Raw genomic sequence first — 71,556 nt, 5'->3', positions numbered from 1 at the left:
ATGCCACCTCGTTGTGTGGTCTAATGGAATTAGCAGAAATGCTGATCTTAATTTCCCTTTAAAGTCACCGCTTGATATCCAGAGTAATAAGTATACAATTTGTGCAGTATGAGCAGCATACCCCACTCCACTTTTCTGGAAAAACTAGTAGCTATGCACTATCAGAACTGCTTATAGCTCATTGTGCTCATTCCTTATGTACATCAAAAACTCCAAAAGACTGCAAGTCTATGTACACTTACTACAGACTGAAGTTAAGAACATAAGAAGAGCCTGCTGGATCGGGCCAGTGGCCCATCTAGTCCAGCATCCTGTTCTCACAGTGGCCAACCAGGTGCCTGGGGGAAGCCCGCAAGCAGGACCCGAGTGCAAGAACACTCTCCCCTCCTGAGGCTTCCGGCAACTGGTTTTCAGAAGCATGCTGCCTCTGACTAGGGTGGCACAGCACAGCCGTCACGGCTAGTAGCCATTGATAGCCCTGTCCTCCATGAATTTGTCTAATCTTTTAAAGCCATCCAAGCTGGTGGCCATTACCGCATCTTGTGGGAGCAAATTCCATAGTTTAACTATGCGCTGAGTAAGTTCTACAGTGGGACTTTTAGAAAAGTACAATATGTGTAAGATCAAGTTGGAAACCTCTTTGGGAGAACATGAACAATGACTCTGGATTCCAAGGCCACACACATTTGTCTCCCCTGGAACGTTCTGAAGAACTGTTGGATTTTCCAACAGTAACCAAACGGGATTAAACCCTACACTGATGAAGATGCAGTCAGTGGAAACGTATGCTTTGGTACTGCCTTGCCACTGGTATTGCCCCATTTCCAAAAGCTCAGAGCAACTGACAGCATTTTTAGAACAATAGCATGTGTGCCATAAATTGTCCAAAGCATAATAGTGCCACTTGAATGCTTACTCTAGTGCAGATGCCATCCCCTCCTTACCCATCACCCTGTGCCTTAGGGTGATTTTAGCTTCAATCTAATTGGTCAGGGAGCAAGCAGTAGTGCAAATCTAGCTTTGTGTCATCACAAGGTGTGCATACACTCCTGCTCCTTTTCAGGTGTGCCACTACCCTCTGCTGCCCAGGCCACAGGTCAGTCACTAATGGGATTTAATATAAACAATAAAAAAAACAAAAATAGCATATTAAATCCAGCCCTGCTCACCTTAAACCAAAGAGGGGAAATTTAACCGCTAAGAGTGGCTGTAAATCAGGAAGTACCAAGGTCATATCTTACTTCTGCCAGGAATTGACTCAATCAATGGTCTTAGCAAACCAGCCTCTCCCAGCTTCAGTCACTCATCTGCAATCCAGGGGATCTTAAAAGGGAATTAAACAAATTTATGAAGGATAAGGTTATTTCTGGCTATTAGTCATGATGTCTATATGATGCCTCCAGGATGGCAGGCAGCACCCATTGAATCCCAGCTGTTAGGGAACAAGCATGTTCTGCTTGTGGGTTTCCCACAGGCATCTTGTTGGCCACTGTGGCAAATAGGTTGCTGGGCTATACTCACTTTACCTGGAAGTAAGCCCCACTGGACTTGATGGACTTACTTATGAGTAAACACTTGTAAGATAGCACTGTAAGTGTTGTCAAACATCACCAGAACAAATCTCCTTAGGTCAGGGAAACGTTATTATGATGATGATCATTAATAATAATAATAATCTGCCTGGTATCTCTAGATTGTTGGACTTCTCGTAAAAGAGAGCATAAAATGTGTATGCAACCGTATTTACATGTTCCACAGCGTTTAATGAAAGCGTACTTTCCCCCCTTTTATTTTGCTCTTACAATATTGAGAACACTCAAAATTTCCTCTTAGCCATATATATTCTCTTATATTCTGTACATCCCACCCAATCCCTTTCCTCCCTGTTAGCTTTTTTAATAGAACTTTACAAAAATAAGCCTCACCTTACCACCAGCAAACGATTAACTAAATAGTCACCCATACTGGCTAAACATAAAGCTAAGACCTCCTCTTGATCACTTGGCCAGGAGCTCTCAGTGGGACCCATGGCACTTTTTGTGTTTTAGTTGTTCCTTTCTTTCATGAAACATGCCGAAAACGGTTTGCATTTTGCAACAGCTTTCTTCCTAATGCCCCGGAACATTTGCAGCCGCTGCCCGCCCTCGCCTCCATCGCCAGTGCTAATGCCTGAGAACTGCCTTTGCGCTGGGATGGAGCGGCGGACGAGCCAGCTCGGATCCTCCTCGCAGCAGCGCCGGAGGATTGCCTCCACCCCCAGCTCAAGCCGGCGGGGCTGTTCCCTGCTCGGGGGCGTCCGTCCGGCATGTTCTAGTACAGCCCCGGTTGGCGTTGTGCAGGAAGAACTGCCGGGAGCTGCGGAGAGAGAAACGCAAGTTTCGAGAACCGCTGCCACAACTTCCCGAGCCAGGAGGTCCCCCCACGGCAGCCGCCGCCACAGACAAAAGATCTAGGAGCCAGCCTCGCAAAAATGGCGCTTCCCCTTTCCAGAGAGTTAGAAAGAACTACAGGCTCCGGGCCATACTGGCCCCCAGCCCGTACATCATCGCCGCCCACCACTAACACCATTACCGATTCTAACTCTGTCGTCGCCGGGCAAGAGTAAGGAGGCTCTGGACAAGGACAGAATTAGGTTCTATTTTATTGTTTAGATTTTAATGTCCTGATGTGTTTGTATGTTCTGTTATGTACGTCGCCCAGAGTGGCTGGACAGCCAGCCAGATGGGCGACTAATAAATCTAATAAATAAATAAATAAACACCACCAGTAAACCTTCCGCCCCAAAACGAAAAGGCGAGCTGCGCAGGCGCCCAGAATAAAAGACAGACGGCTGCTCGGGATTCTCACAAAACAATGGCTGCTGAGGGTGCGCATGCGTAGTGCGTGCTTTATTTCGAGGCGGTCTGTCTCCCCAGTAATTGCTCTCTGCATATGCCTAGGCCTGCGTTGACTACTTGGTTGGAGGTGCAGCTTGTATAGTTCCAAGTCGTCAGGATGCCGAAACCCGGAAAGGAAGACGAAGAGAGAGGAGGAAGAGAGGTTTTCCGGCGTCTGTGCTCGGTGAATACTCGACAGCCTTGTCAGGTCATTTTTTGCAACCGCAGCCCCCGCTTGGTAAGCCCGGTCTGGCTGGACTTCGATGGCAAACCGCGCCCCTATCCGAGCCTGAAACCGCGCACGGGCCGCCGGATGCACACCTATCAAGGTGGGTACGAGTAACTGCTGCTGACGACCCGTGTTGGGTAGGGGTTGCAGTTGGCTGGCTGGCTGGCTTAACGGACACTGGGAAGCAGTGGCTACAGTTCCGTCTGGGTGTTATTTGGGTTCGCACTGTTTCTCTCTGCAGAGTCCAGGTTCTTTTAATGCCTGTCTGATGTGCAAAAACTTAACGGGTAAAGCTTTCTGACGTTAATCTGTCAGAAAACCTGTGCCCGTTGAATTTCTCCCTCTTTCCGTAGCCGTTAAAGGCCTCGGCCACTAAAGACGGTGAAAACTGAGCGTAAGAAGGGTATAGAGTAGATTTAGAAAGAGATCTGGTTAATGCTGGAGGGACTACACCGGAACAGACCAGTTTGGGTAGTTTACTTATCACTGTTGATTGTCACAGTAGGCGCTTGTGGGAAGGAGGGTTGAGCTACATAAACCTGAGTAGTTTTAGACGACCACCCTTCTGTGCAGAGGAGCACAACTGGATGCATCTAAGATGTAATTTTTGCTTTACGTCTTGTTTCAAGAAAACTGGTGGCAAGCGTTATTAAAGACAGAATTACCATGCATATAGAATAACAAATCTTCTTGAAAAAGAACCAGGATCGCTTTTGCAAGGTTAAGTCCTGACCCTTTCACCTTTTAGAGTTCTTTGAGAGTGGCAAAAAGCATGTGGATAGAGGTGATTCAGTTGACATTTGTGGATAGATTAAGATGGTCTGCCCCGAGCCCCCAGAGACTAATGGAATCCACAGGATTCCTGAATGTCCTGGGGAAGTTCCCAGTAGATAGAGCAGGTGATCCTGTTGAAGCCCTTGTCACGCTGTGGAACACATGGGGCGGGTCAGGCTCTTGATGCAGTTGCCTCCAAATGCCCTCTCTGGCACTGTGGAGCCTGGTTTCCACCTTGGTACACCAGTGAACTAAGGGCAATGAAACAGGCTGGACAATGGCTAGAACGCAAGTGGTGAAAGATGTGCTGTGAGGCTGATTGGGCACGAGTAAAACATCACAACCATGCCTACTGTGCGGCAGTGAGGGTAGTGAAGAAGGCCCACTTCTCTGCCACCATTGCATTCTCAAGTAGACATCCAGTGGAGTTTTCCATATTGTCAGAGTCTGTTGACATCAGCTCCAGGAAACAGAGTTTTAGACCATTCAGAGCCCACTGTGAATTGTTTGCAAGGCACTTTGAGGGTAAAGTTGCTTGTCTCCATAGCAATCTTGATGCCATATCCACATCTACTGTAGTCCCCAGTGAGGTGTCCAGTGCAACATCTGCTGCAAGTTCTTGGGAACAGTTTCAGTTCATGCGGCCTGATGACATGGACAAGGTGCTTGCGATGATGCAGCCAGCAATGTGTCCTCTCGACCCTTGCCCTTCTTGGCTTATTAAAGCTTGCCGAGGGGGTATGACTGAGTGGATCCAGGGTGTGGTCAATGCATCGTTGCTGGAGGGAGTGGTTCCAGCTGTCCTGAAAGAGACAGTGATCTGACAGTTTCTGAAAAAGCCCACCCTGGACCCATTGGTTTGTGACAACTACTGACCGGTTGCAAATACCCCCTTCTTAGGGAAGGTGATTGAGAGGGTTGTGGCGCAGCAATTGAAAGTACTCTTGGATGAAACAGATTATCTTGACCCATTCTGGGTTCAGGCCTGGTTATGGGACTGAATCGGCCTTTAGTTTAGCGGCACCTACCCTTTGGAATTCCCTCCCCTTAAATATTAGACAGGTGCCATCTCTGTTATCTTTTTGGTGCCTACTGAAGTCTTTCGTCTTTCAACAAGCCTTTTAAGTAGAGACCTTATCCCAGTCTGCATCAGTGTTGGAATTTTTAATATGTTTTTAAACCTTTCTTTAAAGATGTTTTTAAAGATGTTTTGTTTTAATATATTATGAAGTCTGTTTTATGATATTTTAAAGTGTTAGTGCTTTTGTTTGCTGCCCTGGGCTCCTACTGGGAGGAAGGGTGGAATATAAATCTAATAAATAAATAATATAGATTTTCAAAAAGCTTTTTATATTCTCTCACCAGACACTCTTGAGTGAGCTTAGCAGTCAAGAGATAAGTAAAGGACAGGCCCTCATATAGATCAGCAACTGGTTAAGGAACAGGAATTGGAGAGTAGGAATAAATGGACAGTTCTAACAAATGAAGGACGTAAGAAATGCGGTCCCCTAAGGAACAGTATTAGGCCCTGTCCTTTTTAACTTGTTCATAAATGACCTGATGTTAGTGGTGAGCAGCAAATTGGCCAAGTTTGCGGCAGATACCAAGTTGTTAATAATGTTAAGAACAAAAAGGGATTGTGAGGAGCACCAGACTGGGTGAATGGGCATTAAAATGATATATGTGATGCAGTGTAAGGCAGTGTAAAGTGAAGACTATTGGGGCAAAAACCTGTAATTTCTTATATATGCATATGGGGACTGACTGAGATCCTGGAGTCATAATATGTAGCTTGTTGAAAATGTTGACCCAGTGGACAGCAACTGTGAAAAAGGTGAATTCCGTGTTGGAGACACTTGGGAATGTGTTTGACAATAAAACTGGCAATATCATAATGCTATTATACAAATCTGCTGCCACCCACTTAATCTCAGACAGCAGAAACACACAGAGGAAAGAGGGTCTCCAAAGATGACAGCCATGTATAGATGTTTAATGTTGGAATAGGCAATTCTCTGACTGGGTCCCAAGCTGTATAGAGTTTCACAGGTAAAGGAAAAAAGGGGGTTACCAGATCTAGAAGTTGCCAGAGCAGGGATAACTGAAAGAGTACCGTCTCCAGAAGGGATTGCAGCTGGTACATTCCTCTTGGCACCTGAAAGGTGGTTTATGCCACTGAGGCCACTTGAACTCCCTGTGGCAAAGCTTGATCTATAAGCACCCCGAGAGTGCAGACCTGCTCCTTTATTAAGAGTAGAACCCTATCCAAAACAGGTTGAATACCATCTCTCTGGACACTCCACCTACAAATAGTATCTCCATCTTGTCTGGGCAAATAGTACCTCCATCTTCACTTAATTGGCCCTCATCCAGTCCATTACTGATTCCATGCAAAGGTCTAGCATGGGGTGGGAAACCTCTGGCCCATGGGTCTAATTAGGCTTGTCAGGCCTCCCCATTTTAGCCACACCAGTAGAACAGAGCTTATTCATTTGATTGCCTGCAAAGCCCCAGGGCTGTACAAAATAGCAATTTGAAAGGGGCTTCTGAAGATCTGGCAATCAGCTGATTGTCTGATGTTCAGAAGTCCATTACAAAGCGCTACGCAAAATAACTCTTACAGCTGCCCTGTCTTATCTTGTGCTTTTGAAGATCCAACAAACAACTGGGCTAGAAAGGTTGTGATCTAGCACTTCCACGCTTCATCTGGATGTAAAGGAAGAAACAGAGTTGAGAGTCATCACTGTACTGATGACTCCTCACTTCAGATTCTTGGATAATCTCCTTCAGTAGCTTTATGTAGGTGCCAAAAAGTATTGGAGATGTAATAGAATTCTGCAGGACTGCATAGTGTAGATGCTGTGGGACAAACATATAGTTTTCCAACACCATTTTTGGAATTGGCCTTTCAGGTAGCTTTAGCCACAATAATCAAAATAATTTTGTGAGGCAGGATTGTGCCAAGGTAACCAAAATGTAATAGAGTTATCAGGCATGATACACTATTTCCACTGCTTGCCTCTGATGGTGAAGGCACATTTAAATTTCAACAACTCAGTTCAGAGGAACTGTTCTCTCAAGATCTGCACGCAGTACATGTGGGGGATTACCTAAGACACTGTAATTGCAGCATATGCATCAGGCTTCTTCTTTTTCTTTTAAGAATATAATACAGAAGTTTGTGTAAGACTTCTTTACTACTCCTGTGCAAAATCAGGTAAATATCACTGTTTCCCAAGACCTCATTAAAAAAAAAAAGGAAATAAGTATTGTGCTCCTCCATGCAAAAGCACAAGCCTGTGTTTTGCTTGTTGTGAAACATGATAACTAAGGCTGGTAATGTTTGTACTTGCATACTTCTTAGGATTTTCCCCCAGAAAAGGTACACGCAAAGGTATAAAAATGCCTGCACACATGCCCAGAACAGAAAAAGGTATTTGAGGGTGGGGAAGGAGTGATTGAGGAGAGGGGTAGACAGCCCAGATACATTTAGTGAAGCTCCACCAAATGGTGTGAAGAGCAAGCAGTGGAATAGCAATGAATAGCAATGACTTATGGCTGAATATGAGCCAACAGTGCGATGTGGCTGCAAAAAAGGCAAAAGCTATTTTAGGCTGCATTAACAGAAGTATGGTTTCCAAATCGCATGAAGCGCTAGTTTCCCTCTATTTGGCATTGGTTAGGCGGCATCTCGGTTGTGGACACTGCACTTTAAGGAGGCAGACAAACTGGAACAGGTTCAAAGGAGAGCAACAAGGCCTTATAGGCCCCTTCCAACTCAACTAGTCTATGACAGAAAAAACAGGAATGTGTGGAAACCATGGTGCTAAGCACACACATGTAAGAATTGGATCTGAATGACCTGTTTGTGATATAAAGCCCGCATCTGGAAGCACTCTCAGTCTTTTAGGCCCTGTGCTACACTAGCAGATTACACAGGTCTTCCTCCTGGTGTTCAGTTTAGCATACATCTTAAAAATGGCATCCTATACTCCAATTACTACATAAAGGTATGTAGTGGTCAGGTTTTCCATGTGATTATTGAGTTATATAAAATCTGATTGCATTTCCATAAATTTTTGCAGCTATGTGGTTTTCACAAAAGGGGACAATTTAGGCTCTTGCTATGTTGACACCTCTTTCTCTGGATTACTGTGTCAATGCTATTTCTCATTTTTTATTTTTTGCTAAAACCCAGTAAACTTACCTACATTTCTTTTGCAACATTTGGTGGCATGAACAGCTTCTATGAACAATGTTGGACTCTTCAATACTTGTATGCCATTTCGAATCTCTGTCAGTAAACACTGCTGAGCTCTTGTGCTCAGGTTCTGCCTCTGGATGTCCCACGGGCAGCAGGTTGACCGCTATGAGAACAGGATGCCGGACTAGATGGGCCTTTGGCCTGATCCCGCAGGGCTCTGGATATGTTCTTATTTTATTTGGGATTTTTTTATAGAACATCTTTGGTTGTTCAGAGATGCTGGGACAGATGATAGTCTTCTTGTGAACCAAGCAGAGCTGTTTGTGGCTACCCGCAATATGAATGGACAACCTGTATTTGCAAATATTACATTACCAGGTAAAGTTAACCCAAAATTTATTTATTTCATTGCACTTTGAAGAATGTTGTGCAATTATAGTCTGATTCCCATTTGATTAAACTGTAATGTACATTTTCTGATCATGTTTACCTATAGTAGCGTACATGGTTGATTTGATTTAAATTGCGCCTCTGAAGGACTCAATTTTAATTATTTAAATCACTAGTGAGGAAGGTTCTATTTAATCATCATTTTTCAGTAGAAGTACATTATTGTTTAATATAAACTTAACGCATATTCAGAGATGTAGGTTTCATTAGAAGGTAGGTACACACTAAGCAATTACTCTGAATTGTTTTCAGATTAATTTTCATTAAAAATAGGATGATGATTTGGTCATTTTAGTATTAAATTAGAATGAACTTGTGAAGTCATTCAGGAGGTGAACCAGCTCCAACTGTCCAATTAATTATGATATGCCAGAATCACCACCACCACCAAACAGCCTTTTAAATCGTACTAATAAGATTGCTTCTTCTGGTTAGTTTTCATCTTCAGCAAACAACATTAACAAAATATGCACATAGATTTTTGAATGGTTAACTCTTTCAGTTTTTAGAGAAATGTAAAGTTCTTTAAAAAGTAAAATTTGAGCAATTTCAACCAAGTCAACCTGAGAAACTTGAAATATTGGGTGGTATGGTTAACTCAGTCTTCTTCCTTTGCCTTCCTTGTTCATTGTCAGGAAAAGAAGCACAACCTTTTCTGCTTTTTCAGTTGCCAAATTATTTCTCAATATAAATGAATTAGTGCAAAGAAAGAAATAATTGTCTCTACATCTGCAGAAGAGGCTGCTGCTGTTAAGAGCTGGATTACCACTTCAGTGGTTTCCTCCTTGTTCAGATCTCCTTCATCTCCCCAAATTCTCTATTCATTGAGCTTCTCTATCTTTGCACTTAGAGAGTAGTGAGGCCTTGGGAGATAGCGAGCGTGTACTTCATGTTATACCTCCTGCAGAATAGGACTGATTCAGGTTATCTCCCATCTCCATAAAATGCTGTTAACATATTCATAGAATATAATTAGAAGTTGTATAATTAGTATTCCAGTTATTCATGGTAAAATCTTTGACCTAGGCTCTTTTTTTTACTAATTGTTTTAGGAAAATTTTGAAATTGGTATTAAATGAAAATATCAGATTTTTAATTTTTTAAAGAAAAAAACATTGATTTTTATCAGCCCTGGTTGTGTAACATGCTGGAAACATCCCTCCCACTTACCTAAGGTTCATTTTAGATGTTTCTATTCCATTCCGATTTCATACCATTTTAAATCATTAGCTCTTACCTCTAAATAACAAACACCTGTAATGGGGTATTTCAGAAGTTAGAAAGGGAGATATCTCAATTAGTTTATGCCAATTGCTATTTTTAGGTTACTTGTATAATTTCCTGTTCTATGCCTTCATATGTTTCATGTTATTGTAGTACAGCGGTGCACCCTCAAAGTGTTATTGTACCACATCTACCATCGGCTCCAGCTAGTGGCCAGGGATGATGGGAGCTGTAGTCCAATGACATCTGCAGGACCACAGGTTCTCCATCCCTGGTCTATTAGATTTTTTTAAAAAAAGGATTTTTGAAATTATTATCTAGCAAGATAAATACCATTTTGGTATTCAGGCTGGTTTCTTTCGTGATCTATGCCTTGGTATCTTCAACATGGCATTAAAAATATAACTTTCCTATCTCTCTGCAGTGTTCACTCTGAAGGAAAGATGTCTTCAAGTTGTCCGCACTTTAGTAAAACCAGTGGACTACAGGAGATTAGACATTGTTCAGTCATTATATGAAGATCTAGAAGATCATCCAGACATTAGAAAAGATCTTCAGCGGCTTTCTCTGGAAACGAGTGATAGGCTAAGGAGTAGAGATGAAGAGTCATAAGTGGGAAAATTACTTTCACTAATAAATTGCTAAGTATAAGAGGCATTAGCTGTGCTATATGAACAGAAAAGATGTTAACATTTCATAGTGTTTTAGGAAGTAGCACTTGCTTTTGTTTAAGATTTGTGACGTCATTACATGCGGACAGCCAAAGTCATGGCACACTGAGACTAAGTAGTACCATGCTACTGTTGAAAATACTTGGCTAAATCTTGTCTGGGCAAAACCTACACATACTATCTTTTACATTAGACCAAATGCAAACACTTGTCCAGATATCATATGATAGAAGATTAAAATGTTGACAAAGCTGTTTCATGTGACTTTCCACTTTTAAAAAAGACAGGTTTATACTGGGTGTTTAGAAAACACCCTCTGTGTATTGTCATTGGAAGTTGGGCAGATTTAATTTAACTCTCATACTGAAGGATAAATTATCCTTAAACTGTAACTCAGCCTATATTCATATTTCAAATAGAATACAAGAGGTTAGAATTCTATGGCTTTACTTTTTCTTGTGCCAGTGGTTGCAGCTCATTATTTCAGATTACATGCCAATATGCTTCCAGTGTGCAATAACTGCACTCTGCCATATATTTGCCCCTTGTCTGTCTGTGTTGCTCTGGACATTTTGCTGTAATGGGAGCTGCTACTGTTCCCACTTCAGCTAAACCAAGAGCCTGTGGTGCAGGGAAAGTCTTTTGCTAGATCATACTTTTACACTCAATCAAATTTCACTATTGCAGTGAGCGTGAAAATGATATCCTGCTTCCTTTGAGGTTCCAGTAAAGAGCTCACCCCCAACAACTGCACCCTACCTTCTTAGAACTCTTGGCAAAATGTTGAAGCAACATTATGAAGCTGACTGCTTTAGGACATATTTTTGTTTTGATCTACAAAGATGATCAGTGGAACACTAATTTGTTGGTTGTCAGGTGTCAATCCAACATCTTTACTTTATGATCTTACACATTTCTTTCCACTTGAACATGTATCTTGACAGGACTACTGTGAAATGAAATTGTTAAAAACATCAAGGTATATTGAATTTGTTGTAAATAGTTATCTTTTGTAAAGTTACTAGTTAGTGAAGTAGGTATGTACTAATTTTTTTAGGATACTTTGTAAATTTATTTTTAAAGTTAAGGCTTGAAGAATTTCTGCACATATGATAAATCTGTATTTTTTATGTTACTGGTCAAATATAAGCACCCATGGACCTTTCCCTTGGAGTTCTGCAGGTGATGTTGCATTCTAGCAAGGAACAACTGCTTGAAGGAAGAGGCAAGACACTGTTTAAATGCTATTTTTCAGTTTGGGCAGGAGATTCCTGTCAGGACAGGGCTGCTAAATAATTTCATTCCCAAAGTTTAAAAATAGCAACATAAAGCAGAAGAAAGTGTTTGTGAAAATGAAGTCCATGCAACCTAGATTTCTCTACCTAAACATTCAGTTCTGTGTCTGAACTCTTGGACGTGCCAGGGCATATTCTCTTGATACTATTCTAGAATTCACCCTTGGGAGCATTGTTACATTTGTGTGGTTTGTGGTTTGTTTGTTTTTACCCCAGATGAATATGCAGTGAAGATCAGCTACACAGACCAAACTATTTGAACTGCAATTTTGAGGTTTTAAACATTGTTTTTAATATATATTCAATTATTTCTCAACATTCCATACAATGCAATTTCATGTATTTTTTTTGAACTTCAAGGCATTAAAGCAGTTTGTTTCTTAATTTCATTATCATTATTTCCCCTATTTTTTTAAAGTGCCAAAAATGTAATGTTACTATGTCTGGTTCTTTATTACATGTAAGCAATGGTGGTGACTATGATGGTTGCTAGTAGAATATCCTTTATGATGGGATGTCTGCCAGTTCTTCTTTTCCTACTGTTCATACATGACTCTTGGGTTACACCTAAACAAAAAATATAGAGTTGGAAAAGGTTCAGAAATGGTTAACCAAAATGATCAAGGGGATAGTGAAGGCTGCTGCATTTGAGGCTTTTTAGTTTAGAGAAAAGGTGAGTGACATGACAGAAGTGTATTAAATTATGCATGGCATGGAGAAAGTGGATAGAGAAAGGTTTTTCTCCCTTTCATAACAAATTTGTGGACATCCAATGCAGCTGAATGTTGGAGGATTCAGGATGGACAAAAGAAAGTACTTCACACAGCAGTAAAACTATGGAATTCAATCTGAAAAGAGGCAGTGATGGACACCAACTTGGATAAATTAGACAAATTCATGGAGGAAAAGGGTATCAATGGCTATTAACCATGATGTGTATACTCTTCCTCCACAGTTGCAGGCAATATGCTTCTTTTTCTGGAAACTGCAGGAGGGGAGGGTGCTCTTGCGCTCAGGTGGTGCTTGTGGGCTTCCCACAGGCATCTGGTTGGCCATTGTGACGAAGAATGCTGGACTAGATGGGCTGTTGGCCTGATCCAGCAGGCTCCTCGTATGCCACATGCCCAGTTCTGTGCCCTCTAAACTAGTCTGCCACCCTCAGCTCTAGTGGAGGGTGGTAGCTTTCTCACCACTGTTGAAGTAAAATTCAACTGCCAATCTGACTCATTAGTACATGGAACGGTTGAGGGGAGGTCAACTTGTTTTTTACCCAAGGAAACAAAATATCTTGGACCACTCCTGAACTTAATCAAAATTTTTAACCTTTACTTATGAATGGTGTTAAGTGATATCAGTAATACAGTAGGGCCCCACTCATAGGGCAGGTTATGTTCCAGACCCCTGCTGAAAAGCAAAACTCCTTCAATAAAATGGCACCCGATGCCCGAAAAGCGCTGTAAAAGCAGAACAAGCACCATATGAGTGGGGCCTTACTCTAATTTTAGCCGCTGTATTAGCGGAACGCTAAAAAGCAGCGCCCTACTGTACTAGATTAGGTAGGTACACTGATTAGAACAAAGTCATATGTTGTTAAGACATCCATTTTAATTGTTGCTTAATTTATATGCTTGTTTTGAAGGTTGCCACTATGGGCGTCATATTGTAAACAAGGTGGGCTTGCCACAATAGTGCACCCCTGTGCATGCCTACACAGAAGTAAACTTTATTGCGTTCAATGGGTCTTGCTTCCAGTAAAGCGTGTATACGACTGCAGTCTAAATGATTTTCATAGCACTTGTTGGGCGTCTTCTCATTTTTTCTCCCCCACCCACCCTTTTTTTAGTGCTACTCATTTCTTCATAAGCAGTTGGGCACCCAACAGCCAGACAATCATTTCAGGCATAATAATTTGTCCATCGGTTCATAACTTGCCCTTTCCTCTCTCTTTTTTTTAAATTAGCCCATTTTAACGATAGATGTCCTAACGTCAGGGAAGGCATGTCCAGGGCGGTAGGCCCGTTCCTTCGATTTATTTTAGTGGAGCGATTGGCTGAAAAATGAAATCAAGTTGGGTGCTCCAGCCATGGTCTACGGACGGTGGAAAGTTTATCGCACACACAAAATCGAAACGAACTCGAGTCTTTGGACGGAAGCGAGCCTGCATTTGATCTGGAAATTGACGTCAGAGAGGGAAAGAGGGAGGGGCCGTCCAGTCAGCGTTGGATGTGCGTAAGAGTCGGTAAGACCGATGAAAGGGGCAGGGCTGGGCTTTCTTCTAGTCTCACTTGAGAAAACAACGCTGCGTATAGTTTTGGGAAGCGAGGACTGGCTCAATAAGACGAAGAGGAAAGGAGGCGAGCGAAATTAGACTTGCTGGCCGCAGAAAGATACGTTCGTTTCACTTTCAGCCTCTCAGTAGACAGCTGTTGTAGATGGCCAAAGGAGAAGAGAGGGGCATTCCCACTAATGTGACACAGCAGGCAAAAGACATGGCTCTACAGCAGCAGCAGCAGCAGCAGCCCTTCTGGCCTTCCTTGGGCAATTCTGCCCCGCAATCTCCTTACATATATAACATGCCCGCCTGGGTGCTTGAGGACTTCTGTCAGAAGATGGACTGCCTCAACGATTACGACTGGATGCGCTTTGGTGAGGAAGAATCTCGTCATTTCGGGGCGGGGAGTGTTTTATTAGGGTCAGGGAGCTTTTGAACCTTCAGAAGTTATTTGACTTAATCTCCCATCAGACCCAGCCGCAATGGTCAGGGATGATGGGAGTTGTAGTCCAACAACAGCTGAAGGGCCACCTGTTCCCCATTTCAGGTGAAGTGATGGTGAAGACTAGCGTTGGTTTTGTGTAGATGCTGTTTCTGATTTGTGGCTTTTAAATTCTACCAGTGTAATCAAACTATTTGCTTTTTGTGGGGAAGGTGCCTATCCCAGTGGCTTACATTCCTTGCATGCACAAGGTCTCCTGTTCAACCCCTTAGGGAGATATTAAAACACAGGATACTGTTTGCCAAGCGGGAAGCAACACTTGCCAGTCGAGGGGCAACGTGCAGTACTCCTCAGTAGGGGAACCCTTGCCAGTAAGCCACATGGAATGTTGGAAGATTCAGGACAGAAAAAAAAAGTAAATCTTCATGCGGTGCATAGTTAAACTATGGAATTTGCTCCCACAGGAAGCAGTGATGGTCATCAACTCGGATGCTTTAAAAGAAAATTATACAAATACATGGAGAGTAAGGCTATCAATGGCTACTAGCCATGTGGCTATGCTTTGCCTCTGTAGTCAGAGGCAGCATGCTTCTGAATACCAGCTGGTGGAAACCTCAGGAGGGGAGAGTGTTCTTGCACTCAAGTCCTGCTTGTGGGTTTTCCATAGGCATCAGGTTGGCTACTGTGAGAATAGGATGCTGGTCTAGATGGGCTATTGGTGTGACTGAGCAGGCTCTTACATTGTTATGTTCTTCAGATGTCAAGCCACCCAGTGTTTTGTACTGCATGGAAGGGCTTCAAACTTGCACTTAAAAGCTGCTCAAGATTACTACAATTCATCAAATACATGTCTGTAAATTTATGTTTTAAATTGTGCAGTGTGATATTCAACTCTAATTTATTTAGCTTTCCAAAGCCTCAGAGCAGATTACAAGGTGATTAAACCAACGTTTTGCAAATAGGTACAGCCATTTAAAAAACAATATGTAAACCACTGTTAAAATATATTCAAGCAAAATAATTCCACTGCAGCATTTTTAAAATTTCAGTGCATATATCCAACATATAAAGCTTCACTCCTTCTGTTTTCTGATCCTGTTTCCTGAATGCAATTCTTGCTGCTCTTGCTCTGCTTTGTGAACAGTACTAGAAAACATCCCCTGTTGGCAAGCATGGCTCTCATTTTGGAAAGCATAGTTCCCCTGTGGGCAAGTGTGGTTTCCCTGTTAGCAAACCAAGTCCTGTATTTCTCAATTCCTGGCATCTCCAGGTATGGCTGGGAAAGATTCTATCTTTTCTGGAATCGTGGAGTGCTGCTCCCAGTCAGGGAGTGGACTGGCTGGTGTAGAATATAGACGGTACTGAGCTAGATGGACTGACTCTGCATAAGGCAGATTCTGCGGTTCCTAATCTTTATATGATTATTGCGGAGGGAATACTAGTGTAGAAAAGATGGTCAGAGAGGAGGTTTTCTCCCATTCTCATAAGGCTAGAACTGGGGGCCATCCAGTGAAATTGAGGCAGTAGATTCAGGACAGACAACAGAAAGTACTTCACACAACATATAAATAATCTCCTGCCACAATATAGGGTGATAGCTACTTGCATAGATGTCTTTAAAAGATGTTTAGACACATTTGTGTTCAGTGTGGGTAAAACAAAGGCTCTGAATACCAGTTACTGGGGAGCAACAAGGGCTGTCATCTTTAAGTCCTGCTTGTAGGCTTTCTGGAACCACCTGGTTGGCAGTTATAGGAAGCATGACCCAGAGCTCTTCAACATTTTTATTCATGACTTGGGTGTGGAGGTGCAGGAAATGCTTATCAGATTTGCAGATGATACAAAATTGGGAGGGACAGCTAATACCCTGGAAGACAGAAACAAGATTCAAAGGGATCTTGATAGGCCTGAGCATTGGGCTGAAAACAACAGAATGAAATTTAACAAGGATAAGTGCAAAGTTCTACATTAGGAAAAAGAAACCAAATGCACAGTTATAAGATGGGAGATGCTTGGCTCAGCAGTACTACAGTAGGGCCCCGCTTCTTGGCGGTCCTCTAATATGCCATCAGCGGGGCAATCAGCTGGAGGGGGAGCTGGAACTCTCCACACTCCAGCTGATCATGCCGGAGGAGGGGAAGATCAGCTGTAGCATGCTACAGCTGATCTTCTCTTCTGGCATGATCAGACTCCCACTCGAGCTGATCATGCCCAAGGAGGGGAAGATCTGGTCTTCTCCTCCTGTGTTGTGATCAGCAGGTTAGGTTCCAGACCCCTGTGCTACAGCTGATCTGCTTTCCGGTGGTTTTTGCTTTCCGGCGGGGGTCTGGAACCTAATCTGCCCTATGAGTGGGGCCCTACTGTACATGCAAGAAGGATGTTGGGATTGTAGTTGATCACAAGCTGAAGCCAACCATGCGATGTGGCTGCAAAAAAGGCAAATGCAGTTTTAGCCTGCATTAACAGAAGTATAGTTTCCAAATCATTTAAAATATTAGTTCCCCTCTATTCGGCAATGGTTAGGCCTCATCTTGAGTTCTGCGTCCAGTTCTGGACACTGCACTTTAAGAAGGATGCAGACAAATTGGAGCATATTCAGAGGAGGGTGACAAGGATGATCAAGGGGCTGGAAACAAAGCCCTATGAGGAGAGACTGAAAGAACTAGGCATGTTTAGCCTTGAGAAGAGAAGACTGAAGGAAAATATGATAACACTCTTCAAGTACTTGAAAGGTTGCCACACAGAGGGTGGCCAAGATCTCTTCTTGATCATCCCAGAGCGCAGGACACAGAATAATGGAAGTTGCAGGAAGCCAGATTTCAACTGAACATTAGGAAAAACATTCTAAGTGTTAAAGCAGTACAACAGTGGAACCAATTACCTAGGAAGGTGGTGGGCTCTCCAACCCTGGAGGCATTCAAGAGGCAGCTGGACAGCCACCTGTCGGGTATGTTTTAAGTTGGATTCTTGCATTGAGCAGGGGGTTGGACTCAGTGGCCCTATAGGCCTCTTCCAACTCTATGATTCTATGATGCAGAACTAGAAGCAGAACCCTTGGCCTTATTTATGTAATATTGTGAAGGAGCAATGACGTAATCTAATGCTGCCAGTCTCCTCTGGCCAAACTACATATTAATTGGAAGATTGGTTCTCTTGATTTTTTTGTTTTTATTTCAATGCAGTACAATTGTGGGAGAGGGGATTTAACCCATTTCCTCTTCCCTGAAGCTGCTGTTAGCCCCATGGGAGGAAAAACACAGACACCTGTAGAATATCAATGCCATGGGGTACCTTCCTAATGCACTGAATGACTCATTCTTGCAAGCTGAACTGTATCAGTTCAAAAGCTGTACAAAAGCTCCTGTATCATGATCCCATGCTAAGGAAAATCAGGCGTGGGCCAACAAAATAGTGGCTGAATACTTACAAATACACAGAAAATTACTGTATCTTCTGTTGTTAACCATTGACATTTTGTCCTGTTGTTGGGGTGGGGAGTGGGGTGATGGTGTATTTTTCTTTTGTTCTCATTGTGCATTTTGTACTCACTTACATTAAGTATACATTCTGAAGCTCCAGGAGCAATAAGTCATCCCAAGGTTGCAATGTTAAGGCATTTTCATAGAAGACATATATACATGATGCCCTTGTAAAATGTCAGAAACACCTATGTTTGCTACTATTTATAGTGCAGGACTCTCATATTTCTTGTTGCCATCTGTGTCACCAGAATAGGTGTTTTTTTAATTTAAGGTAATGGAACTCTAATAAGAATTAATCTGAGAATGCTTAGCTGCAAACCTTTTTACCAGAGTTATCATATGTCTCTTCATTATGGGAAATAAAGAAAGTGCCTCGTAGATAAAAAAGCAAGATGTGTTTGAAGCTTCTCATTCATAGTGCATTGTGAGTCAAAGGATGGGAGTTGCTAGACTACATTCCTGATGATTAAGGAATTAATGATCTGTGAGGTAAGTGCTTGGTTTGCAATTGTATAAATGTTTTTCTAAATTAAAAAAAATGGTTGCCAAATTCATACGGAGGGGTATGTGGGTTTCTACTTAGTCGACACATGTGAAGTCTTGAATCTTACTTCTAACCCAAAACTTCCTGGTTTTCTTCTAGCATCCTATGTGATAACTGACCAGACTGAGCTGAGGAAAATCAAATGTATGGAAAAGGCAGGAATCAGTATAACGAGAGAGCTGATGTGGTGGTGGGGACTGAGGCTTGCAACTGTCCAGCAACTGTTGGAACTTCTGCAGGAACTGCAGCTCTATCGGGCAGCACAAGTGATTATGGACTGTGAGTAGTTGGGCTTTTTCTCTAGTACTACCTGGCATTGGTTTATAACCAGTTAGACAACAACTTGTTCAGCATCATCAGTTGCCATCATAATCAGCATCCCATCTAATGCTGAACTCTGTCTCAGTGTGTTGACAGCTTTGTATCCAAAATTAGAAGACTAAGCAAAAAGGGGGAAGTCCTGGCATGTTTAGATAAATCCTGAGGTTCAGAAGTACTGGGGGGGGGGAAACAGGAAGGCTGTATATACTTGAGGTCATCAAAGAAAAGGAAAGGGGGAAGGAGCTGGAAATAGAGAATGTTAAGTACAACTCAGCAAGGCACTTAATTGAGCCTTCTGGTGCCATTAAACTGAAATGACAGGGGAGGCAGCAAGAGGGATGATAAAAGAGAGAGAGGAATGAATGAGCAGATGAGAGGTGGAGGGGGGAGAGGGCAGCTAGGTGGAAGAAGCAAGAAAGAGAGACCAGAGGGAAATGGTGAACAGACAAACAAGAATGGAGAAGGGGTGCAAACTTGCCTAGAATGAGGAAGGAGGCAGCACAGGAGGGATGCCAAAAGTAAACAGGCAATGATGGCAGAAGGCAGAGACAGAAGACCGAGCAGGAAATGGGGGGGGCAAGGGCAGGGGGGAGGCAAGAAATGACACAACACAACAGAATGTGGGAGGAAAAGGTGTGAAATGGGAGGGAGAAGGTGGTTTAGAGGTGGAGGGAGGTAAATAAGAGACAGACGTGGGGATTCTAAATTCTTTCATTAATTCTAACAGTATTTTGTGTGGACTCTGCTTCTTCCCTCTAGTAGCAAACTCAGATGGTTGAGAGGTGACACAATCAGACTTCTCACTGGGAGAGTGAGAAACAAGAGGAAGATATTAGCATGCTTGGGTAAAGCCTGAGATATACCAAAGTACAAAACATTTTTGAAAACTAAAGTGGGAGAGGCACCCCAAAAAACAACCCAATGAGGACTGACCATGCTCAGTGGTCTCCAGAAGCCATGGAATGTTGAGTGTCAGTTGGAAAAAGTAAAACATGCTTTAGTGTTACATGCAAACACAGTATGGTTTCAAATCCTGGCTTGTTTTCAAACCAATGTTAACACAAACTTTAGTGCACTGAGTTTTCCAACCATTGTTTAAATAAATTACAGTGCACTGAATTTAGATGCGATGAGGAACTGAGATTAGTTTAAAATTGGAACCGGATGCTTTTGATCTCTGGTTGAGGCTCATCACAATTCATTCTCATAGTGGGAGAGCATAGATTCACATTACGTATAAACTCACTCTCTGTGACCATTTTGAATAGAAGCATTTGCAGGAATGGAATCTTGAAGGAACAGGAGGTGATGGCTAAGGTGTTCTTATTTAAATGGACAACTGAATCTTCATTAAGAAAAAAACTAATTAATTTTGATTTTATCATTAAAGAGAAGTGACACTATGTATATTTTACAGTGGGCCATGTGTAATGTAGCTGTCCAGATTTTAAGATTAAAATATTTTGCAGTGCTTGCATTACTCAGGGCTCATCCAAACAGAGCGGGATAATCCACGTTTTCCATATCCGGTTCGTCATCTGACAGTCCTCACTTTGCCTGTTTGTTCGCTCTTTCCCAATAAAAAAACTGCTTTTTTTTGCACCCACACACGTAGCGAGAGGACCCGTACTTCTTGCTTTTTCCCAGCTCCACCCATAACACTCCCCCCTATCAGCCAATTGGTCCGCAAAAATATGACATATGCTCCTCTCCCCCTTTGCAACAAAGCACAACAAGGCGCATGCGCTTGAACGTACGAGCGCGGAAGTTTGAATTTCCTGATGGTTTGGTAGTAGTGGCTGTAATGGAGTTCCTTGTCGCTCACCACTCTGGAGCAGCGCCAGCCGGGGGGGTGTCTCCAGGTGCCCCTGACCATCCAGGGGGATTGTGGGCAGTGCAAGGGATCAGCGCTTGTAATCGCCGGACGAATCCCCCCGTAACCCTTGGGCTCATACACTGCAGAGTTCAGCTCCGGACCGTTATGCGGCTCGGCGGCAGGAATGCTGCCCCTGAGGGAAGCAAACAGCCCCCCCCACGGGTGGCCACTCTTGGCTCGGACAGGGAATGCAGGCAAACAGCCCCACGTGCTGCTGTGGCAATCTGCACTGAAGCGACCAGCACAGGCTTTGCGGTGTTACCTCTGATAAAAGAAACATGCAAACCACTTATATGCCTGTAATTCCTGTATTTTTGTTTGTGTTTGCGATATTTCACAAAACCGACTGTATGCTTTTCTACCTTTAAGCATATTAACGTTTCTGGAGATACACATGATTGCAATTCCACTTATTTCTCCAGAACAGCAAGTAATGATGTCTCAGGTCTAGGAAGGTAGACCACCAGTCTCTATGGTTGCGGGTGGCTGAGACGCTCTAGCAAACCACTTATATGCCAATAATTCCTGTGGGTTTTTTGCTTGTATTTGCGATATTTTGCAAAAGCAACTGTATGCTTTTCAGCTCAGCTGGGCTGCAGAGAACCTGCAGGCTGTGGTTGAAATTGACAAGATTCAAAGAGAGTAGCCTTGCAGGCAGGAAAGTGAAATTGACTAAGAGGCGTGAGTGTCTGTAATCAAAGAGGAAAGCCTCTATTTCTCTTCTCCCCCCCTCTCTGGATGCCTGGAAGCAAAGACCAATACCTTCAAGAAGGGCATTTGATGGGGGGGGAGGGGGGGGGAGGGGGAGGTTAGGCAAAGATAAATATTTTCTCCCTTGAAAAAGTTTACAAACAACCACAATTGCAGATCTCACCCTGAGAGGCTGCCCAGTTTGCAGGCTGGCTAAAAATTAACTGCTGTTGCTGCTTCTGCGCAAATTTGCTTTTTTGCATCTGCGCAGTAGAAGTTGCAGGGGGGGCCCACACACCACACCATTGCTCTGATAGGTTCCTTTTTCCAGGGCTTTTCCCGGACATTCGTGCACATGTGCAACAGTAGAAATACATGATTGGCTGAGAATGAGGGAAGGTATATGGGGAAACACCCATCAAACGCCCATAGCTGTAAAGTCCACGGTACTGCATCTGAGTGCCTGAAGGTACAGCGGATGATTCCCGGTTTAAAAAAGCAAATCGCATGATTTGCGGTATTGCAGGAGCGGATTTAACCGCGCGAAAATGCGCAAAAGCGCGCAGCATCATATGACTGAAAAATAATGAAAACACAAAGCAATCATGTCACACATTTTACAGTCGTCTGGATGAGCCCTCAGTATCCATAAAAGGTGCACATTTAAAAGCGAGTTCCGTGTTGCAGGTTGGAATTAATGAAGAAATGCTTTTTCCCCCCCTTTGGTAAATACACATCTCAGTAAAACATATTTCTATCCCATCACCACTTCCACATCTGAACATTGATTTGGTTCAGAAGAAGGGCTGCTTCATTTCCTTAAGAGAAAAAGAGCATCGCCATGCTAACTACAGAAAAGTATATTCTATTTAAAATATTTTAAACCAGTTTTTGCTTTAATCCATTTTTGTTAACCCTTTTTTAACTGGGGCTCGTAGCACACACTCATTTCTTTGTATCACCACATATAACTCTCTTGAGTTAATAATAATGGGAATGTGATGCAGACTGTGCACATCTGATTTACATTTGTTGTAATTTTTTTAAAAACTATGGAGAGATGTCATTCATGTAGACATATCTATAGTGATAAATTCCAGAAGGATGGCAGAAAACATGCTGGAATGTTCAACACTCACTAGGCTAAATGCTATTGCAAAATATGATTAGACAATAATGTGCCTTCACTGTGGATGTGAGACACCAGAAGCTAAAGCAAGAGTGGACAGTGACTCATCACATCTTTAGCTTTGCTGCTCTTTGTTGCAAAATCTAGAATCCCCCAATTAAGTTTACTTCCCATAGGCCAGCAGAGCATTGCTTTTTGATAATTACAGAAGAAAGAAGAGTGACATCCAAGTTTACAAAGCAATCCTATGCATAAATTACAGCTGGGAGGGAGGGCAGGGAGCTATGCCACCACTATACCAGTGGAATGGCTGCCCTATACTTGCTCAGCCCAGATTCAGAAAGGAAAAACACACAACCAGGAAATGCAAAATGGTATAAAAATGCCAGGTGCGACCTCAGCATCTCTGAAAACACTGCCAAATCCCATCAGTCATGGACTATGCCAACAACAACACTACATGCTGCCCACACACAGTGAGAACAAATTAACTCACGATGATGGGATATACATCCAGTACATACCCATACATCAAAACACACACAAAATGATACCATAGTGCCCCAATGTATGAACATGACCACAGTATATTTATTGTTTTGTGGAATTTTCTAGAACAGGCATAGCCTTTGTCAACACAAAAGTGTTTTGCGTGAGGGGATCTTTTTTTTCTTATCACAGAGGGAATGCAGCAACAGCAGCTTCTGCTAAATATCAAAGACCAAATAGATTTTTAAAATTAAGTTCAGCATGAGAAACTGAACAATAATAAAAAATAAGGTAGATGGACTGGAGTCCTTTGATAACTAAATTTCACTGTTGAATCAGATTTAAGAACATAAGAACATAAGAAGAGCCTGCTGGATCAGGCCAGTGGCCCATCTAGTCCAGCATCCTGTTCTCACAGTGGCCAACCAGGTGCCTGGGGGAAGCCCGCAAGCAGGACCCGAGTGCAAGAACACTCTCCCCTCCTGAGGCTTCCGGCAACTGGTTTTCAGAAGCATGCTGCCTCTGACTAGGGTGGCAGAGCACAGCCATCACAGCTAGTAGCCATTGATAGTCCTGTCCTCCATGAATTTGTCTAATCTTCTTTTAAAGCCGTCCAAGCTGGTGGCCATTACTGCATCTTGTGGGAGCAAATTCCATAGTTTAACTATGCGCTGAGTAAAGAAGTACTTCCTTTTGTCTGTCCTGAATCTTCCAACATTCAGCTTCTTTGAATGTCCACGAGTTCTAGTATTATGAGAGAGGGAGAAGAACTTTTCTCTATCCACTTTCTCAATGCCATGCATAATTTTATACACTTCTATCATGTCTCCTCTGACCCGCCTTTTCTCTAAACTAAAAAGCCCCAAATGCTGCAACCTTTCCTCGTAAGCGAGTCGCTCCATCCCCTTGATCATTCTGGTTGCCCTCTTCTGAACCTTTTCCAACTCTAGAATATCCTTTTTGAGATGAGGCGACCAGAACTGTACACAGTATTCCAAATGCGGCCACACCATAGATTTATACAACGGCATTATGATATCGGCTGTTTTATTTTCAATACCTTTCCTAATTATCGCTAGCATGGAATTTGCCTTTTTCACAGCTGCCGCACACTGGGTCGACATTTTCATCGTGCTGTCCACTACAACCCCGAGGTCTCTCTCCTGGTCGGTCACCGCCAGTTCAGACCCCATGAGCGTATATGTGAAATTCAGATTTTTTGCTCCAATATGCATAATTTTACACTTGTTTATATTGAATTGCATTTGCCATTTTTCCGCCCATTCACTCAGTTTGGAGAGATCTTTTTGGAGCTCTTCCCAATCCCTTTTTGTTTTAACAACCCTGAACAATTTAGTGTCGTCAGCAAACTTGGCCACTTCACTGCTCACTCCTAATTCTAGGTCATTAATGAACAAGTTGAAAAGTACAGGTCCCAATACCGATCCTTGAGAGACTCCACTTTCTACAGCCCTCCATTGGGAGAACTGTCCGTTTATTCCTACTCTCTGCTTTCTGCTTCTTAACCAGTTCCTTATCCACAAGAGGACCTCTCCTCTTATTCCATGACTGCTAAGCTTCCTCAGAAGTCTTTGGTGAGGTACCTTGTCAAACGCTTTTTGAAAGTCTAAGTACACTATGTCCACTGGATCACCTCTATCTATATGCTTGTTGACACTCTCAAAGAATTCTAATAGGTTACTGAGACGGGACTTTTCCTTGCAGAAGCCATGCTGGCTCTGCTTCAGCAAGGCTTGTTCTTCTATGTGCTTAGTTAATCTAGCTTTAATAATACTTTCTACCAGTTTTCCAGGGACAGAAGTTAAGCTAACTGGCCTGTAATTTCTGGGATCCCCTCTGGATCCCTTTTTGAATATTGGCGTTACATTTGCCACTTTCCAGTCCTCAGGCACGGAGGAGGACCCGAGGGACAAGTTACATATTTTAGTTAGCAGATCAGCAATTTCACCTTTGAGTTCTTTGAGAACTCTCGGGTGGATGCCATCTGGGCCCGGTGATTTGTCAGTTTTTATATTGTCCATTAAGCCTAGAACTTCCTCTCTCATTACCACTATTTGTCTCAGTTCCTCAGAATCCCTTCCTGCAAATGTTAGTTCAGGTTCAGGGATCTGCCCTATATCTTCCACTGTGAAGACAGATGCAAAGAATTCATTTAGCTTCTCTGCAATCTCCTTATCATTCTTTAGTACACCTTTGACTCTCTTATCATCCAAGGGTCCAATCGCCTCCCTAGATGGTCTCCTGCTTTGAATGTATTTATAGAATTTTTTGTTGTTGGTTTTTATGTTCTTAGCAATGTGCTCCTCAAATTCTTTTTTAGCATCCCTTATTGTCTTCTTGCATTTCTTTTGCCAGAGTTTGTGTTCTTTTTTATTTTCTTCATTCGGACAAGACTTCCATTTTCTGAAGGAAGACTTTTTGCCTCTAAGAGCTTCCTTGACTTTGCTCGTTAACCATGCTGGCATCTTCTTGGCCCTGGCGGTACCTTTTCTGATCTCTGATCTGAGCTTCTAATATAGTGTTTTTAAACAACTTCCAAGCATTTTCGAGTGATGTGACCCTCTGGACTTTGTTTTTCAGCTTTCTTTTTACCAATCCCCATTTTTGTGAAGTTTCCTCTTTTGAAGTCAAATGTGACCGTGTTGGATTTTCTTGGCAATTGGCCCTTTACATGTATGTTTAATTTAATAGCACTGTGGTCACTGCTCCCAGTCGGTTCAACAACACTTACATCTTGCACCAGGTCCCGGTCCCCACTGAGGATTAAGTCCAGGGTTGCCGTCCCTCTGGTCGGTTCCATGACCAACTGGTCTAGGGAATAGTCATTTAGAATATCTAGAAACTTTGCTTCTTTGTCATGACTGGAACACATATGCGGCCAGTCTATGTCCGGGTAGTTGAAGTCACCCATTACTACCACATTTCCTAGTTTGGATGCTTCCTCAATTTCATATCTCATCTCAAGGTCTCCCTGAGCATTTTGATCAGGGGGACGATAGATCGTTCCCAGTATTAAGTCCCTCCTGGGGCATGGTATCACCACCCACAACGATTCTGTGGAGGAGTCTGCCTCTTTGGGGGTTTCGAGCTTGCTGGATTCAGTGCCTTCTTTCACGTATAGAGCGACTCCGCCACCAATACGTCCTTCCCTGTCCTTCCGATATAGTTTATATCCAGGGATAACCATATCCCACTGGTTTTCTCCATTCCACCAGGTCTCCGTTATGCTCACTATATCAATGCTCTCCTCTAAGACCAAGCACTCCAGTTCTTCCATCTTGGTTCGGAGGCTCCTAGCATTAGCGTACAGGCACTTGTAAGCAGTGTCTCTCTTCAAGTGTCTTTGGCACTTGTGGTTTGGCCTGTGGTAATTTTGCTCTTCTGAATTTATATCCTGTGCCCCTGCTCTCACAATGCCTACTTCTAGGCCTACCCCTTTTAAAAGTTCATCATTTCTTTGGTTTTTATCCCAGGGGGGAGGTTTGTTCCGAACCGGACCTTTCTCAGCTCCTGTCGGGTTTCCCCCCTCAGTCAGTTTAAAAGCTGCTCTGCTACCTTTTTAATTTTAAGTGCCAGCAGTCTGGTTCCATTCTGGTTCAAGTGGAGCCCGTCCCTTTTGTACAGGCCCGGCTTGTCCCAAAATGTTCCCCAGTGCCTAACAAATCTAAACCCTTCCACCCGACACCATCGTCTCATCCACGCATTGAGACTGCAAAGCTGGGCCTGTCTGGCTGGTTGTGCGCGTGGAACCGGTAGCATTTCAGAGAAAGCCACCTTGGAGGTCCTGGCTTTCAGCATCCTACCTAGCAACCTAAATTTTGCTTCCAGGACCTCACGGCTGCATTTCCCCATGTCGTTGGTGCCAACGTGCACCACGACCACTGACTCCTCCCCAGCACTGTCTACCAAACTATCTAACTATTTCTGGGTTGGATCCAGACTAATACTGCAGTTCTATATGCACTTAACTGGCAGTAAGTCCAGGTGAACTCAGTGGGGCTTACTTCTGAGCAGACATGAATAGGATTGCGGGGTGTTGTACTTAGGGTCCCAATGAAATCAAAGTGAAAACTAGTCATGACTAACAAGTCCCATTGGTTTCAGTGCAAGTAACTTAGGGTTGTCACCAACAAAGTTCCACTGAGAGTCAACCTATTGAAATTAATGGACATAAGTTAGTCATGCCCATTCATTTCAGTGGGTCAACTCTGCATATAATTAACACTGGACATAACCTTTAGTCTGGGGTGGAGAACTGATCTAGCCAGCAAACTGGATCCTGGTTTCCCCAACCTTGATGGGCCATTTTGACAGGTGGGTAGGGCCCATCCACCTGTCAGTCCACCTGTCAGTTACCTGACATCACTATGCCATCAGGTGATCCATTTTTCCTTGGTAGTATGATAAGCCTGCACATTGCAGCAAGCTTCCTTTGCCAAAGCACAATTAAGAACACACTGGTGTGAGGCAAGTGGGAGTGGTTTGATGGAAACATGCTAATTGTAATTATAGTCTCTGTTAATTGAAAAAAATACATAATGAAGTGTTAAGTAATGTCATTTTTTATTCATCTCAACAACAAATATGATGAAGATATTTATTATCTGCCCTTTACCAGAAAGTCCCAGGGCAGATTACAGAATATAAACAACTTCTAACAAATTTTGAAGGATCATCAACTTACTAAGTAACTAGGGGCTTCATGCGCCAACCCCATATGCATATATATACACACATCCACTCCCCAAACATGCACACACATAACTCGGAGCTCCCAAAACACTCACATCCACACCCAACAGCCACACCCAGGGACACACATGCACACACACACACACACAGGGACTCCAGAACAGGTCCCTCCCCAAATGAATCTGCTCAGTTAATTACTTCTGAAACCCACAATGTGAAGAAGAGTGAAACCAGGCCATATTCACACCATGTATTTATTCCACTATTATTCCACGTTAAATACTAATGGCTTCCCTCAAAGAAGCCTGGGAAGTGTAGTTTGTGAAGGGTGCTGAGAGTTGTTAGGAGGCTCCTGTTCTCCTCAGAGAGCTACAGTTCCCTGAATGGTTTAACATTCCAACCCTCTTCCCAGGAAACTCTGGGAACTGTAGATCTGTGACGGGAACAAGGGTCTCGTAACAACTCTGAGCACCCTTAACTACACTTCCCAGCATACTTTGGGGGAAGCCATGACTGTTTCAAGAGGAATAATAGTGGAATAAATGTACAGTGAATGCAGCCCAAGAGTGTCCAGGTGACCAAATGATTTCTGTTGACAGGTTCTTAAGATCAAGTTCATACATCCATGGTGTAACTGAGTTAATGAGAAGGCTGCTGCTGTTTTGCAGCTGTCAGAGATTGGAAGTCTGGTTGAAGAGATGTACATTTCAACCTTAAATCTGGTTGCACATCTAACTTGTTTCGATATTTTGATTTCAATGCAACAAGTGCATTGGCTTCTTCTCCCCCCCTCAAAAGAAAAGGGATTCCTCTTACTTTTCAAGAAACTATCATGCTGGGAGGGAAGAAGAAAACATCCCTTCTGACGTTTTCAGCCCAATGTTGCTCCCCCTTCGAGGAGAAAAGCCTCAGTAAAAGCCACTCCTGCCTCCACTCCCTTGTCCCTTTACTGCAGGTTTTCAATCTGGGCTGGCTTCCTCCTGCATGCCGTGTTTGGTGGGAAGGTGTGCAGTGTAGGCACTCTAGAATGGGAGTGATCCAGACTGCATGTGTAGTGGCTGCCTGGCAGAAAATTACCAGATATAGAATGCATGTTGAGTATTTTAAGTTGTGCAGCCACTATGCATGCAAGCTGAATCACTCCTATTCAAGAGAGCTTGCAGTGCACACCTTCCCGTTCAGCCCAAACCATCTAGTTCAGGAGGAGGGCGGCTAGTAGGTTGTGGAGCAGCAGCATTAAGTCTGGGACTGGGGAAGAGAAGCGTTTAGCACAGTTAACAAACGTGCAGTTGCACTTGCAGCGCCTTTAGTTTTGAACTTGTTTAAGGATTTCTCACAAAATTCTCTAGCATGACATTACACACACACACACACACACACAGAGCCTCATCTGCTACCCACCCAGGAAACATAGGGTACCCGAAAGCCTATTTGTGGGGATGATATTTTACACAGGTGTTGACTTGAGGGGAGGAGGTATCTTATCTGATTTTGCTTATGTAATTCTATGAGGCACCATATACATTTGAGAGCATAACACTAACACCACCCGAGGAGTAATCCTGCCTCCGTGCAGTTTTCTGTTGCTCCAAAGACCTCCCACCCTCCATGCCCTCACCTGCAGCCTGCCCCAGTCGTAGCCCTGCGCTCACCGCTTTGCTCTTTATCTTGCCCTTCCTCCCAGCAGGAGCCCATGGCAGGCAAGCAGGGCTGGAAGTGGGGGGTGGGGTGTAGGAGGAGAAAGAAAGGAAAGAAGACGACCCTGTCGGGGAGAAGGGAGGGAAAGGTGGTCAAGTAGCTGGGCCGGGCTGGTCAGAAAAAGACACAGCAACAGCAGAGCTCCAGCTGACTGTGTTACTTCCTCTCTGCAACCATGCGCCCCCTTCGTGGATTTAGGCGGGAAGGTTGAGCTCATCCCATGCAGTGGGAGGAGACAATGGGAGCGTCATGACATCAACAACATCATGGGTGGGAAAGGATACAGTGCTGGCGGAGGGGCAGTCACCATAGAGATAGAAAAGGGGTAGAGGCAACACTCCATCTGTGGCTTACCATTGTTTGAGGTTCCTTTTTTTAAAAAAATCTGTCTTCATGACCCCCTTTTGATTGTTTCGTGACCCCCTTGGGGGCTGTGGCCCCCAGGTTGGGAATTACTGCTCCACTTTACACTGGCCTTCAGAGCTTTTTATCTGGCCTGGAATGGGTCCTCAAACCCTGATAATGCCTGGCTGGAGAATGTAATGTGAGTGTGTATGGAAACTAGCCTATTGTACAAAGGTAAAATTCCCATGTATCGCTCTGTCCCCTTTTGCCTCTGTCCCTGCCCTCTGTTATCTCTGACCCTGACCACCACTGGCACGTGGCCCCTGGAACATTGCTCAGAAGGGAATGCTGCACTTAGACTGAAAAGGGTTCTTCACCCTGATGGGATTTCACTTAGTAATCAAAAGCAAACATTGGCAAATGGGTATAGCCTAAGGATTGCAGGGTCTATTCTAGGGTTGCCAGGTATCCGGTTTTTGCCCGGAGACTGGGTTTTTGGGGACTGCTCTGGGTCTCCAGATGAGTCAGTTTAATCTCTGGACTGTCAGCTTTCATTTAAAAAAAATTTTTTTTTCTAGGTGGTCTGGTTCACGAGATATACACCAAAACTTTGGTCTCCCCTCCCCCCCCCCCCCCCGCAACTTCTGTGAAATGATCTCTTAGCTGGCTACTCTTAACTCTACCCTTCAGGTTTGTTGCCAATAGTGAAGTCAGGGTTGCGATTGACAAGGGATTTCTGGGCCTCCAGGCAGTACCTAGACTCCACTGCAAAGGTAGAAAACTCTTGTTTTTTCCCGTTTATCTGAAAATCTCCTAAATTGAGTAAGTTTATAGCTTTCAGCAGTACGAAAAGTCCTTTTTCCTCTTGTGTGCAGGAGTCAAACAAGTTTAAAATTTTCTGGGCTCTTGAAGAGGGTAGTGTTTTGAAAACCTTCCCAATATGAAGCTTTAATCCAATACTTGCTTTTCTGGGAGTAAAGCTGTAGTGCTAATCCCTCATACCTGGAGTAAACCCTATTGAATTCAATAGGACTGACTTTTGAGTAGACATGGTTAGGATTGTGTTTTAAATTAATGGGACTTTTGAGTGAACATAGCAAAGAATTGTGTTTGTGCTGTAAATCTTTCTCTCCCTCTCCCATCCTATTTTTAAAGCAAATGGGCAGGGCTTACATAGGTATAACTGCTTTTATTATGTAGGAAGCTAATACTGATTTTATTTTATTTTTTCATGTTCTGCAATGACCAACTTGTTTTGACAATAAACTATTATATGGAGTCTATGTATTTTTACATCTCCAGTGTGTGTGTGTATATATGGAGTCTTCCCAACAACCCTGTGAGGTAGGATTACCAAGGCAGGTTACAGCAAGAAATAAACCCCTTTAAAATCCAGTAACCATAAAAAGTATAAATAGTTGCAAAGCAGCTTAAAGTGGCATTATTCTGAATTTTGGATTGGGTGAGTGTTTCTTACCACTTGAGGCTGCAGTTCTGTGCACATTTCCCTGTTTGAATAAGCCCCATTGAATACACTGGGACTTGCTTCTGCGTAAACAGTCATAGGTTTGCACTACAAATATCTTTACAGGTTGTGTAAATAAATGTTGTCAATAAAATACATAAATAAATTTTAGAGTCACTGTGGCCCTTGGGTCTCTTTCTACTTTTAGGAACAAAGGAATCTACCTTCTACTGACTCAGGCCATTTGATACCATCTAGCTCAGTACGGATCACATGGTCTAGTATTGGCTCTGTTTTGGAGTAGCTTGCCTATAGTGCTTTTACTCGCTGAGCTAGGATGAGAATAATTTTTCCTATTGCCTGGTTCACTGACAAGTTTCTGCTTTTCTAAGTTAGCTGAAGGAGAACCTTTCGAAGCACTGACTTCAAATGGACACCTTTCCACTTCCCGGACTCTAAATAAGTAGGATACTACTACTTTCAGATCCCCAAATAAGTAGGATCTGCATCCTGTCAATCTAACCCTGTATGTGTGTGTGTGTGTGTGTATATATATATATATATATATATAAATTTTGTTTTACAGGGAAGTCACCCTCACTAACCTCTGATTCTGTAAAGGCTCCTTTAGAGCCCCGTCAACAAGAGAATGCATCGCTGCATCCAACTGGGAGCAAAAACAGAGCCATAGCAGGTGAGATAGAAATGCCCAGCATTGCCAAATTCAGATACAAAGCAGGCACAGATTAAAAACAAAGCTTTCAAGCATTGGTGAACTTATACAAGGAAGTGATTGTCAGCTGGTGTTAACCACATGTGTGCAGTGTCTTATTTCCCAAATGTGTCATGTCCTAAAGTTTCCTTTTAAGAAGGTTATATCCTCATAAGTTGGCCGTTTACTAAACTCTCAACTCAGTTGGAAGAAATGAGAAGTATCAGTCGTCCATGCTACAGCGAGCCTACAGATGCAATATTGAACCAGGTTACTTAAAAGAGAATTTCAGAAGGTGCTGTTTCTCATGTCATAGTGCTGCAGAGTTGAGAAAAGCTCCACCAACTGAAGTTTTCTCTTCTGTTTGACTGTTGTACAAGCCCTGTCTGTAGTAGCATCTGATTTCCCCCCCTCACCCATCAGAGCAGATTTGTTCTGCCTTACACAACGTACCTGAGTTTAAATGGCAAAATAAATGTATGGTCCATCAATTGTGAATGATGTATGCATATTTAAATTTTCAGGTAATAAATAAATAAATATCTGGGTGCTAATTGGAAAATAATATGGCCTTTTATGTGTGTTCTGGAGAGACTTAGGCTGCAATCTAATGCTTATCTGGGAGTAAGTCCAATTTAATCCATTGGAGCTTACTTCTGAGTAGGCATGTATTGGAATGCAGCCCTAGCCATTTAACTCCGGGGTGGGGAACCTGTAGCCCTCCAGATGTTGTTGGACTCCAGCTCCCATCAGTATGGCCAGTGGTCTAGGATGATGGGAGTTATAGTCTAGCAACATTTGGAATGCCTCATGTTTTCCCCATCCTCGGTTTAAACATTTATGTGGCATTCATAATCGACAATATTTGCCATTTTAATTTCAACATAAGTTAAATCAGCCCTTTTCCTCCTAACCAATATGCCCCAAAAGCTATGAAAATAGTCATTGGTAATCATGTTGATACCAGAGAATGATAAATTTAAGTCAGTGGAAATTAATTCCAAGTAAACATGTAGAGGATTAGGCTAAAAAAGAACAGGAGAATCTTCTTTTATTGGAACAACTGATTTTAAATGCTGTATGGTTTTTTACTGGGTACAGATGGTTAGAACAAAACAAACCTATTTCCTGTGAAATAGGGTGGCACAAATAGTTATGCTCATTGTATTTAATTTTGTCACTTTCAGGTCCTGTTTTAAAAGCAGATGTGCTTCCTTTATCTCTGCCTCCAACTTCTATGGACCTTCCACATTCTTTACATTCAAATCCACCAGTAGTATCAAGTGTAAAGGTAAACATAGATTCATAGATTTAGAAGGGACATTAAAAGTCATCTAGTCAAACCAGCTGCCAATGCTGGAAATCTGTTGCTACAACAACCCTGATAGGTGGCCATCCAGCCTCTGTTTAAAAACCTATAACAAAGGAGAGTCCACTACCCTTCTGAGGCCATCTGTTTTGCTATCACACAACTTATTTTTATTTATTTTTATTTATTATTCAATTTATATACCGCCCTTAGCGAAATAGCTCTCAGTACAATAACTTGTACCCAGGTTCTTCCCAATGTTTAGTCCAAGTTCTTTTTCTTGTTTAAATTTGATCTTGTTGGTTTGGGTCCTGTGTTCTGGAGCAATAGAAAACAAATTTGCTCCACGTATGTGACATCAAATGTTTTAAGATGACTCTTATGTTGCCTGTTAATCACCTTTTCTCCAGGCTAAATATAATCACCTCCTGCAGCCTTTTCTCATAAAACTTGGTCTCCTGGCCACTACCTTTCCTAGTATTTTCATGTTTCTCTATTTTAAAAGGGTTCTCTCCAAGCCAATTCATATATTAATTTTTGCTGTAATTAAGTAATTTACAAACAGTTGTTTATACATGCATGCGCGCACACACATTCACCCACTCATTAGGGAATTAAGATTGTCTGTAGCTCCCTGTCAGGTGTACTTTACAGGAGCCATCCATGGTTTGTCACTGCATAATGTGTGCAAAGGCTCTGAATCTGAGTGTTTGTGTGAAAACATATTTGTTGAAAGTGGTGTGTCATTGAATTATACAGCCACAAGAGTGGCTGTATACTATAGCCAGCATGAATTTTTCGCATTCCGCAATGTTAAATTGAAAATACCCCCCCAAGCCATTCTGCTGTTTCCCATAAGCACATTTCAAAACAAAACCTTACAAAACTTAGTAGTCTTGAACTCAGAAACGCTTGCTTAACAACCTTTAAACATTCATGGCGATACACAAAACAATCAGAGAGAATCAAGAGTTCAAAATGTGAAACGAGAAAAAAAATCCAGACCCCTGTTTGTCTTTTTTCTGTCAGTGGTCTCATAATTTGTTGAAATTAATTAAAAATCAGCCATGTTCACAGCGTACCTGTAATCCTATTACTGATCTTGCCCCATACTCTGACCTTCATCTTCTGCAGTTTAAAAGTTTAAAAAAATGCATGGCTGATGTTTAATTAATTTAAGAAATTTAACATCGAAGTCTATTATAGCGTTGGGCATGCTTAGTAAGAACTGTCAGTGTTCTAAAAGCCAGACTCACAGCTGTTTGGCTTGCCTAATCAGGTGGCCACACTCATGCCAGACATTTGTTTCACTTTAGACCAGTGGTTCTCAAACTTTTTTGGTTCGCGGCGCACTGTAAAACATAAAAATTTTCTGGCGCATTTCGTGTACAAAATTTAAAATGTATTAATATAGTTTAAACTATGAATAAAAATAACTTAATAATAATATACTTTCATAATATTCATGGCACACCTAGCCACCTCTTGCAGCGCATCAGTGTGCTCCGATGCACCGTTTGAGAATCACTGCTTTAGACAGTCATGGCTTCCCCAAAGGATCCTGGGAAGTGTAGTTCATGAAGGGTGCTGAGAGTTGTTAAAAGACTCCTGTTCCCCTGACAAAGCTCCAGTGGCCAGAGTGGTTTAACAGTCAGCCCCTCTGCCGGGAATTGTAGCTCTGTGAGGAGAATAGAACCTCTCCTTATGCAAGCAACATGTTTCAATTTTTTATGTTTCTTACAAACATTTCCCAACATAAAACCAATGTCACCCTACAATAATTGATTTTAATAAACTATCATACAGAACGAAATTACAATGTACCACTCATAATTCAGTAATATGAGAGCATTGGTCAGGGGTCTGATTACTTTTGCAAGGCACTGTATGTTCTTAAACCACAAGGTGTTTTTGCTTATTAGTGAATTTACTCATGTCTCATTCACTCAGCTTAAACAAGTGATGTTTCACCTATCTTCTTTCTGATTTGCATCAATTTGAAAGAGGTATTATAGAGCCACTGAATCCATGACATTATAAAATAATACAAAATATAAAATACAGACTTTAAAATTATGGGTTGTACCCAGGCGTGGTTTTGCCTTAGCAGAAAATGCTTCTACTTGTGGCAAGTTGAAGCACCCAATATTTGCAGATCCCCTTTACCCACTAAACCTCTTGCAAGCCAGAGAGATGGGGGGACCCTCCACAACAGAACAGGGTGTGGCACCCAGTATGTCAGTAGTCATGGGGGAGGGCATTACAAACTGAGTGCCCTGACTTACAGAAGTACTTTCTGCTAAGGCTGAGCTACCATTGAATACAAACCTATGTCACTACTATGCATTGTCACTAGGACTGGCCAGAAGAAAATAATTTTATCAACTAAAATCTTTCTGTAAGGGTCATAGCTCAGTGGTAGATCATCTGTTTTGCATGCAGAAGGTCCCGGGTTCAGTCCCTGGTATCTCCAGATAGGGCTGGAAGAGACACCGTGTCTGAAACCCTGGAGATCTGCTGCCGATCAGTGTAGACAGTACTGAGCTAGATGGACCAGCGTCTGACTGAGTATAAGGCAGTTTCCTATGTTCCTATCCCCTAAACCGTTAACAGCTGTCTCTGCTAAATACCTTTTCCTCATATTTCTTAATGACAACAGCAAAGAGGCTATGTGCCAGGTTAGAATTATCCATATAAATAAGATTTTATTTTTAATATATTACCCACCCTTCATCCACAGGTCCAAGGGTGGGTTACAACAGTTTTAAAATATGACATTAAAAATAATTTTAAAACAACTTAAAATCCAAAATAATCACATCCAAAATTGTACACATTTTTGTAACTCTTCGAGAACAATTGAGGACCAAGCTACACGGTACATTATTCACACTTTTTAAAAAGCATGATTAAGCCAGCCACTGTTCTTTAAAGGAAAAAACAGCCACATGGGGCCCTGTATGCCCCCTTCCTGGGCATTCAGGTTTCCGAGGTACCAGAGAGATGAGTAAGGCAGACTCAGCCGTAGGTTTACTTAAAAGGAGACAGTTTATTGAGTAACTTTCAACCCACAGGTGTACCCTATAAATGGAACAGGCAGCCAGGCTCTGCACAAACATGGATCAGGCTGAACCCTGAACCGGGCAGCCAAGAACCCTTTTATAGGATACATGTTTACAGCACAATAATTACTACAAAGGATTAAGTCATAGCTTTCCCAACATAGCCCTTCAATGATGGGGCTCTTTCCCAGGATCATACAGCATAACAATAGCTGATAAGCAAAGCCTCTGATTGCCTGGCAAGGCATTAACTGCCCGAAGGTCTACACTATCTGGTTAACAAGGCACCTTCCCAGCATCACACAGACACTCTTGGCACAGCATCAGAGCTTTGCCTGTTAGGAACCCCAGATTAGACCCCAGGTGGCTCTGAGCCATACATTGACCGTCCCTTGCCCCATCTTCTTGCATGCTTAGATGCTGAATGCTAAACTAGAGAGAACTAAGGCTCGGGGGGGAATACAAGCCCCCCTTGCCTACAGGCAGCTATTCTGCTGATATAGCTGCTGAGCTTGCCCACGGGCCAGTACAGGCCCTCATCTCCTGAACTTGATCAGGGCATAGCACTGGTTTGTCACTGAAAATCACCCTCCCTCCCCAGCTGCCATTTGCCCATAAGAGTCCTGTTTAATGTGCCTTCGGAGGTCAAGAAGCAACAGGTCCTGTGGTTTCATGGGTTTGAAAGCAAATTTTCTTATGTCCCAATAATGTCATTCAGGAAAGTAATACTGCAGTGTCTTTTGTCTGAAATCTCTAGCCCTGCAGTTCTGCCATTCCCCGACAGGAAACGGTTCCTGATCTCCTCAGTGCGAGCCTTCTGTGGACTACAGGAGAATTGGAAGTTGCCACCAGTGGCTTCAGTAAGGAAAACCAAATTAGTGAAGGCATGTTTGCTACTACCTACAAAGGTTGGAGGAACAACACTTTATATGTGGTTAAAAGGCTAAAAGAGGTAGGTAACGTTGTTTAACCACAATTTCAACAAAATTAGAAAGGTCTTTATGAAGCTAGTTAGAAATAGGGATGCCATTGAATTCCCACAGTGGATCCTTGAGACTACTACTCCCATTCATAAGCCCCCACCTCTGATGATTTGGTACAAGACTCCTGGGGGAACACCTTCCAAATCATAGAAATGTTCTGGAATGGGTTCAGAGTGTGTTTCTCCCCTCCCCTTGATCTAGGTGTAGTCAACATGGTGCCTTGCAGATCTTGTTGGATTCACAACTCCCAACAGCCCCAGCAAGCAGGGCTAATGGTCAGGGATCATGGGAGATAGACTTCAGCAACATCTGGAGGGCACCATGCTGGCTACTCTTGCCATAGTCTTTGGGCCAAAAGGGATATTTGGTACCATCTAGAATAATTAAATGCGGTTGTTGGTTGGTTGGTTTTTATAGTCTATGACCCTGGTAAAATTATTAGCCATGGTGGCTATCAGTAATGAGTAGCTTCCACAGAAAAACACCTTAATCATGTAAAAAAAATTAAAATAGTCACAGACGTAATACTCATGTAATACGTCATTATTGGGGGTATACATTTCACATTTTGTTCCCAATTAGGATCCAAGAGGGCTCCAATTGACTAGAAAAGATCAATAATGTATTGAAATAATTCTTGGAAACATCACTGAAGATATGCAGAACAGACCAAATTGTAAATCATGCACAAGGAAAAAAAATCTTGCCTTTTAGATTTGACTTCTTGATAAAATTGTTTGTAGAGTATATGGTTGGTCAGCTACAAATTATACGCTACAATTTCCCTCATTTAGCCTACTACATTACGCTGATCAGTGATCAATGGTATCATATTATTGTTAGCATTATAATAATATTATATATTCACTAATATGCAAAAAACCTTGCGGTTTAAGAATGTACCTATAGCCCACAGATATTTCTATCAAACTTTAAAAAGCAGGGAAATTGGGCAGCTATAGTGAATGCACCAGGGGAACAGGAGACCTGAACTCCTCTCTGAGATATTGGACTGCCCTACAAATTGGTCAAAATGCAAACACCATTTGGGTTGGTCTTTCACAGTCCAATCCACTTGCTGTGTAGCTTGGAAGAATTTGGTAACATGTGCCTCTGAGCATATGGTGAGTGGTGGCAACGCCTGCCATCTCCAAAGATAATTATATTTGTGTATGTTTGTTGGTGTTCTTACTTTGATTCTTTCCTGTGTTACTAATTTTTCTACAGAGAATCTAAATTAGAACATTTTATTTCCCTCATTATTCATCCTAGAAATCTGTGTCAAATTTACTTTATTAATTTCAAACCCTTTTTATTGGTCAATATCATATGATGGTGCAGACAGCCTTTTGTGTTTCAAATTGGAGGTTATGTTCTATTTCTATTTTGGGTGCATTAACAGTTGAATCTGAAACTGCAGTCTGATGTAAAATCAGACTGATTACAATATGTTGCTACTTCAGCAATGAGTCTTAGCTGTGGGAAAAAAGAGGATGCATGTTTTCAGCCTGCTATGTTTAAACCACTTCATTTAAGGCAAGGTGGGCACGATCAGTTAAAAACATAGATCACACCTAGAATTTTGCTAGAATATATTTCACCTCCCACTGTTTTATCTTGTGCAAATTGAGATGCTCCTGAGGTCCACTGGAGACTATTCTGCAGAAGTCAGTGCCATTATTCCACAATTATGTTTGGAGTTTTTTTTAGTGCAAATGTTGCTGTACTTCACATTTTCACAGAAATAGAAACAAAAGAAAATGATTTCCTATAGGAAGCTTCACTAAATATGCAAAGTAAATCAGACCTATTTAAAGTGACCATCTGAACTATCTCAACTGTCTTAATAATGTTGCTTCCTCCCTGCTAAAACAAGATCAGCACACCACATGTCTTCTTTCTATTCTTTGGGCTGATTGCAGGTGCTGCCACCACTCACCATATGCTGAGAGGCACATGTTACCAAATTCTTCCAAGCTACACAGCAAGTGGATTGGACTGTGAAAGACGAACCCAAAAAGTGTTTGCATTCTGACAAATTTGTAGGGCAGTCCAATATCTCAGAGAGGAGTTCAGGTCTCCTGCTCCCCTGGTGCATTCACTATAGCTGCCCAATTTCCCTGCTTTTTAAAGTTTGATAGAAATATCTGTGGGCTATAGGTACATTCTTAAACCGCAAGGTTTTTTGCCTATTAGTGAATTTCCCTGCTTTTTAATCCGGCAGGTAAGAAATGGGATCCTGTGCAAGTTTGCTGAGAATGGATTTATCATTTGCATGCTTATTGTGTTCAGTGGGATTTACTCCCCTGCAATCATCCTTAGGATAGGTGAAACTGACCACAGGGGATGAGGGGAGGAAACACAGAGGGGAGGACTGGGATGGGAGCAGTCAGGACGGTGAGGGGAGAAGGACAGGTTTGATCATTTGCATGTTTATTGAATTCAGTGCGATTTACTCCCGTGCAATCATGCTTAGGATAGGTAAAACTGACCGGGGGGGGAGGGAGTGAGGGCTGGAGTGGGCAGGGGAGGACGAAGAAGGAAGAGGGGAGGGGAGGAGGAAGGTAGAGGAGAAGGGGAAGGAGGGAAAAAAGCAGGTCTGATCATTTGCATGCTTATTGAGTTCAATGGAATTTACTCATATGCAATCATGGTTAGGATAGGAAAAACTGACCATGGGGGGGAGGGGGGGGAAGGACCATATTGGAGGGGGCAAAGGGGAGGGCAGGGCAGGTTTGATCATTTGCAGGCTTATAGAGTTCAATGGTATTTACTTCCGTGCAATCATGCTTAAGATAGGTAAAACTGGCCATGGGGAGGAGGAAGGGGAGGGTAAGGGTAAGGAGGGGATTGGAAAGGGTTGGGGATGGGGAGGGAGGGGCAAAGGAAGGGGAAGGCAAGAGGCAAGAGGGAGGGAATAGGAGGGAGGAGAAGGGAGGGTGGGTTTGATTGTTTGCATACTTTTTGAGTTCAGTGGGATTTATTTCTGTGCAATCATGTTTGAAAATGGAAATGGACTGTCTTCAAGTCAATCCTGACATATGTTGACCCTATGAATAGGGTTTTCATGGTAAACGGTATTCAGAGGTGGTTTTACCATTACCTTCCTCTGAGGCTGAGAGGCAGAGACTGGCCCAAGGTTGCCCAGTGAGCTTCATGGCTGTGTGGGGATTTGAACCCTGGTCTCCCAGGTCGTAGTCCAACACAAACCGGGGGGATGGGCAGGGATGGGAGGGGGAGGAGGAGGAGGAGATTGGGTGGGTGGGTACTGGGCAGAAGGGAAGCCCCTTTCCTTTATTTATTTATTTATTTATTATTTGATTTATATCCCACCCTTCCTCCCAGCAGTAGCCCAGGGCGGCAAACAGATACGATAAAAACACTTTAAAACATCATAAAAAGACCTTAAAATACATTAAAACAAAACAACGTTAAAAACATTTTTAAAAAAGGCTTAAAAACATTATTAAAGAAAACATAGTAAAAGCAATTCTAACACAGACGCAGACTGGGATAGGTCTCAACTTAAAAGGCTTGTTAAAAGAGGAAAAGTCTTCAAAAGGTGCCAAAAAGATAGCAGAGAGCAAAACATTGTGAACAGTATCATTGCTTTTCAGCGTTTCCCCCACCTTTTTATTCTACAGCAGGCACATGTAGCGTCCCACCCAAATTTAAACCAAAGCTGACCCTGGCCATATCCACATCAGGCCTTTATTTCACTTTGGACAGTCATGGCTTCTCCCAAAGAATCCTGGGAAGTGTAGTTAGTGAAGGGTGCTGAGAGTTGCTAGGAGACGCCCTGTTTCCCTCACAGACCTTCAATCAAAGTGGCTGACTGTTAAACCAGTCTGGCCACTGAAGCTCTGTCAGTGGAAAGGCAGTCTCCTCTCAGCACCCTTCACAAACTACACTTCCCAGGATTCTCTGAGGCAAGCCATGACTGTCTCAAGTGAAATCAGTCTGGTATGGGTGTGGCCCTCTGATTAGCCAAGCCCAGCAGCTGTGAGGCTTTTAGAACACTGACAGTTGGTCCTTACTGAGCATGCCCCGTGTTATCATAGGCTTCCAGCCAAAATTTCTTAAATTAATTAAAAATCAGCCAAGCATTTTTTTAACTTTTAAACTGCAGAAGATGAAGGCCAGAGTATGGGGCAAGGTCAGTATTAGGATTACAGGTACTCTGTGAACATGGCTGATTTTTAATGAATTTCAACAGATTATGAGAACTCTCAGAAAAAAGTCCAAAGGGGCTCCGAGGGGTTTTTTTCTCTTTTTAGACTTTGAACTCTCGATTCTCTCTGACTGTTTTGTGTATCGCCATGAAAATTGACAGGGTTGTTAAGCAAGCGCTTCTGAGTTCAGGGCTATACGTTTTGTAAGGTTTTGTTTTAAAATGAGTTTATGGGAAGCATCAGAATGGCATGGGGGTATTTTCAATTTAACATTGTGGAATGTGAAAAATCCCCACTGGCTATAGTATACAGCCACTCTCATGGCTGTATAATGTATAGGTATTAGCGTTATGTTAATTTATATCTGGCTTTTCTAGCAATAAATTCAAGATGGCTTACAGTGATATAGAATCAAACCTCCCTCAAAACATATAAGAATCTAGGACAGATTAAAAAATGTCAATGTACTGCCTTCAAGTCGATTCCGACTTATGGCGACCCTATGAATAAGGTTTTCATGAGGCTGAGAGGCAGTGAGTGGCCCAAGATCACCCAGTGAGCTTCATGGGTATGTGGGGATTTGAACCCTGGTCTCCCAGATTGTAGTCCAACACCTTAACCACTGCACCACACTGGCTCAGAACAGATTAAAGTGGCAGAATTTAAGGCATAGAAGCAAAAATAATAATACCTTCATTGAGGGCCAAACTAGACATGACTTACATAGTTTGGTGTTGCTTAGCTATTTTTTCCAATGCAGATATTAGTACTATTTATTAAATTTATATCCTGCTTTTCCTCCCAAAGGAGCTCAGGATGGCAAACACTTCTGCAAGTAAAAAGACAATTAAAAATGAAATAAAAACATATTTAAAACTGTTAAAAACATCTAAAGATAATAAAACAAAATAAAATGTCTAAAGCAAATTTAAGAGCAAATGTAACAAATAGCAGGTGTGGGAGCCTCATTCAGATCAGAACTGCAGCCAGGGACGAAGAATTAATGCCTGTATACCCCCATGTCAGAGTCTCAGTCCAGCTCCTTCTTCCCCAGCACCATCTAAGTCGCTGTGCAACATAAAATTATGTGATAAGTCACATCTAGTTTGCCTCTAAGAGCACAAAATTGTAAAATCTCATGGAAATAAGTAGCTGGATTAAACAGGTGGTAATACTGTATCCAGTGTAAGACATATTCAGTCAAAGGATTTAAGTCCATTGATTTCAATGGTCTACTTTGTATGACTTAGTTGGATATCCTCTGTATGGATGCTGTGACATTCATAAGGTGCACAAAAGAGGGTATACTGATTAAATTAAAAGATAGCAAAATTAAAGTACCAGCCACATCCCCTATATTCCCAGCTCAACATTTTTAGGCTAAAATGACTGCTAGAGAACCATAATTACCTGTTTAATGGGGAACCTTTGGTCCTCCAGAAGTTTGTGAATACACCTTCCATCATCCGTGGCCATTGGCCATGCTTGCTGGGGCTGATGGAGCTTTTACTTTAGCAACACTATTCTAGAGCGCCAAAGGCTCCCCATACCTGTTTCAAGATAATGGCCTGTGAATATATAGTTTATTATAAGTTGTGCATGTATTCATCATTTAAATGGAGTTGACTCTTGGGGCAAGCAATAAATGTATTTTATTTTTATTTTTTATAGCAGAATCAGATGCAAAAAATTTTTCGTACAGAAGTACAGAACTGCTTTCGGTAAGTAGCTATGCAAAACATGATGGTGCAGAAAGAGGTCTGTAAATAGCTTTATTTTAACTTGTAGGCATTACTTTGTGTTTGAATTACACCAATGAGCATTTTTCAGCAGAAGCACTAGGAGGCATTGGGCCTTACAGTCCCTGAACATTTGTATGCGTGGAAAATGTGCCGCTACATGATATAGAGGTGTATATAGGTGGAGGCTGTTTGGGTATTTCTTATGTAACTCGAATGCAGTTCCATTGCACTGTCTTTGGTTTTTTGTATCCCATTAACCAAATTCAAAGTGGCCTATTCCAGACTATCACATATTCTATGAATTGCTTGTATAAATGTTAATTTATGCAGCATTGCTATTGTAAAATCTTCACAATCAGTGTGGAACAAGTTCTGCAGCTTGATGGCAACAAATATTTGGGGTGTGCATCAGCCACAAGAGTTGTATATGTAGCTTAGGGAAGCAGGCCGATCTGTTTTGGAGCTGCTCTGTGTCTTTTCAATTTGACATGTTATTCAGGACCAAATTAAATCTGTTAAATACAAAATTCTGTTTCTCTCCCCTCCCCAATTCACTATAACAGGAAATCCGAAAACATCTATAACTATTTTCCTTTTCACCGAGGTGGATTTGCGGGCACAGCAGCCCCTCCAGAGTATATTAAGCCTGCCAGGTTGAAGGCAGATACATCCAGGGGTTTTCATATAGGGTACCTCTAAAGCTTGGATTTTTAAAATAAAGGAAAAATCTGTTACGTTTTTCATTTCCTGCCAGAATTCAATTTATAGATATGGTCATCTCTTCTCAGGGGATAATGCCTACCATATTTTGGAATTTTGGCTGCAGTGGTTTTTCCACAATGGCAGACTTTACCATTTGGGGGTGGGGGTGGGGGGAAAAAAGCATGGAACCCTAGGAGATACTGGGATAGGGGAAATGTCACCTCCCAGCAAAGACCTTGTTACCACAAGAGTCACTGGGGGTGGAGATGGCCTTCTGCCTGTAGCATGGCTTTTTGGAAATATAACCTCTTCTCCCTGGAACAGAGGGAACTCTCCATTAACTTGCATAGGGTAAGGGGTGTTGATGGAAATAGAACATAGATCCGCAGAAAAGAATGGGGTGGGACAAATTTCTCTCACCCCCCCAGCAAGGGCCATGTTACCCAAAGTGGGCTTCTCCCCCTCCCCCTGGATTTTTTGGGGCACAGTGGTGATCTCTCCATTGACTTGCATGGGGAAAGGCAAACATTTTTAATCTCTTCCCCAAATAACTGTGGTTGGAATGCTCTTTGAAAATAATTTGCTGTGACTAAAAACTAGACCTGCCTGCCAAAATGAAAGATTCCCCCCCCACTTTTCCACCCCCTTGAGCTCTGAGCATTTCTCCAGTCAGCTTGGTTTTGTTTCTCGGGGAGGGATTGAGGAGCAGTTGTACATTTTTGGACCGCCAAGGCCACAGAGCAACTCAGAAGCTTAGGGAGACCCTGATCTGCTTTGAGACACCTTGCTAACAGCACAGTCCAACTCAGAAGCATGAGAACCTTCCCCGAATCACCCAGATTTGCCTCGTGATTCAGAGTATTTGGAGCTAATGAACACTCCTAACAAATACACTGGGCTTCTACAGTTATTTATTTGATTCCATTTATAAATTGCTTCCCATAAAATATCTGAAAGCGATTTCACAGTAAACATATCAACAATAAAAACAAATCCATATATTTCAATTCAAAATTAAGACGATTCCATATATGAAAATAATTTAATATGTAAAAGCAAATTTCAAATTCAGTACAGATACAATAGGAATATATAATTCTGTGAGCACATGGTATTTTCCTCCTTCCAACAGAAAAGTGTGTGTGTGTGTGTACGCACAATCTGATGTCTCTCAGCTTTGGTCTTTCTGTAAAAATAACTCTCTGTACTGCCTAAAATGCTTGAGTTCAGTTTTTAAGTTAGCAATAAACTTGCGAGCTGATGCTAGCAATCTAAATGTAAGCATGGCAGAGGGGCTGTTGAGATGTTAATCTGCACACACGAACTACTACACTTTGAAAGTCAGTTCAGCATCTGGAGGAGAATCCTTTGATTGGGTTATTTGTTTTTATGTGCAGGAAGGAGTAGCAAGAACAGGGGGTGGGGGAAGTGCATGAGACTGAAGCATATTCCCATTCCAATCTCAGGTGGCAGCATGCAGAGGGAGAATATCATTCTAGACTTACCACTCTCTACTCATGACAGCTATAGGGTGGCATTCAACAATAATCCTATTCACAGTAGACCCACTGAACTTAATGGACATGACTAATGGGCTCATTAATTTCAGTGGATCTACTCTGAGTAGGATTTAATTGAATACAACCCATAATCACTGTTGAACATTTTCCTGCCTGAGGCAGAACAGGAAATTCACCTCCACTGCCTACCTCCATACTCCAGAGGCAGTATGTCTCTGAATAACAGAGTTGAGAGTCACAAGTTGAGATAATACTTTTATGCTCAGCTCTTGCTTTGGGGTTTCCTATGCGCATCTGGTTGGCTACTGTGAGAACAGGATGCTGGAGTAGATGGACCCCTGGTTTGATCCAGCAAGGCTGCACTTATGTTCTTATGGTGCAACATAGTAAAGGCTGGCCAAGTTATTTTGGTACCCAAGGCAGAAGATCTCACTACCATCTCTCCCTGGGTGTAAAAATACAATAACAATATATTAAATAAATAACAATTTGCTACCTTTTTCATAATACTAGCATCAGTTACCTCACTGCCTCATGGTGGGCCTGGCCACGATTGGAGGTGGGGGTACATATAAATAGTTCAAATGCCCTCATTTTACGACTGATCATCTAGTAGTAGTTAGAGTGCTCTTGCACTCACATTCCGCTTATGGGCTTGCAATAGGCATCTGGTTGCCTTCTGTGGGAACAGAATGCTGGACTAGATGGCCCTTTAGTCAGATCCAGCAGAGCTCTTGTTATGTTCTTATGTATTTTAAATTGTGGTACATTACATTTTCTCACATAATATCTATTCAAATACTCTTTAGGTGTTGTCACCCTAATATTCTGCGGTTGTTAGGCTTCTCTGTAGAAACTGGATTTCACTGCCTCATACACCCTTACATGCCAAATGGATCATTGATGGACAGACTGCAGTGTCAGGTAAGCAACAAGTTAAATGATCTACAAAGTTCTTTGCCTGTACCAGTGCATGAAATTTGGGCCTTATAACTGTGATTTATAGAAATTGTTCTACGCTATTTATCATGTTCAACTGTTAATACTGGATGAATGGTTCTGTAATGTGACAATGAACACAATTATTGTTTGATGTATATCTCCTAATTGCTATGTTCTTTTTCTTTTTGTGTTATAATTCAATAAAAAACCTTTTTTTAAAAAAAAGGTAAGCAACAAGTTTGCATACTGTTGCTTACTGTGTCAGAGTTCTACAAACAATGTATAAAAAAGTGGCTGTGAGTTGACTTAAAGAAAAAAACTCCAAACATTCTGTAATGTTAGGAGTTGTAGTCTATAACATCTAGCTATACCTGTACTATATGCCCTGACTGCAGAGATGAGAAGGACACTTTATCTGCAGTCACTGGCCAGAAGACAAAGGGCTACTTGTCAGGAGCAGGGTGGGGTGGAGGATGTCACCCTAACCCTAGCTGCTTGACAAACAGCTGCTGGGAGCCTTCTTCCCTGTTCCTTCCAGAAAGGTTGCCAGTTGCTGTGGCTGTAGAAATGAAGGGAAGAACACTGTGGCCCCAGTGGCCAGCCAGGAGAAGGAAGATTACCCAGAGGTTGGACCTCCTCCTTTTCAACAAGAATTCCATCCCCTTTAAATGTAATTAGATATATACATGTGCTCCTCAGAGCCTTTGAGATGGAGTGGAATGAATTATATTAAGCTGAGTGGGCAAGCTGTCCCACATTCTTGTGGAATGAAGAGCCATTTTTGTCTGTCTTTTCTAACAGTCTTCTTAGGCTGCATACATACCATACATTTAAATCACACCCCCCCAAGAGTCCTGGGAACTGTTAAGAATATTGAGAATTATAACTTGATGTAAACTACAGTTCCTAGAATTCTTTGCCCAGGGCAGCAGGTGGGGAATGTGCTTTAAATGAATGGTATGTGTATGTAGCCTCAGCCATAGGAACATAGTGTTACAACACGAGCTCTTGGGAACTTGAGTGTGTGAACTTCCCGCCCCAATGTCCCATGAAACACACCTCCTTAAGAGGAGGGGATGTTTTGCTAGGGATAAGAACAAGCGCCTTGCCTTGAAGTGTGCCTAAATGGTGTGTATATATATCCCAAGAAATGCAGGTCCAGACCAAAATAAAGCAAAGCTTGATTTTATTGACAGAAAGAGTAGAATACCATTACACAATTACTTGGGTGCATGGCAGCATTAATCATTAATATCCTAACCCATTCATAACTTTAAACTAAAGGAATGAAAGGACCCTATTACTATAAGAAGTGAAAGGTAGGACTGATTACCTCTCCTATGCCCTGAGTGGGCAACTGAATACAGCTGAAGCTATGTGGAGGAGCTCTGATCCAAAACCAGGAAGGAATCTCTTGGTCTCAAGGTTTAGCACCGAGACCCAGAGTCTCTCCCTGGTTCTATTCCTGCAGTCCCTCAATGCATTCCTTGAGAGCATAGTACACGTGTTGGAGCTCTGATCTTCCTCGGCCCCCCTTCTCCTCCTTCACTAGATTCAAGCCTCAGTTTTAAAAGACTTTTTCCTCTCTGCCAAGGAGGGGTCTGAAAGTCTTGTGTGTGTGTGTGTGTGTGCGTGCGCGCGTGCATGTATATTTCTAATTGTCCCTGAAAAACTAAGGCTCCTTCTAACGAACAATGGAATCCACTGTGGGTGAGGGAAGTCTGCCAAAGAAAAAGATAACATTTCTGCAGAACATTTCTGCAGTAGCTTTAGTTAATTTTGTGTCTCAACAGCTGTCCTTGTTCTTCCTTCGCACAATACCTCTGCATTGCATGACGAGTCGCATAAGAAGGGGTGTGGGGTGGGAATTGTAGTTTTAGCAGGCTCCATGACCTTGCTTTATCGTAACAATAGGAAGTTGCTTTATGCTGAGTCAGAGTCAAACCATTGGTCCATCTGGCTCAGAATTGTCCACAATGACTGGCAGCAGTCATCCAGGGTTTCAAACAGGGAACATTCCTAGCCCTGCCTGGAGATACTGGGGATTGAACTTGGGGCTTTCTGCATGTAAAGCAGATGCCCTGCCACTGAGCTACGGCCCTTTCCCAAAGGTCATTGACCTGTGAGTAATTGGGTGGTGTGGAGGGAACAAGTTCAAACGTGTTGAACGTGCTCCACAAGCTAGAGGGAGCCCCAGCTGACAAAGCGTCAAGGCGAGTTAAGCAGCAGAGCGAAAAGAGGGTAAGTAGCTCCCATTTATTCCATTATTTAATTGAATTAAAACAGCTCAGAGAAATAAGCAATAAGGGCAGCCTAAGGTCACCCTGAGCTAGGAGCCAAATCCTGAAAGAACCTATATCTTAGGAGACAGATCCTAGGAGAAGGAAGCCTATAGAAAGCTAGTGTTCAACACCACCCTAGTAGGAAAACTTCAGGGGACACTGTAAATAAGGCTAAATTCCAGTCGGAGAGAAGGGGAGAAAGGAAACTCCACCGATACATACAGGGAGAGAGTCAGCTCAGTTCTTGCTAAAAAGGGCAGCTTCAGCCTTCCTGAAACACAACCACAAGCTCTGTTTCCCTAGGTTAAAGAAAGGTCAGGTTGTTCTAGGTGGGAAAACAACAAACACAAAAGACTTGCCTGGAAGTCGCAGCCCCTTGCTGAGATTAAAAGCAGCCAAAAGCTTAAACAGCCCCGCCCCTCTCTCAGGAAGGAAGCCTGCCTTCCTGCCTTCAAAGGAAGGAAGCCTGAGATAATACTAAAGAGTTAAGCCCCAGCTGATAGTTGAGCCATCAGCCTCAAGTAACACATAATTGGCTGGCAGCAGTAGCTGGGAGGAACCAGCCACACATATAAAGTCAGAGCACCTAGCGAGGGAGCCTGCTCCACGAGCTAGAGGGAGCCCCAGCTGACGAAGTGTCAAGGCGAGTTAAGCAGCAGAGTGAGTTCAGCAGCAGGGCAAGGAGGCCAGGGCCCCCCACTCTGCCCTTCTGTTCCCTGACCTCAACTAAACCACAGTCTCCAACCTATTGACATAATAAACCTCAAACAAAACTATGCAGGTAAGAAGCCAGCAGGCGTGTGGGGGCTTTCCAGTGTTTTGCACCGCCTGCAGCATGTACGACTATCTGCCTGTTGGACAGCAGTCGTGGGTGTGCTCTCGGTGCAATGAGCTCCTGGCTCTCCGGGAACGACTTCATTTCCTTGAGGCCAAGGTGGCAGACCTGGAAAAGCTGAGAGAGGCAGAGAGGTGTGTGGAGCAGGCCTCAAGGGACGTTATAGCTGTGTCCCACTCCAGCGATGATAGCTCTCCTGATATCATGGAGAACGATGGTCTCGGGGAAGGAGAGCATCCAGCTGAGGAAGAGGGAAACGATCCCTTAGAAGGGACCCATTCCTTGGGGGATGAGCAGCTATCTTCTCGTGCCGAGGATATATCTCCAGGGGGTGGAGGGATCCTTGTAGTGGGTGATTCGATCATTAGGAACATAGACAGTGGGGTGTGTGATGGGCGTGTAGACCGCAAGGTGTTTTGCCTGCCTGGTGCGAAGGTTGCGGATATCGCCCGTCGTTTAGATAGTTTGGTAGACAGTGCTGGGGAGGAGTCAGTGGTCGTGGTGCACGTTGGCACCAACGACATGGGGAAATGCAGCCGTGAGGTCCTGGAAGCAAAATTTAGGTTGCTAGGTAGGATGCTGAAAGCCAGGACCTCCAAGGTGGCTTTCTCTGAAATGCTACCGGTTCCACGCGCACGACCAGCCAGACAGGCCCAGCTTTGCAGTCTCAATGCGTGGATGAGACGATGGTGTCGGGTGGAAGGGTTTAGATTTGTTAGGCACTGGGGAACATTTTGGGACAAGCCGGGCCTGTACAAAAGGGACAGGCTCCACTTGAACCAGAATGGAACCAGACTGCTGGCACTTAAGATTAAAAAGGTAGCAGAGCAGCTTTTAAACTGACTGAGGGGGGAAACCCGACAGGAGCTGAGAAAGGTCCGGTTCAGAATAAACCTCCCCCCTGGGATAAAAACCAAAGAAATGATGAAATTTTAAAAGGGGTAGGCCTAGAAGTAGGCATTGTGAGAGCAGGGGCACAGGATATAAATTCAGAAGAGCAAAATTACCACAGGCCAAACCACAAGTGCCAAAGACACTTGAAGAGAGACACTGCTTACAAGTGCCTGTACGCTAATGCTAGGAGCCTCCAAACCAAGATGGGAGAACTGGAGTGCTTGGTCTTAGAGGAGAGCATTGATATAGTGAGCATAACGGAGACCTGGTAGAATGGAGAAAACCAGTGGGATACGGTTATCCCTGGATATAAACTATATCGGAAGGACAGGGAAGGACGTATTGGTGGCGGAGTCGCTCTATATGTGAAAGAAGGCATTGAATCCAGCAAGCTCGAAATCCCAAAAGAGGCAGACTCCTCCACAGAATCGTTGTGGGTGGTGATACCATGCCCCAGGAGGGACTTAATACTGGGAACGATCTATCGTCCCCCTGATCAAAATGCTCAGGGAGACCTTGAGAGGAGATATGAAATTGAGGAAGCATCCAAACTAGGAAATGTGGTAGTAATGGGTGACTTCAACTACCCGGACATAGACTGGCCGCATATGTGTTCCAGTCATGACAAAGAAGCAAAGTTTCTAGATATTCTAAATGACTATTCCCTAGACCAGTTGGTCATGGAACCGACCAGAGGGACGGCAACCCTGGACTTAATCCTCAGTGGGGACCGGGACCTGGTGCGAGATGTACGTGTTGTTGAACCGATTGGGAGCAGTGACCACAGTGCTATTAAATTAAACATACATGTAAAGGGCCAATTGCCAAGAAAATCCAACACGGTCACATTTGACTTCAAAAGAGGAAACTTCACAAAAATGAGGGGATTGGTAAAAAGAAAGCTGAAAAACAAAGTCCAGAGGGTCACATCACTCAAAAATGCTTGGAAGTTGTTTAAAAACACTATATTAGAAGCTCAACTGGAGTGCATACCGCAGATCAGAAAAGGTACCTCCAGGGCCAAGAAGATGCCAGCATGGTTAACAAGCAAAGTCAAGGAAGCTCTTAGAGGCAAAAAGTCTTCCTTCAGAAAATGGAAGTCTTGTCCGAATGAAGAAAATAAAAAAGAACACAAACTCTGGCAAAAGAAATGCAAGAAGACAATAAGGGATGCTAAAAAAGAATTTGAGGAGCACATTGCTAAGAACATAAAAACCAACAACAAAAAATTCTATAAATACATTCAAAGCAGGAGACCATCTAGGGAGACGATTGGACCCTTGGATGATAAGGGAGTCAAAGGTGTACTAAAGAACGATAAGGAGATTGCAGAGAAGCTAAATGAATTCTTTGCATCTGTCTTCACAGTGGAAGATATAGGGCAGATCCCTGAACCTGAACTAACATTTGCAGGAAGGGATTCTGAGGAACTGAGACAAATAGTGGTAACGAGAGAGGAAGTTCTAGGCTTAATGGACAATATAAAAACTGACAAATCACCGGGCCCGGATGGCATCCACCCGAGAGTTCTCAAAGAACTCAAATGTGAAATTGCTGATCTGCTAACTAAAATATGTAACTTGTCCCTCGGGTCCTCCTCCGTGCCTGAGGACTGGAAAGTGGCAAATGTAACGCCAATCTTCAAAAAGGGACCCAGAGGGAATCCCAGAAATTACAGGCCAGTTAGCTTAACTTCTGTCCCTGGAAAACTGGTAGAAAGTATTATTAAAGCTAGATTAACTAAGCACATAGAAGAACAAGCCTTGCTGAAGCAGAGCCAGCATGGCTTCTGCAAGGAAAAGTCCCGTCCCACTAACCTATTAGAATTCTTTGAGAGTGTCAACAAGCATATAGATAGAGGTGATCCAGTGGACATAGTGTACTTAGACTTTCAAAAAGCGTTTGACAAGGTACCTCACCAAAGACTTCTGAGGAAGCTTAGCAGTCATGGAATAAGAGGAGAGGTCCTCTTGTGGATAAGGAATTGGTTAAGAAGCAGAAAGCAGAGAGTAGGAATAAACGGACAGTTCTCCCAATGGAGGGCTGTAGAAAGTGGAGTCCCTCAAGGATCGGTATTGGGACCTGTACTTTTCAACTTGTTCATTAATGACCTAGAATTAGGGGTGAGCAGTGAAGTGGCCAAGTTTGCTGACGACACTAAATTGTTCAGGGTTGTTAAAACAAAAAGGGATTGGGAAGAGCTCCAAAAAGATATCTCCAAACTGAGTGAATGGGCGGAAAAATGGCAAATGCAATTCAATATAAACAAGTGTAAAATTATGCATATTGGAGCAAAAAATCTTAATTTCACATATACGCTCATGGGGTCTGAACTGGCGGTGACCGACCAGGAGAGAGACCTCGGGGTTGTAGTGGACAGCATGATGAAAATGTCGACCCAGTGTGCGGCAGCTGTGAAAAAGGCAAATTCCATGCTAGGGATAATTAGGAAAGGTATTGAAAATAAAACAGCCGATATCATAATGCCGTTGTATAAATCTATGGTGCGGCCGCATTTGGAATACTGTCTACAGTTCTGGTCGCCTCATCTCAAAAAGGATATTATAGAGTTGGAAAAGGTTCAGAAGAGGGCAACCAGAATGATCAAGGGGATGGAGCGACTCCCTTACGAGGAAAGGTTGCAGCATTTGGGGCTTTTTAGTTTAGAGAAAAGGCGGGTCAGAGGAGACATGATAGAAGTGTATAAAATTATGCATGGCATTGAGAAAGTGGATAGAGAAAAGTTCTTCTCCCTCTCTCATAATACTATGATTAGTATTATTACTAATTATTACTATGAGTATTATTATAATACTCATAATAATCGTGGACATTCAAAGAAGCTGAATGTTGGAAGATTCAGGACAGACAAAAGGAAGTACTTCTTTACTCAGCGCATAGTTAAACTATGGAATTTGCTCCCACAAGATGCAGTAATGGCCACCAGCTTGGACGGCTTTAAAAGAAGATTAGACAAATTCATGGAGGACAGGGCTATCAATGGCTACTAGCCGTGATGGCTGTGCTGTGCCACCCTAGTCAGAGGCAGCATGCTTCTGAAAACCAGTTGCCGGAAGCCTCAGGAGGGGAGAGTGTTCTTGCACTCGGGTCCTGCTTGTGGGCTTCCCCCAGGCACTTGGTTGGCCACTGTGAGAACAGGATGCTGGACTAGATGGGCCACTGGCCTGATCCAGCAGGCTCTTCTTATGTTCTTATGTTCTTATGTGTATCTACAGTGGGTATTGAAAAGGCTGCAGATACTTTACATGCAGAAAGTATTTTCTGCTACAAGATGAGTCGGAGCAGGATTTTTCTGTCAGCTTCTGATTGTTGTTTAAGAATCCAAAGAACTTTATGACTAATTCTGGGCAATCTTGGACTTGTCTTTTGTGAAGACTAGCAGCCCCCAACCATGCCACCCAAGATGGGGAGGGAATGTTCAAAAGCAGGTTGTAATATGGCATAGAAATCTATTGATAAAAGGAAAAAACTGAAAAATCCCATAGGGACTAACCAATCATTGGACGCACTCAGTGTAGTTATCTCAATACCAGCTTATAGAATCTGGCCAAGTACTTCAGTATGTTGGAAATCTGTTCTGCTAATTGATCCAAAATAACAGTGTAATATTAAGTTGTTGTTGTTATGTGCCTCCAAGTCGACTACGACTTATGGCGACCCTATGAATCAGTGACCTCCAAGAGCATCTGTCATGAACCACCCTGTTCAGATCTTGTAAGTCCAGGTCTGTGGCTTCCTTTATGGAATCAATCCATCTCTTCTTTGGTCTTCCTTCTAGTGAATCATGTCTTCTCATTATGTGTCCAAAGTATGATAACCTCAGTTTCATCATTTTAGCTTCTAGTGATAGTTCTGGTTTAATTTGTTCTAACACCCAATTATTTGTCTTTTTTGCAGTCCATGGTATCCGCAAAGCTCTTCTCCAACACTACATTTCAAATGAGTTGATTTTTCTCTTATCCGCTTTTTTCACTGTCCAACTTTCACATCCGTACATAGAGATCGACAATACCATGGTCTGAATGATCCTGAGTTTGGTGTTCAGTGATACATCTTTGCATTTGAGGACCTTTTCTAGTTCTCTCATAGCTGCACTCCCCAGTCCTAGACTTCTTCTGATTTCTTATTGTCTCCATTTTGGTTAATGACTGTGCCGAGGTATTGATAATCCTTGACAAGTTCAATGTCCTCATTGTCAACTTTAAAGTTACATAAATCTTCTGTTGCCATTACTTTAGTCTTTTTGACATTCAGCTGTAGTCCTGTTTTTGTGCTTTCCTCTTTGACTTTCATCAGCATTCGTTTCAAATCATTACTGGTTTCTGCTAGTAGTATGGTATTGTTTGCATATCTTAAATTATTGCTATTTCTCCCTCCAATTTTCACACCTCCTTCCTCTTGGTCCAATCCTGCTTTCCGTATGATATGTTCTGCGTATAGATTAAATAAATAGGGTGATAAAATACACCCCTGTCTCACACCCTTTTCGATGGGGAACCAATTGGTTTCTCCATATTCTGTCCTTACTGTAGCCTCTTGTGCAGAGTATAGGTTGCGCATCAGAACAATCAGATGCTGTGGCATTTTAAAGCATTCCATAGTTTTTCATAATCTACACAGTCAAAGGCTTTGCTGTAATCTATAAAGCACAGGGTGATTTTCTTCTGAAATTCCTTGCTCCGTTCCATTATCCAACGTATGTTTGCGATATGATCTCTGGTGCCTCTTCCCTTTCTAAATCCATCTTGGACGTCTGGCATTTCTCGCTCCATATATGGTAAGAGCCTTTGTTGAGCATTACTTTACTTGCATGGGATATTAAGGCAATAGTTCGATAATTACTGCATTCCCTGGGATCCCCTTTCTTTGGAATTGGGATGTATATGGAACGCTTCCAGTCTGTGGGCCATTCTTTAGTTTTCCATATTTCTTGACAGATTTTAGTCAAAATTTGGACTGATTCAGTCTCAGTAGCTTGTAGCAAATCTATTGGTATGCCATCTATTCCTGGCGATTTGTTTCTTCCAAGTATTTTAAGAGCAGCTTTCACCTCACATTCTAAAATTTCTGGTTCTTCATCATATGGTTCCTCCGTGAATGAATCTTTCATCCTGGCATCTCTTTTATAAAGTTCTTCAGTGTATTGCTTCCATCTTCCTTTTATTTCATCTTGGTCAGTCAGTGTGTTCCCCTGTTGATTATTCAACATCCCTACTCTTGGTTTAAATTTCCCTTTCATTTCTCTAATCTTTTGGAATAGGGCTCTTGTTCTACCCTTTCTGTTGTCCTCTTCTATTTCTATTCAGTAACTATTGTAATAGTTCTCTTTGTCCCTACGTACTAGTCGCTGTATTGTTGCATTTAGGGTTCCGACTGTGTTTCTATCTCCTTTTGCTTTTGCTTTCCTTCTGACTTTAACCATTTTAAGAGTTCCTTCAGTCATCCATTGAGGTCTTTCTCTCTTTTTAACTAGAGGTATTGTCTTTTTGAATTCTTTTCTGATAATGTCTCTGACTTCATTCCATACTTCTTCTGGTTCTCTGTCAACTAAGTTTAAAGCCTCAAACCTGTTCCTTATTTGATCTTTATATGCTTCTGGGATGTTATTTAAATTGTATTTTGGCATTATGATTGCTTTGTTGTTGTTCTTCAGCTTTACTCTGATTTTCGATACGACCAGTTCATGATTTGTACCGCAGTCTGCTCCTGGTCTTGTTTTTGCAGAAAGTATGGAACTTCTCCATCTTCTGCTACCAATTATATAATCAATTTGATTCCTATATTGACCATTTGGTGATGTCCACATGTACAGTCATCTTTTCGGTTGTTCAAAAAATGTGTTTGCAAGAAACAAATTATTGGCTTCACAGAATTCAATAAGTCTTTCTCCTGCTTCATTTCTGTCTGCTAGGCCCCATTTCCCCACAATTCCTAATTCCTCTCTGTTCCCTGCTTTTGCATTCCAATCCCCCATGATTATCAGCACATCTTGTTTTGGTGTGTGATCAATTTCTTCCTGTACTTCTGCGTAAAATCTCTCCAATTCCTCTTCTTCTGCGTTTGCCGTTGGAACATAGACTAGGATGATGGTTGTATTGATAGGTTTCCCATTTAATCTCATTGATATCACTCGCTCAGACCTTGCGTTGTAGCTCCTAATTGGTCTTGCTACATCACTTCTCACTATTAAAGCAACCCCATTTCTTCTTAATTTCTCATTTCCTGCATAAAATATTTTGTAGTTGGCTGATTGGAAATGTCCCATTCCCATCCATTTTAGTTCGCTCACACAAAGTATTGTAATGTTGATGCGTTCCATTTCTTGCTTGACAAGTTCTAACGTTCCCTGGTTCATGCTTCTCACATTCCATGTTCCTATTGTGTGCGTCGTACAACTCCGGACTCTCCTTTCGCACCTGTGCGCATCAGCCTCTGGGCTTCCTTTTGGCTTTGACCCAGCTGCGTCATTAGTCACAGCGCTACTTGTACTTGTCCTTTGTTCTTCCCCAGTAGCTTGGTGAGTGCCTTCTGACCTGGGGATCTCATCTTCCAGCACTCTCTCGTGTTGCATTTTGGATACTCTGTTCATAGGGTTTTTGTGGTGAGAGATATTCAGAGGTGGTGTACCATTGCCTTCCTCTGAGTTTGGATGCATCTTAGTCTGGTGTTTCAGCTTTGACCATTCCACCTTGGGTGCCCCTGGTAGGAGTCTAGCCTCTTGGTCTAGGCTCCTGACGGCATTGCTCTCAGCTTCTTCATTACACTCAAACCCCCTCACCACGTTAAGGTGTGCATCCGAAGAGGAGGGTAATATAAAGTATTGCACTGGTATTACCTTTAGAATTTTTCCCTACTAACTCAACATGGTTGCCTGTTATTTTCATAACAATCAGATGAGTCCCTGTTAGAACAGAGTACAGGGTCAAGCATGTGTATTTTAAATGAGAGAAACAATTTTCTTCAGTCCTATGAATTATTTGAATCCTGCACTGAGCCAGCATGAGGTTTAATTGTCCAACTATTAGAACATTTGGGCCAGTAGAAAGTTTTATTGTTTACTGCTCGAGGCTGTAAACACACTAGTCAGCAGAACAAAGTGTTTACATTAGCCATACCCGGAGGGGGAACGGGTTGATCTGCCGATCAGTTGCGAAATGTCTTTGAAGCTGTTTTTAAAAAAAGCAATGCACTCAAGCTGCTCCCACCAGGTTTTATAGTAAAAAGGGGTGGGGTATGTCTATTGTCGTGTGCCCGTTTTCAGAAGAGAGAGGTGGAGATGCACTGGAACCGGCAGAACAGTGAGTGTGTTTCTACCCAGAGAAAAGTGCATTGATGGTAATCCAACCTACTCCTTCAAAGAGTCACTTTCTTTTCTGTTGCAGGATGGTTCTGAACCATTAATGTGGGAAAGTCGCATCAAAATTTCTCTGGGACTCATTCAAGCCATTCAACATTTACATCACTTAGGAATTATTCATGGAAATGTGAAAAGGTGGGGAGTTTACTTTAAAACATCATTCTCTTCTTTATGCCATTATGAGATATTTTTAATTAACTGGTGAACATTTTCAGTTGGTTAAAGATTTTGTATTTCTTCAGCTGCTGCAAGATGGAAATAACCCTGGACAAGAATAAAATTGGTTGTGCCATTTCAGTTCATGAATGGTTGTTAGGGTAGAAAAGTATGCATGACGGCAGACTATTTGTGGAAAAACAGTGTCTTTTGCTTGTTGCTACAGTTGTAATTAAGCTATATTTAAGAGCAGTAAGCTTGACAAGTGCTTGTGACAGGATTAGATGTCTTTTTGCACCTATTGGGACTTGCTGTTGTCTTCTACTTTGAAATACTACTTTCTGTCGCTGAGACTGGAAATTTAACATTAGAACAAATTTATCATAAATTAGTGTACCTATAAATAAAGAGCTCATGTCATTAGACAAACATAAGGACCCATGTCCACCTCATTTGGCTGACTGAGGGAGCATTTTGCAGTGGGGAATCAGCAGGTAGAGTGGCGGTGGTGGTAATCCTTTGCCACTCTCTGATCATTCCCTGGTGGTTTTGGCCTATTTCTATCCCAGCCAAAAGTAAGCCCAGCTGAGGGGGAAATGACCAGGGGCCATTTACAGAGGAGAATTGGTAGATGCCAGAAGGATAATGCCCTTCTGGCCACCAGTTCTTGCTACAAATACCCAGCTAGTTTCACATTACCTTAGGATACAAGTCTGACAGTATGCATTCTCTGAGTAGTTTCTTTGCCCTAAAACTAATAGTGGAAGGATATAATACATGATATAGTACATAAAATACTGCAGCCTGATAATATTGGCATAATTAATGCCTCAATATGCCTTTTCAGCATTATAACTTTGCTAGGACACTCCTTTTCTATGAGAAGCATTATTCAATTAGTGTACATAATCCCAAGCTACTTTGAGGTATAAAAGGCTGCTATTTTTTGTAGCTCAGTAGTCTTCAACATTTTCAGAACTGAGACCCACTGTTAGCCCAAGCATGCATTTGGGGGCCAGTTTCTTTCTTTTTTACCATATATTTGTATAGCTGTCGGGCTGTTGTTGTGACCCACCTTGCGATGCAATGAGTAGTGGGTCCCAACCAACTAGTTGAAGACCAGTGTTGTAGCTGAACTTTTGTTTCTACTTGTCTCTCTCACACAGTTCCAATGTCTTGCTGGATGAAAACTTTGTACCACAACTTGGACATTTTGGTCTCAGGTTGCATCCTGTGGAGAAAAAATCTGAGCATGCTGTGATGAAAACCAAAGTCTTGCAAGCTTCTCTTGCTTACTTCCCAGAGGATTTTGTGAGGCATGGGCAGTTAACAGAAAAAGTGGACATATTTGGTTGTGGAATAGTAAGTTACCCACCTTATGACCCTCATTATCAACAGTTTGGCAAGGTTTCATTGACATGATTGTCATTTATTGCTTCCTCCAAATGGATTAGTATATTTTCAATATATTTATTTTCAAACAATACCTGAGCCTGGAGAATTATGGATTGGGTCATAGATCAGTGATAGAACATTCTGCAGGCAGAAATCCCAGATTCTGTTGCAGGCGTCTCTAGTGAAAAGGATTTTGATAAAAGGGCTGGGAAAGATCTCTGCTGGAAATCTAGGAGTTGTGAATCAGAGTAGGTAATGCTTAGGAACACAGAAAACTGCCTTATCCTGAGTCTGAGCACTGGCTCATATATCTCAGTGTTGTCTACATCACTGTTCTTCAACCTTGGGTCCCCAGATGTTGTTGCATTCCAACTCTTTGGCCATCGGCTAAGCTGGTTGGGGTTGATGGGAGCTGTAGTCTGACCACAGATGGGGAAGGTTGAAGCACAATGGTCCACATTGATTGGCAATGGCTCTCCATAGTTTCAGACAGAGAACATTCCCAGTCCTACCTGGAGTGCCAAGGATGGAACCTGGGACTTTCTATATGCAATGCAGATGCTCTACTACAGAGCTACAGTTTTGACGCAGTTTAAGGTAGCACCATTTGTTTATATGTCATGTCCTTGGTTGGATGCAGGCAGTGGAGCTGCGTTGCAAGGACCCTGGGGGAAGGTCAGGGCTATTGAATTTCTCTATAGTAGCAGCAGATGGGACTCCCATTGAAGGTAATGGCTGAGTGTGCTGCAGTGAATCCAGTTCTGTACATATCTGGTAAAGGAATGGAGCTCAAGGGGGTGGGAGGAAAGGTTTTATAGTGCCATGTAAGAGTCCACTCCCATTGTTTGCTGCTGTATGAGTGTGTAGAGCTCTGTGCCAATGGGGGAAGCTGGATCATGGGTTTGATTAATTTTAATCATTTCTAATATCAGTCATTGTGAAGATAGGCTAAAAGTGGAGGCGATGCTTGGTGAGGTCATGAATGGGGCTAAGCAAGAATTGTCAGTATTACAGAGGTGGGTTTTCAGTGCCCTTCCTGGTTTTGGCTCTGGCTGCCAGAACCAGAATACGTTAGGCAACAGACGATACGTTTCTGCAATTTGGCATTGTTTATACAAATCACAGAATTTAATTTTTCCAGACTCTGAATTTATTTGCTTACCTCTATTCAGGCTTTTTTCTTTTCTAGTGCGCAATGTACACAGCCCTGAATATAGTAATTGCAGTCACTGAAATGAATTTCTGCTTAATTGGCATTACTATTGAGCACAGAGAACAAATACTAATATTCTGTTGATTTTAAGGAATAATCCATTCTAATGAGGGAGGAAATGTAATTATAAAAACGATGTTTGTAAGGTTTTAGCAGAGATACTGACTGGCATGAAGGCAATGGATGAAGGAAGGCATCCTCTTTTTCTGGTAAGTTACATCTCCGTATTTGTGTGTTGGTGGCTGAAGCGGGGTCACTCCAGATAGGAGGTCCTCACCTTGGTCCAAAGAATACAATTGTTGTGCCAAAATCGGTTTTTCTATGCAGATCAGTTTTGCGATATGTGCCAAGTCTTATTTGCTGCTACACATGGGGCTGTCGCATCAAACAAACAAACAACTAGTATTGCATACAGACCCCATACAAAGCCCAATGATGTAGGTGTCATGCCTTCACCTCTCTGCTCACTCACCACCCTCCTCCTCATCTGAAATAGATGAAGGGGCACATTATGTATTTCTCTCCAAATACACTTTTACATAGCAGTGCTGCTTTATTTCCACAGCCCTAGCTATACCCACCAGGGTTACAGGCAAGCCTCACCCCCCGTGCCTCTTTGTATCTTTTCTTAAGATTGCAGCTATGGGTTTGCTTCCTTAACCTGCTACTGTACTCTGAGGTAATTTCGGTGCCACCATTTGATACTGTTGCACAACACTTGTTTATATTTTTATCACTCATTATGTGTATTATAGTAGCTGGCCGAATAACCAGGCATATTTTGAACCAAAGTGATTTATTAAATAACAGATTTGAATATAAGAATATTTTGTGCTCAGGTTCTTAAGCGTGTGGTTACAAATAAATATTCTTTACTTCTGGAAGAAGTACACTCATTAAATTGCTCTAAACACCAATAATGACGACCTGCCTAACTACCCACATACAAGCACTCTTCCTACCCTCTTCCTTCCAAATCAACCCCCCCATCCGCCTGTTTAACTGCCAAACACTCAAAATAAACTCTCAGCCAATCACAAACCAGTCTGCACCAACATTCTATCTCACTCATTCCCCCCTCCCAACACTCACCACTTATCTTAATCATTCTAATAAAACCCACTTACCATAAACAACATAATACAAATACATACGTTTTAACATAAAAGTGTGGAACATCACAGTAGGTTTTCAAGAGAATTTTTATGCTGTTCTGAATTGGTGATTTGCACCTGATTTACCATGTTTTCTGTACATATACTTAGTAAACTAAACTAAAAAAAAGTATACTATCTTAATTTTACATGCTGTGTAAGTATTTGTGGCCCTTCCCAGCCAAAAGTATTTGAAAAATGATTTGGGGGACCAATCAATAAAACAAAGGGGAATCCTATGTCCCTGGAAGGAGCACCTCAGGGGCAATAGGAAAGAGCCAATCTCCCTTTCCACCTGTAGAGAGAGAGGGCTGCCCTTGCAAACTTCTCCACAGTAGGCATGGTCAACTTTGCCACTCTTAGTGCTCTAGCATCAGTGTTCCACTGGCAAAAGCAGCAAGGGTGTATGTCAGGGGCAGATCAAGGGGCACGTTGGATCCACTGGTTTCAATCTCCTCCCTTTCCGCAACACACTCGTGGAACAAGGGGGAAGGGAGCCAGTCCTGAAGCTCCCTTCAATCCCAAAAGTCTGAAAAAAGTAGAACAGACTGACAAAAGAAGAAAACAAAACTAGAAAGTAGGATAGACCGACAAAAGGAAGAGGAATACCCATGTGTGCCCCTTGGTGGCGACAGCTTGGCAGGGGTTTGGTGTTCCATTCATATATTGGATACCTAACTTCCCTCTGGATTAGCAAATAACGCATAACCAATCCATAGCAGTCTTTCATAAGAACATAAGAAAAGCCTGCTGGATCAGGCCAGTGGCCCATCTAGTCCAGCATCCTGTTCTCACAGTGGCCAACCAGGTGCCTGGGGGAAGCCCGCAAGCAGGACCCGAGTGCAAGAACACTCTCCCCTCCTGAGGCTTCCGGCAACTGGTTTTCAGAAGCATGCTGCCTCTGACTAGGGTGGCAGAGCACAGCCATCATGGCTAGTAGCCATTGATAGCCCTGTCCTCCATGAATTTGTCTAATCTTCTTTTAAAGCCGTCCAAGCTGGTGGCCATTACTGCATCTTGTGGGAGCAAATTCCATAGTTTAACTATGCGCTGAGTAAAGAAGTACTTCCTTTTGTCTGTCCTGAATCTTCCAACATTCAGCTTCTTTGAATGTCCACGAGTTCTAGTATTATGAGAGAGGGAGAAGAACTTTTCTCTATCCACTTTCTCAATGCCATGCATAATTTTATACACTTCTATCATGTCTCCTCTGACCCGCCTTTTCTCTAAACTAAAAAGCCCCAAATGCTGCAACCTTTCCTCGTAAGGGAGTCGCTCCATCCCCTTGATCATTCTGGTTGCCCTCTTCTGAACCTTTTCCAACTCTATAATATCCTTTTTGAGATGAGGCGACCAGAACTGTACACAGTATTCCAAATGCGGCCGCACCTAGATTTATACAACGGCATTATGATATCGGCTGTTTTATTTTCAATACCTTTCCTAATTATCGCTAGCATGGAATTTGCCTTTTTCACAGCTGCCGCAAATTGGGTCGACATTTTCATCGTGCTGTCCACTACAACCCCGAGGTCTCTCTCCTGGTCGGTCACCGCCAGTTCAGACCCCATGAGCGTATATGTGAAATTAAGATTTTTTGCTCCAATATGCATAATTTTACACTTGTTTATATTGAATTGCATTTGCCATTTTTCCGCCCATTCACTCAGTTTGGAGAGATCTTTTTGGAGCTCTTCACAATCCCTTTTTGTTTTAACAACCCTGAACAATTTAGTGTCGTCAGCAAACTTGGCCACTTCACTGTTCACTCCTAATTCTAGGTCATTAATGAACAAGTTGAAAAGTACAGGTCCCAATACCGATCCTTGAGGGACTCCACTTTCTACAGCCCTCCATTGGGAGAACTGTCCATTTATTCCTACTCTCTGCTTTCTGCTTCTTAACCAATTCCTTATCCACAAGAGGACCTCTCCTCTTATTCCATGACTGCTAAGCTTCCTCAGAAGCCTTTGGTGAGGTACCTTGTCAAACGCTTTTTGAAAGTCTAAGTACACTATGTCCACTGGATCACCTCTATCTATATGCTTGTTGACACTCTCAAAGAATTCTAATAGGTTACTGAGACAGGACTTTCCCTTGCAGAAGCCATGCTGGCTCTGCTTCAGCAAGGCTTGTTCTTCTATGTGCTTAGTTAATCTAGCTTTAATAATACTTTCTACCAGTTTCCCAGGGACAGAAGTTAAGCTAACTGGCCTGTAATTTCTGGGATCCCCTCTGGGTCCCTTTTTGAAGATTGGCGTTACATTTGCCACTTTCCAGTCCTCAGGCACGGAGGAGGACCCAAGGGACAAGTTACATATTTTAGTTAGCAGATCAGCAATTTCACCTTTGAGTTCTTTGAGAACTCTCGGGTGGATGCCATCCGGGCCCGGTGATTTGTCAGTTTTTATATTGTCCATTAAGCTTAGAACTTCCTCTCTCGTTACCACTATTTGTCTCAGTTCCTCAGAATACCTTCCTGCAAATGTTAGTTCAGGTTCAGGGATCTGCCCTATATCTTCCACTGTGAAGACAGATGCAAAGAATTCATTTAGCTTCTCTGCAATCTCCTTATCGTTCTTTAGTACACCTTTGACTCCCTTATCATCCAAGGGTCCAATTGTCTCCCTAGATGGTCTCCTGCTTTGAATGTATTTATAGAATTTTTTGTTGTTGGTTTTTATGTTCTTAGCAATGTGCTCCTCAAATTCTTTTTTAGCATCCCTTATTGTCTTCTTGCATTTCTTTTGCCAGAGTTTGTGTTCTTTTTTATTTTCTTCATTTGGACAAGACTTCCATTTTCTGAAGGAAGACTTTTTGCCTCTAAGAGCTTCCTTGACTTTGCTCGTTAACCATGCTGGCATCTTCTTGGCCCTGGCGGTACCTTTTATGATCTGCGGTATGCACTCCAGTTGAGCTTCTGATATAGTGTTTTTAAACAACTTCCAAGCATTTTCGAGTGATGTGACCCTCTGGACTTTGTTTTTCAGCTTTCTTTTTACCAATCCCCTCATTTTTGTGAAGTTTCCTCTTTTGAAGTCAAATGTGACCGTGTTGGATTTTCTTGGCAATTGGCCAGTTACATGTATGTTTAATTTAATAGCACTGTGGTCACTGCTCCCAATCGGTTCAACAACACGTACATCTCGCACCAGGTCCCGGTCCCCACTGAGGATTAAGTCCAGGGTTGCCGTCCCTCTGGTCGGTTCCATGACCAACTGGTCTAGGGAATAGTCATTTAGAATATCTAGAAACTTTGCTTCTTTGTCATGACTGGAACACATATGCAGCCAGTCTATGTCCGGGTAGTTGAAGTCACCCATTACTACCACATTTCCTAGTTTGGATGCTTCCTCAATTTCATATCTCATCTCAAGGTCTCCCTGAGCATTTTGATCAGGGGGACGATAGATCGTTCCCAGTATTAAGTCCCTCCTGGGGCATGGTATCACCACCCACAACGATTCTGTGGAGGAGTCTGCCTCTTTGGGGGTTTCGAGCTTGCTGGATTCAATGCCTTCTTTCACGTATAGAGCGACTCCGCCACCAATACGTCCTTCCCTGTCCTTCCGATATAGTTTATATCCAGGGATAACTGTATCCCACTGGTTTTCTCCATTCCACCAGGTCTCCGTTATGCTCACTATATCAATGCTCTCCTCTAAGACCAAGCACTCCAGTTCTCCCATCTTGGTTCGCAGGCTCCTAGCATTAGCGTACAGGTGTCTTTGGCACTTGTGGTTAGGCCTGTGGTAATTTTGCTCTTCTGAATTTATATCCTGTGCCCCTGCTCTCACAATGCCTACTTCTAGGCCTACCCCTTTTAAAATTTCATCATTTCTTTGGTTTTTATCCCAGGGGGGAGGTTTATTCCGAACCGGACCTTTCTCAGCTCCTGTCGGGTTTCCCCCCTCAGTCAGTTTAAAAGCTGCTCTGCCACCTTTTTAATTTTAAGTGCCAGCAGTCTGGTTCCATTCTGGTTCAAGTGGAGCCTGTCCCTTTTGTACAGGCCCGGCTTGTCCCAAAATGTTCCCCAGTGCCTAACAAATCCAAACCCTTCCACCCGACACCATCGTCTCATCCACGCATTGAGACTGCGAAGCTGGGCCTGTCTGGCTGGTCCTGCGCATGGAACCGGTAGCATTTCAGAGAAAGCCACCTTGGAGGTCCTGGCTTTCAGCATCCTACCTAGCAACCTAAATTTTGCTTCCAGGACCTCACGGCTGCATTTCCCCATGTCGTTGGTGCCAACGTGCACCACGACCACTGACTCCTCCCCAGCACTGTCTACCAAACTATCTAAACGACGGGCGATATCCGCAACCTTCGCACCAGGCAGGCAAAACACCTTGCAGTCTACACGCCCATCACACACCCCACTGTCTATGTTCCTAATGATCGAATCACCCACTACAAGGATCCCTCCACCCCCTGGAGATATATCCTCGGCACGAGAGGATAGTTGCTCATCCCCCAAGGAATGGGTCCCTTCTAAGGGATCGTTTCCCTCTTCCTCAGCTGGATGCTCTCCTTCCCCGAGACCATCGTTGTCCATGATAGCAGAAGAGCTATCATCGTTGGAGTGGGACACAGCTATAACGTCCCTGAAGGCCTCCTCCACACACCTCTCTGCCTCTCTCAGCTTTTCCAGGTCCGCCACCTTGGCCTCAAGGAAATGAAGTCGTTCCCGGAGAGCCAGGAGCTCATTGCACCGAGAGCATACCCACGACTTCTGTCCAACAGGCAGATAGTCGTACATGCTGCAGGCAGTGCAAAACACTGGAAAGCCCCCACACGCCTGCTGGCTTTTTACCTGCATAGTTTTGTTTAAGGTTTATTACGTCAATGGGTTGGAGACTGCGGTTTAGTTGAGGTCAGGGAACAGACGGGCAGAGTGGGGGGCCCTGGCCTCCTCGCCCTGCTGCCGAACTCGCTCTGCTGCTTAACTCGCCTTGACGCTTCGTCAGCTGGGGCTCCCTCTAGCTAGTGGAGCAGGCTCCCTCGCTAGGGTGCTCTGACTTTATATGTGTGGCTGGTTCCTCCCAGCTACTGCTGCCAGCCAATGATGTGTTACTTGAGGCTGATGGCTATCAGCTGGGGCTTAACTCTTTAGTATTCTCTCAGGCTTCCTTCCTGAGCGAGGGGCGGGGCTGTTTAAGCTTTTGGCTGCTTTTAATCTCAGCAAGGGGCTGCGCCTTCCAGGCAAGTCTTTTGTGTTTGTTGTTTTCCCACCTAGAACAGCCTGACCTTTCTTTAACCTAGGGAAACAGAGCTTGTGGTTGTGTTTCAGGAAGGCTGAAGCTGCCCTTTTTAGCAAGGACTTTCAGATCTCACAATATTGTCATTTTTGTACAATCTGTCTTAATTATATGCAGATTAAATATGAACACTATCCTCTGCTTCATTACATAATTTTGATGCAGTCCTTCCAACTGAATGAGTTGGCCAACTTCATTTTGCTCTTATACACAAGGGACAGAGCATCTGCATTTCTCCCAATCTTTTTCTTCAACAGAAAGATGTCCTCCTTGATGAAATTCAAGCGGCAAAAGAACTATCCTGTTCTAAGGAGAGAACCTTTGAACGACTTGCTGCCACAGAAATATGTCGCAAATATCAAGACAAGCACGCAGTTCACTTACCAGCAATGACAGCTGTTTGGTTGGCCACTGCTTCTTGTGTTTGTCTGAGGAAAAAGAATGCTAAAATGGCAGAGGTATGTGTACCTCTCTTCTCAGCCCACCTCCTGTTTCAACAGCAAAGCTTCGCTCTGTAATCCTATAGCTGTACAACAGAGTAGAACAGGTCTGTGTCCTGCTAGCATCCTGCATCTGGCAAATGGTTGGCGGGTGAGCCAATTAATGCAAACTGAGTTGATTCATGATGTATTTGACACCACCAGTATCCTGGTGTGGCCACAAATGTATCTCCAGACTTCAAGAGATTGTTATTTATTCCCAGCTTCTTAATCAAAAGACTCATGAGGTGTCTCATAGAATAAATAAAATATCAGTTGTAATAAAATCATGAAAAATTACAACAGATGAAATGGCCAGCAACAGAAAACAAACCTGACAGTAGCATCTAAGCCTATTAAAAGCAGCAGAAAAGAGCTATGCTTTCAGGGGCTATGTCTCCACATACATCTAAAGCACATGACTTCCCCAAAGAATCTTGGGAATTGTAGCACACACACACACAGAGATCTACAATTCCTAACACCCGTAACAAACTACAGTTCCCAGGACTCTTTGGGGGAATATAGTTAAATATAGTGTATACACAACCAGATTCTTTCTACAGACCGTCAGAGAGAGTCTAACGGAGAGGAGGGGAAAGGTCCTAAAGGTGTGGCACCATGACTAGGAAGGTCCTGTTCCTTGTTACCACACATCTCTCCTTACATTTTGTAGACACGTGCAGGGGGAGCATGTCTACTTCATGTTTTCTTACATTTTATGCACGTTTAGCACAGTAAGCACCATGGTGCTGCATAAAATGTGTCTTAGTTCTTTGTAGAAAAGGTGTATGTAGGATTGTACCTGGTTTTTTTTGTATGGTGAGCAGACCTTACCTCTATAAAGGATTGCAGTCAACAGACCTAGGCAGGGGCCAAACATCACTGCAGCAGTGGATATGAAGACTGTCTTGCTGGTGCCTAGGTTCTCCTCCCAACATTACACTGGAAAGCTGTTGCTAGAATATCAGCCCTCAGGGTTCATCAATAAATGAGACCCCTTTTCATGCAGAGGTGGGTAGGAATGAGGAACCCCACATCAAGGGGAGTGAGATTGCACCTTCCTGGCTTCGCCTCTGAACTGCTGCTCCTGTGCCTCTGATGTCCGTGTGTTTAGCAGTACATCTGTAAAGAGACACCTACACACCCACAACTGAAGGCACTTTGTGAGATCAGAGAGTTTCCTGTACATGCGTAGGTACCCCTTTGCAGACTTTCCATATCATGGATGTTGTGTCAGCAATGAGGCCAGCAGAGCATGCAATGCTAGGGTGGAGCCAGCAGGCACAGTCCCACCCCCTTTCACATACGTAGTGTGTGTATTGCAAGAATGCATGAAGGGTTGTGACATAGTTATTCTTTCCCCTTCTCTGTTTACTTAAGAGTGTGTGCCTAATGTTGAAGAAAACAGTTTTCTTTTAGTGAAAAAAATCTGAATGAGCTGTTTTAACATTGCTGTTAAAAAAAATAGGTGCATGAAATTATGGAAATGGCAGATCATCAAATACAATGTCAGAAAATGCCAGAGGGGAGCAGATATATTGGACTCTCTGTCAATACTCCAGAAGAAACCAATGATGAGCCAGCCAGTCCCTTCAATTGTAGTTTATCAGACAGAGTGAATCCCAACTCTTTGAACTGTGCAGATTTGATTCAACCTTTGATGAGAGTCATGATTCCTGACACATGCTCTGGGCAGATGTTACGGGTCCCTTGTGAGTCGGATGAATCAAGTAACTTTTCGTGGAACCCTGTGGAGGATGCTGCCTGCCAACCACCAAGCAATGGTTCTCCAAATCAAGAAAACATTTCTCCCACAAAGCCTCTGGGAAATAATCCAAAATACATCAGTGACTTCACAGCAAAAAATATAGACTGTAATAGGAATGAATCACTAGAAGCAACTGCTTCCTCAAATAGAATGACTTCATCACATACAAATACAGAAAACGCTGGCATTACCTGTACTTCACAAGGTAACCAGGTAACTTTTAAGTATTCTTTGGAGGAGGAAAATTATGAACATTTATTATTAATAAGAATAATTCCATTAGTGTGCATGGCAGATTACAGAATGCAAGCGGGTGGTCCCTGCCCCGAAGACCTCACAATCTAAAAATGGCCACAAGGGAAACCAGAGGAAGGGGAGAGAAGTGGAGGTAGGGGTAAATAGGGAAGGAATATGCAGTTGTTTCAGATGCACATGTTTAGGCTTAGTTACAGGGAGTTGTCTGAAACCCTTCATGGTAAAGGTGAGTTTGGAGAATATGCTCACTCAAGTGATAGGCATACAACATATTTTGGATGGGGCTGCATTTCCACTAAAGATTTGGGTTTGCATGTTTTGGGTTCCTAAGACTGTGTGGACACTACAAACTTGTAACCTAGAATAGTGGCACACATCTCCCATCTTTGTTCTCTACATTGGATTCCAGATCTTCCAAAAGAACTATTTGAACTGGATGTGCATCAGGTGTGCCTGGAATTTAAGACTGTCCTTGACACATTATCATACACTGACCACTGTATATCTTTAAGATAGAAGAGGACTGATGGATTTATAATATACATATCTAGTCCATTTATAGCCCAAACGAGATGGATTGATTCCATAAAGGAAGCCACAGACCTGAACTTACAAGATCTGAACAGAGTGGTTCATGACAGATGCTATTGGTCACTGATTCATAGGGTCGCCATAAGTCCTAATTGACTTGAAGGCACATAAAAACAACAACAATCCATTTACTATTTCATCCTTTTATAGGAGATTTCTCTAGATCAGGGGTGATTAACTTGTGGCCTTCCAGATGTTGTTCTACTGCAACCCCCATCAGCCCCAGGCAGCATGACCAAAGGTCCAGGATTAATCTTGAGCTATAATTCAGCAACTTTGGGACAGCCACAGGTTAGCCATCCCTACTCTAAATACTTTTCAGCGATTCTTGTCTTCACGGGTTAGAATGTTAACCTATAAAGACAATTTAACATCCTGTAGTTTGTTCAAAGTAACTTTTGATTTGCTATTAACCTCAATACATTGGAAGTGATTACAAATAATGAATACAGTGCCATGATTTTACATTGCTTGTTTGCTTTGTATTTCAGCAGCAGTGAAAGAAATAAAAATCAACGATAAAAAGAAAAAGATGATGGAACAATTTTTATTGTATGAAGAAAATAAGATAAATAGTTGTGAACTCTTTGAAGATTCAGTGTAACTCAACTTCAGAAAATGAAACTTTCTTAGCAGTAGCACCTAGGGCTGTGGAGTCGGAGTCATGGAATCGGAATCGTGAGCAATTTTGGGTGAAGTCGGAGTCGGTAGAAATGTACCGATTCCGACTCCTTCATAAATGGCAAATGTATATTAACTAGTAATAACAAATTTACTGTAATAAAATGGTAGCACAAGGCATTTCATCACCACCACGTGAATCCAGAGCTTGGAAAAGTTATTTTTTTAAACTACAACTCCCATCAGCCCCAGGGATTGGGCTCGTGGGAGTTGTAGTTCAAAAAAGTAACTTTTCCAAGCTCTGGATTCATGTGGTGGCGATGAAATGCCTTGTGCTACCATTTTACTACAGTTATTACTAGTTAATCTACATTTGCCATTTATGAAGGAGTCGGAGTCGGACAGTAGAAAAATAGAGGAGTCGGAGTTGAAGGTCTGGCATACCTACTCCACAGCCCTGGTAGCACCTAAGGAAAATGCATTTTTAAAAAGTGAACTTGGATATGTATTGAAAAAAGATATGTTAACGTTATATCGGGGAGCATTAACTTGAGGTGACTAATGTCAAGAAGATTGTATTCATAACTATGGCTGTGATTAAAATGTATTTTGGTAGACAACTCTTTAAAGCTAAAGGGAAACACAGAAAAGGAAAGGGGGAGCATCGTTCTTTAGGAATTGTATAAGCTGAACAATATGGAATATTTGCACTGTTTGTCTGTACTGTCTACAGGCTGTATTTTGTTGTCTGCTCTTGCCCATGGTTTTAAACTGGCTAACTCACCAACTCTGTGGGTACCGAATACATGAAGGTGCCTAGCTAGCCATACCCCACTAGATACCAACATGTACCCTAGTCACACATCCCAGCCAATGTACTATCAGTATCACCTTGAAGTGCAGTTCAGATGTATGCATACAGGCCTCCTATGGAGATGCAC

The 71,556-nt window shown here is 42.7% G+C and overlaps 2 protein-coding genes and 1 long non-coding RNA gene across 9 annotated transcripts in view; 2 read left to right on the top strand and 1 right to left on the bottom strand.

Moving 5' to 3' along the window:
* Positions 1-1,312, bottom strand: part of LOC133380705 (uncharacterized) — a 5,491-nt gene extending 4,179 nt beyond the window's left edge. Inside the window, exon 1 of the long non-coding RNA XR_009761512.1 lies at positions 1,170-1,312. This is a non-coding gene — a long non-coding RNA (uncharacterized LOC133380705). The remainder of the gene's footprint in view (positions 1-1,169) is intronic.
* VHL (von Hippel-Lindau tumor suppressor) overlaps positions 1-12,107 on the top strand; it is a 19,905-nt gene extending 7,798 nt beyond the window's left edge. The window contains exons 1-4 of one of the 3 annotated variants that reach the window (XM_061618515.1): positions 2,272-2,601; positions 2,940-3,205; positions 8,339-8,461; positions 10,182-12,107. In XM_061618515.1, the coding sequence (XP_061474499.1) occupies positions 2,995-3,205; positions 8,339-8,461; positions 10,182-10,369 (522 nt within the window). In that variant the 5' untranslated portion in view covers positions 2,272-2,601; positions 2,940-2,994 and the 3' untranslated portion in view covers positions 10,370-12,107. Of the gene's footprint in view, positions 1-2,271; positions 2,633-2,939; positions 3,206-8,338; positions 8,462-10,181 lie in introns of those variants that run through there. The other 2 variants (XM_061618514.1, XM_061618516.1) reach the window with 2 other exon arrangements.
* Positions 12,108-13,932: 1,825 nt separating this feature from the next.
* On the top strand, positions 13,933-70,780 carry IRAK2 (interleukin 1 receptor associated kinase 2). 5 transcript variants are annotated; one of them, XM_061618511.1, is made up of 13 exons: positions 13,933-14,369; positions 18,563-18,742; positions 31,776-31,883; positions 33,089-33,192; positions 37,030-37,224; positions 43,099-43,148; positions 46,201-46,315; positions 57,748-57,857; positions 59,045-59,240; positions 60,633-60,695; positions 67,156-67,356; positions 68,849-69,353; positions 70,489-70,780. In XM_061618511.1, exons 1-13 carry the CDS (start codon positions 14,156-14,158, stop codon positions 70,596-70,598), a joined length of 2,151 nt encoding a protein of 716 aa, XP_061474495.1. In that variant the 5' UTR covers positions 13,933-14,155; the 3' UTR covers positions 70,599-70,780. The 5 variants fall into 5 exon arrangements, with proteins under 5 accessions (XP_061474495.1, XP_061474494.1, XP_061474497.1 ...); XM_061618510.1 differs by having other exon boundaries at positions 70,486-70,780; XM_061618513.1 differs by having other exon boundaries at positions 68,849-69,361; positions 70,489-70,578.
* The last annotated feature ends 776 nt before the right edge of the window (positions 70,781-71,556 follow it).

Source organism: Rhineura floridana, chromosome 3 (assembly GCF_030035675.1).
Source record: "Rhineura floridana isolate rRhiFlo1 chromosome 3, rRhiFlo1.hap2, whole genome shotgun sequence".
Taxonomy (NCBI): domain Eukaryota; kingdom Metazoa; phylum Chordata; class Lepidosauria; order Squamata; family Rhineuridae; genus Rhineura; species Rhineura floridana.
The sequence above is the reverse complement of the archived record's forward strand: the minus strand, read 5'-3'. Positions and strand labels throughout refer to the sequence as shown.

Bases quoted from the DNA above. Each gene is read 5' to 3' on its own strand.
- IRAK2 (XM_061618508.1), top strand. From the start codon at position 14,156: ATGGCCAAAGGAGAAGAGAGGGGCATTCCCACTAATGTGACACAGCAG. The intron at 31,884-33,088 runs GTGAGATAGAAA...TGTCACTTTCAG, and splicing joins CAAAAACAGAGCCATAGCAG to GTCCTGTTTTAAAAGCAGAT. The intron at 69,354-70,144 runs GTAACCAGGTAA...ATCCTTTTATAG, and splicing joins CATTACCTGTACTTCACAAG to GAGATTTCTCTAGATCAGGG.